Source organism: Microtus oregoni, unplaced genomic scaffold, assembly GCF_018167655.1.
Source record: "Microtus oregoni isolate MIOR12 unplaced genomic scaffold, Mior012 000007F_ref0000211, whole genome shotgun sequence".
Taxonomy (NCBI): Eukaryota; Metazoa; Chordata; class Mammalia; order Rodentia; family Cricetidae; genus Microtus; species Microtus oregoni.
Genome location: NW_024543066.1, coordinates 49415653 through 49487741, shown reverse-complemented (window position 1 = coordinate 49487741; position 72089 = coordinate 49415653).

Below are 72089 nucleotides of genomic sequence, written 5' to 3'. Positions count from 1 at the left end.
GCAACCAATCCCTAGACTATTTGCCCAAGGATCCCTTCTGTTTAACTCACACCCTAAGGAATATTTCTCCTTCAGCCTCAGGCACCAGGCAAACACTCGGGCAGCCAAAAGCCCACTACAAATACTCATATTTACTATTATTAACTGTAGTGTTTTGTTTTCCTTTTTTGGCTCTTGCGGGAGCAAGGGGAGGGGCCTGCCACTCAGGTCCCAAATAAACACACACACACACACACACACACACACGCCCATTTTTTCTTATGAATGTCCAGCCTTAGCTTGGTGTGGTTTCTAGTCAGCTTTTCTTAACTTAACTTATCCCATGTACCTCTTATCTCTGGGCTTCTATAATTTTCCACTCTATATACCTTTCTTTACTGTGGAATGATGTGTAGCTGGGTGTCTGACACTTGGTATCTTTCCTCCTCTTCTCCTTTTCTTGTTCCTCTTTTTTCTCTTTCCAGATTTTTCTTCCTGTTTATTCTCTTTGACTTCTAGCCTTGCCTATCCTTTCTCTTGCCTCATTATTGGCTGTTCACCTCTTTAGTAAACAAGCCATGTGTTTTAGACAGACAAAGTAATACAGATTCACAGAGTTAAACAAATGCATCATAAAAGAACGCAACACAATTTGCATCATTAAACAAATATTCCACAGCATAAATGAATGTGTCACACTTTAAAATAATACTCCACAACACCTAATCCCTTTGCCCTAAACCCCACTGGCTTTGCCACAAAAACCACAGTGAAAGCTCTGGCCCAACTCTTCTAACACTGGTTTTGCCTCCTGACTGTATAGCAATCTTCTTTCTGTAGTTCTGTGTGCTAGTCCATGCCTCTCATTTCTAGGGCAACATTCAGTTTGTCTTCCAATAGCAATCATCTCTCAGTGCTAGCACTCAGTCCTTTTTATAAGTTAAAACTTGACCTCCAATCAAGTTAAAACTTGAGCTCCTAAGGCTGACTCAGGGGTGAGTGAGGCAGGCTGACTCCAGAGTTTGTGCTCTGGCATACATGCAATTTTGATACCAAAGAGACACCTGTTTTACAGGGTTCATAGTCTCACAGGGAGGAAAGAGAAGAATTGGCCCAATTGTAAAGAGGTAGCTCACTAGCATCTTGCTGCAGCTAGCTTACTATTGTGCTTTGAATCTGAATGGCCCCTGCATGGCCATGATTTGAACACTTGCTCCTCAGGGGGTGATGGCGCCACTTTTGGAGGCTACTTTTGGTATCTTTGATAGGCAGAATCTAGTGTGTCAAGAAGAAGCTCAGAAGATGAGGCTTCTACCTCATCTGCCATCCTGTCACTGTCTCTGCTCCCTGGCCACATGCTTCTATTACTGTGCCATCTTATCCGAGCTCAGGGACAAGCAACTATGAAATAAACCCTTTTGGGTCGTGGGATGAAATAATTTTGTTCTCCCTCAAGCTGTTTCTGTCAGGCATTTTGGTCACAACTGACAGTAAGAAATAAATATGCTCCACGGTGCCTTCGATGTGAAGTGGGATTTACTAACACTTGTGCGAACTTGCTGTGTGGTTCTCGTGTGTTCAGATTCAACCAATGCTTAAACACCCACTGTGCAGGCATTTTATTAGCTTCTTGAAAAACAAAAGGAAACAAGCATAGAACAAACCTTTGTGTGCTGGGCAAAGGATGCAAACACCTAAACAATTGTCTGAGAAGCAGTAGACAGCCTTGAACACTGCAGAGTCGCTAGAATTGTTGATGTAGTGCCCATATTTATTGGGAAGAATAAATGAGATATGTTTTGTGAAAGATGGAATAGGGTTACAAACAGGGAAAGAGTGTGGATATTTATTTCTTTGGAGGAATAGAGCCAGCAAAGATGAGGCATGTTAGACAAGTCTGATGAATTGGTTAGTGTGGTGGTTCATTTCAACTGTAAATGTGACACACTTGGGAAGAGAAAATAGTTGAAATTTTGTCTAGATTAGGTTGACTTATGAGCATGCTTATTGTTATCTGATTATTAATTGATGTGGAAAAACACACACACTGTGGGCAGCGCCATTCCCTAGGCAGAGAATCCTGAACTGTAAAAAAGTGGAGAGATCCATCTGAGCACAAAATAGTATGCATTCCTTTTCCCTTGACTGACGTTACAGCTGTTCAATGATCCTGTTACCTTGACTTCTTTCTAATAACAGACTGTGACATGAAACTAAGAGCTAAATGAGCCATTTTTCCCTTATGTTGCTGTTGTCAGTGTCTTAGCAAAACAAATCAAACTAATAAGTTTGGGTCCTTGAAGCTCAAAAATGTGTTGTTCATCAAAATTGAGGCTAGATTAGCTTCAAAGTCTTAAGCAATATAGTATAAGTTCTTCTTCACACTTAGTAGGGATGAGCATAGATCTTGATTTCATAATGGAGTAGTTACGTGTCTTTGGGCAAGTTACTGAACCCTTTAGAACTTTTGAGAGAATAACTTTACTTAATGTGCATAAAGGGACTAGAACACAATTCAGGCAAAATGAAAACTTCTTCAACTCGCTGAGCCTTGTCTTCTTCCTACATTAAAAAAAAAATATGTATTGGCATAGAACCTCAAAGAAAATACCCAAGTCTATGACTGCAAGACCCAAATGTGCCTCCTGGTGGCAGTATGGAAATGTCAAAGAGGGGCTGAGCAATTTCTGGCTTACACCTTAGCTTCACTCCTGATATGAATGAGAAGTTTTTTGGTTACTGAAGCGGGAGTCCAGGGAAAGTAGATCACAGAGCATTATTTATGCAATGCATAGATGTTTTTCACTTGTTCTTTGTCCTCAAATTGTTGTCTCCCATGTATCTGCCATGACTTCCTCTTCGGACACTGCACTTTGTTTCCTCAGGGATGGAGATGTACCATTGCATGAATGTTTGCTCTATGGTGTGTTCTTGAGGTCTTGACCTATTTAGATAGCACAGCTATCTTGGGTTGACTAGCTTGCTGAGAGTTCACATGTTTGAACACAACTCCTCTTGAAGTTGTCGTTTTTTTTTTGTCAAAAATTGATAATCAAGCCAAATATGATTGGACATACCTGTAATACTAGCATGCAAAAGGATAAGGCAGGATTTCTGTTCCAGGACAAGCTGTGATACATAGCAAAATCCTGTTCCAAAAAAGTAAAAGCAAGAAAATAACCAAAACAAAAGTTGAAAAAGAGAGTTGGGTCAGTTCTTCACTTCCAATGAGAAACTCTCTTAAGTCCTTTACTTATCACATGATGTAGGCCTAGGGAGCCCATGCTTACTGGGTGAGCAGAGTAAACTCAGGGCTATTCCTTCACTCTGCACAAAAAAAGTCACAGGAGAGAACAGGATGGAGAATGCCCAGATTTTACCCTTACCCTTCAAGGGCTGGCTTGGTGACATCAAGACAAACAGAAGATGTCATATCTTTTGCAGTTAGAGTTACAAGTAGTTGTAAGCCACTGGACATAGTACAAGGCACAGAATTCAGGTCCTCTACAAGAGTAGTAAGCTCCTGTAACCTCTGAACCATCTTTCTAGTCTTCTAACATTTAATTTCTACAGACTCACATCTACACCGTGAGAGTACTAACTTCAGAGTTTGTATAGCAATGAAATATTAGCTCTGTGCCCAGTAAGAAGTAAGTACTGAAAAAATACTAATGAATTACTGACAAGAAGAAGTCAATAGAACTAGTTTTCCCATGTGCTGTCTGATAGCTTCCACAAGCCACATCTGGCTGGTGGTTCCTGACATGGAGTCTTTCCACCAAAACAAAAACCTCTGTTGAACCATGCTAACACCAGCACTTCCACCCACACCAAGAAATAAGGGAAAAGAAAAAAATGTGAACTGTACCATACACTTAAAAAAAATCAGGTGTGTGTTGTATGGGAGCTCTAAACCCCAAGAAACGCCCCACATCTCCCTGCAGTGTGAGCCAACCTTTGGAAACAATGACAGCTCGCATTATTCCTCTCTGATTGCTTTGTTGTCCCAGCCCCACTCTCCTGTTTTCAATATCTTTCTGATGGAGTTATGTTCCATATGTAACATTGCTACAGGTGCAAAATTGGTCCTTTCAATCCTGAATGGCTGCACATGTGCAGCAGCAGCGCCGAAGGCCAGCACACGATTACTGTGCATCCAGGCCTCCCTCACAGTCTGTGGGTCAACAGCATTCTTCTTTGCTTGCTAATGCTTTATTGTCTCGTAGTATACATTGGAATAATAATGGTAATTTATGCAGATATTTTGTATGCATAGCAAATAATGAGAAACACCTGCAGAAATTTCCCTCCTTCTCTGAGTTCAGCAACTAATTATATTTTTAAATAATGGCTACCATTGAACACAATTATCCAAATCACTTTAAGTAATGGAATCTTTTTAAGGTGTTTTTGAAAATTTTAGCACAGTTTTTAAACACTCATTTTTATCTAGAAGATGAGAAGAAAAAAGGCTAGTAGGCGGCTTCTTACTCACCCAAAAGAACAGCTTCTGCCAAGAATAGATTAGTGGCAGATTTTTTTCTGGGTCTTAGTCTTGGCGTTTGAGGTCACAGCCAGCTGACAGCAAGGTTTCTGCAGTCACCTTCCTGGCTTTAGTCACTTGGTCACCTTTTCTTCTTCCTCTCTTAAGGTGAAGTAAAAATAACAAAGTTGCTTGAAATCCTCGTTTAGAATGGACTTTGCCACCTAATTTTCCTCTCAGTGATTCAAGAGTTGAATGGGTAACAGTGAGAAAACTGTTTCAGATCTTCCTGTTCCTTTATCCCCTCTTCTATTCAGAAGCTTAAGTGCTGTGCTAATGATAATGGCTACAAACCCAAGACTTCCAGGGTCTTCTGGTCATTATACTATTGAGAGCCACATTCACCAAGGAAGTATGGAAGTAGCTGATCAAAAGAATACCAAAAAGAAATACATGTTTTTCTCCTCAAATATAAACCCAGGATTACTGTTTTACATCAACATTCTTGGAACTTCATGAGGGTTGAATTTAGAGAGGATGAGCAGGAGAGTTCTGCCTTCCTCTTGGGGCTGCCTTCATCTCCAGTGTGATGGACGAAGTAGTTTCTTCTGAACCTATCTCTATTTTTATAAAAATTTATTCCTCTGTAGGAGAAAAAAATCAACTGCTCTTTAAATCATACTACTTTCTGTGAGATTAGGCTTGTTAGGTCAATTGACATTTGTGAAGTGCTGCTTAAAAGACAAACAAATCATAAGAATTCTTAACCCCATGAGAGCTACAACCTGGAGACAGAGGCATGTTAAACAGCAATCAGATTCAAAATAAAGCAGCTGAAAACTCAGACAATGTCTAATGAGAGCTTAGATGACAGAGCTGTTCATGCTTGTATGGGAAATCAAGGAAGTATCTTAGAAGAGGTGAATCTGACCTGAAGGACAGACAGACCAGGGTGAGCTCCAGTGAACTTGTGTGGGGAAAGACAAGCTCAGCTGTTCCAATCACATCGAGAGACACAAGAGAGATGTATATGTAATTTTCTAAAGGATAGACAGCAATGGACAAAGATTTTTTATTCTTTATGAGATTTTGTTATTTGTATTTTTCTGTGGTTAAAATATCCTTTATGGGGCTGATAACATGGCTCATCGGTTAAGAGCACTGGCTGCTTTTCCAGAGGACTCATGTTCAATCCCCAGTACCTACAAAACAACTCACAACTGTCTGTGACTCCAGTTCCGGGGGAGCTGACACCCTCACATAGACATACATGCAGGCAAAACACCAATGCACATGAAATAAAAATAAACAAATTATTTTAAAATATCTTTTATTAAATCATCAACTAAATGACCTGTTTCTGAACTGCTTCTATACTTCATTTCAGAAAATAAAAGGCTTTCAAATATATGTCCTGGACCCGAATATTTCATTGAAAACTTGATTGGAGCATTAATCTAAAATGTGGGTTCCTTCAGGTTGCATTTTTTCTCTTTCCTTATTTTTTTCTTACTTCCAAGGGTTTCTCTGGATCTCTGAAGAGAAAGAAAATGAAGAGCCAGATGGATTTGTGTTTGTTATTATTCTGGTGCAAATGAATCAGATTGCTAATCTCATGGGGATGGGGGCCAGGAAGAGAGACAGAAGTAGAGGGAGAGAGACTGAGACTTAGACAGAGGCAGAGATAGAGAGAGAAGAGCAATCAAATACAGGGAGACACTGAGTTTGAAGGTATGTTTTGTGTAAAACTCAGATGATGGTTTTCTTCTTTAAGGAATCCATAAGCTGCGGGGAAACTGCCGTAGCTATAACATCATTCATATGTCTTCCTTCCTTCCTTCCTTCCTTCCTTCCTTCCTTCCTTCCTTCCTTTTTTCTTATTGTTTTTATTGCTCTGTACATTTTTTTTTTATCTGCTCTGGGACAAGGAATCAGATGAGATCCCGAATTAACTCTTTGGTGAGCTTCTGGCCATACATGTCACCTGACAAAGGAACCACACAGAAGATACCTCCCAACATGCAGTAAAACAAAAAGGAGCTGTTGAAAACAATGGCAGGAAGTCATATTTTTTGAAGTTCACTATTTAAAGAAAAAAAATTATTGTTTCAGTGCTGAAGTCTGTCCTGACTGTAAAAGTGACATCGTCATATTTTCTACTTACTATTGGTCCTCTTTTGTCTTCTGACGTAACTCATGCTACAGGTAAATGCTTAAAAAAATTAACCACCTGCCATTGTCTTAATAACAAAAAGTGTACCCTTCTTTAACAAAACTGGAGGCTCATCAGTAAAGTATTTGGAGGCGACCTGAGCACAGTTGGCAACAAAGTGAAGGGGATGCCCCGTGTTTTGATGCCTGAACCCAAAGTAGTTCAGGGAGTGTAACAAAGCTCTTTTTGGAATCAAAAGAAAAGGTAATACATTAATAATTACACATGGTTATGCCTACACAATGCATCAGTGGGTAAATGTGTTAGCTGCCAAAACTCTTTGAGTTCCATCCCAGAGAACTGGCTCCTGGACTTGCTCTTTCTCTTAGCGTGCTCACCATGGCACATGTGCATGCTAAGACACACACACATTGCATGTTCAACGGTATACTAACAAATAAAAATAAGTAATAATTACTGATGCTTTGTATTCTTGACTCTTGGCGACTGACCATGCTGTTCAGGAGAGGCAAGTTTACATCAGTTTCTATGCTGAATATTGTTTACCATGTTAAACTTCCAAGCAAACCCTGAGATAAATGAGAACTGTGGCTTGGAAATGCCTTGACAAATACAAATGTTTTCATTTCTTAAATGGGGTCCTTAGAATATCATTGAAAGAGGATATATTTATACTCAGAATTGTAACACACACAGAAAAATACTGCATTCACCTTGAATAGACAGTACACTCTTCCCTCAATATTTAAAGCCGTATATATGCAGGACATATTCTTGTCCAAGTCACAACAGTTTACTTCTACATTAAGTATGATCTTACAGGTAGACAAAAATGACCTAAGGGGCATCTTCTGGCAGTCACTGCTCTGAGCGTAACTCCGAACTGAGAGGACCAGTATTGTGGGCTGTTGACAGCTACTGTGTTAGAGCAACTTTCTCCCAAATCCGACAAAGGAGGTGGTATCATCTTCAAAATTCAGATTTCAATAATTCCACGGAAGAATAGATAGGTGTTTGGGGAGGGGGTCATCTCTGAGCTTGGGAGAACTCATTTCTGAACATCTCTGGGTAGTTGTAAACGTTCACCTTAGAGAGAAAAATGCTGAAAGAACAAACACAGGCTAGACTTAATTCTACACCAAAAATGCTCCCTCAGGGAATCATGAATGCTTTGAGGTGTGGAGTTCAAATACGTTTCTGAACCCTGTAATGAAAGCCAGACCGCCTTGCCTCCAAATTCTCATTAACAACTTCAATTTTTTCCTAAAATATGGACACCATGCTCAAAAGGAAGATTTTTCTTTCCATTAGAACAACAACGAGCACAAAATGGCTGGGTCCCACTGCCTCCCCAATCCACAAAACTAACACCGTGCTATGAAGAGGAGCAGTGACGGACCTGGAGGAGGCTTCCAAAGGCAGGGTCAGTGGGTTACTGTAATGGATTACACTGAAGTCTAAGCGTCAAAGACTTTCCATGCTCAAGCTCTGAACAGCAGTCCTAAATCATGGCCACAAGAGGGAACCATTGTTCAAATGTTGGAAGGATTTTTTGCCTGTGTGTGTGTGTGTGTGTGTGTGTGTGTGTGTGTGTGTGTGTGTGTGGTGGGGGGGGGGACTTCTTTCTTTTCAACGCTCCCCCCTCCCCCCCCCCGCCCCCGGAACCCAGCTAGCTCAAATCCCTCTTTAATGTAAGAACTCGTTCAAAAGGCTTGAACAAAAAAGTAGAGACTGATGTGATCATGGACACTGTTCTATTCTGGATGGCCAAACAATCAGCCTTTAAATACCTGCATAAGCAAAGCTCTGGCACCCAGTGAGAGAATGGCAGAGTCGAGGCCCCGGTAGAAATCCGTGTGCTGACAATAGCCGTGGTAGGTCTGTATTTTATTCCTCCCATTGGCTCCAGTTTGCCTAAAATGAGGCAAACTTTTAAAAAACACACAGCAAATATTATAATATAAGGAAACAAAGACAAATGCAGACGATTAACTCAAGATAGTAGCCCATCTTTAGCAAGTAATAACCCTGATCAGTAACTGGAGAAACAGAGCATATGTCGTAAGGCGTCCTTGCTTACAACCCCGTGAAACCAGCATGATGGCAAAATGCGGACTAACGTGATAAAAGACATACAGGATGGCTTCTTGGAGGTCGTGTGCCACCAGGCTGGCACAGGGCCAGTTTCCCAACCGGAAGAGCTGCAGAATAAACTGGAAAGTGCTTCATGCCAGTTTAGCTTTCGTGGGGAAGCAGATGACGGCTGAGATTATTGATCTTGACAGTTTCCTGATTTATTGGGATGTTGTCATCTTCTCTTTTTGTATAATTTGCCAAATGATCATAGTATTAGACTCAAGGAGGCAGCACCCAGGGCCACCTCCTTCAGCATTTGCTTCAATAGTGAAGCAGGTAGGCTTAGCTTTAGGCAAAGGTGGACAAATTGAATTTTCATGGCAGGCTATCATTTGAGAAGTGCTAAGTCATGTTCTATTGCAGGTTTTGATGTAGACTTATAAAATGTAGATATTTTATACTTAAAATGTACTAAATAATTATAGAGAACTACTCCATTTATTTAATAAATGCACAGCCAAGGACAAGACATTTAAAACAGAGGTTTCTGGCAATCAAAACACATGTCACTGCTTACATATAGATAGCGCTAAACAAAGAAAATAATCAGAAAATAACAGTCAGCTTTCAAAGCCATTCATCACATTGTGATTTCTCAACAAAACAACAACCTGCATGGGAATTCTCTCTCTGAATTGTTCACGTAAGATCATGAAAATGATTCTGGGTGACTTCACCATAGACTCGAAATATGGGAGCACTTGACGGACCTTATAAGTGATTGCCTTCATCAGAGTATTTTTATATTCTATTTTAATCTCTTGCATTTAAAGTAGCCACAACAGAAATTAATCTTCAGTTTAAAAAAAGGAATCACAATAAAAAAGATTTCTAACTTAACGATGCTATTCCTCAAGACAGGTTTGTCACAATATAAACCTCTAAACTTAAGATGCTATAATTGAACCCTATTTTTTATTAAGAAAAGCCATGTCTGCACCTATGCTTAGAGACTGACATATTATGCAATAAACAGCAATCAGCCTAAAGATGCCATATCAAACAAACCAAGTTTTGTTTTGCTAAACTAAGCAAAATTAGTTGAATGCCCTAAGTAATAGTTGCTGGTATTTTTTTTCTAAATTATTTCTCCACTTGTTTTTGTGTCTATGCATAAATTAAAAATCTGCTGAAATTTATTATTCATCGGAGATGTAATTAATATGCAAAATTATGCAAATTAAGATGCAATTAGGCTTCAATTCTCTAGTGGAATTTTCCATTATAATTTAATACAAAGTAATAGAGTAATTGGTGTCACGTGTAATTACGGTTACTCACGTGTACTTGCAGACGTGCAAATGATGTGGTATATGTTAGTTATCCTATGCAAATGGAGCACGCAATCTCTTAATACTTGAGAACGAAGTAAACAAAGATGGTCTTCAAAAAAAAAGGGTGAGAGGGACCCCTCTTTATTCTCATGTGCTACCATTTTGGAGAACTATATGAAAATTGTAACTAATTTTCCTACATTTCTGTCTAAGAATATCGAGCTTGGTGTTGTTCGGTGCATCGCTTATTACTTTAGAGGAATTATTTCTAGTAAAGAAATATTTAAGCAGGCTTTCGAGAGATTCCGATGCCACATGAATGCCGCCAGGGTGAGAGCAAGCAAACCAGAGCTCGGTCTAGCCAGGGACAGGCTGCTTCTGCATCAGGCTCAGAATTTCTCATCTCTCAAAGAATATCAGGGAACCGGCTTGCCAAGGGAGTCACTGCCAAATTTCCTTATTTTCTGATGACAGAGTTGACCATTTCTTTTGCTTTGAGAACCATGTAGAAGCCACACTGATTTCTTTTTCGAACTAAATTCTCTTCCATCCTAATGTTTAGAATTCCCGGGGAATTCAGTGGCTTTTCTTCGGAATGAATAAAGCACTGAGCACTGAATTGTTTCATACTCTGCCACTGCTCCCGCTGTGCTTGGTTCAAGGGACTCCTCCGCTGACTGCCTGTGTGTCTCTTCCAGAGTCCCCAGGGAGAAGAGAATTGGTCTCTTGTGTGCTTGTCCTGAGCCCTGAGTTGCTGATTTTCCATGAGAAATGATTACCGCTTGTTTTAAAACACCCATGCTGTGTTGAATCCTGTGCAGAAAACATTTTGATCTCAACACTTTCCTTCTTGTAACTGAAGCACACACTTTAAGATGAGTATTTTATATTCTTCTCTCCAATTAACCTGAAGTGTTTCTCTTTACTATATCTACCCCCACACCCACCCAGTTCACCAAGTCTCTCTTTCTACCCCTTTGTAACAGACTCTCCTACATGAGGGGATGTCTGGTATAATCTACTACAATTCATAGGACTGTTAAAGGCCTGTTCTAGATAAGCTGTTTTATCCTCACCTGCTTTTTTTTTTTTTTTAAATCACCCCTTCTCTTTTCAACTGCAATGACTGGTTATCTGAAAGAAAGGACAGGGGTAAGAGAAAATCATGCTACCATTAGTCTCTCCTGTTCCACCCTTCTGCAGCCCCACCCATCCATCCATATGTGGCTTTCTCATTCATTCCAGTAATAATACCAATTACTATGCAGGCAGGGCCATTCTGATCCACATTTGCAGCTCACTGTGGACATTTATGCTCTACTCGGAGCCACACTCACATCTTCAGCATCGATTATACAGCTGTTGTACAGTCTTTCTAAATGAAATATACCATGCCTGCTTCAGCTTGGCATCCTTGACAGAAGTGGGAAGTGGGGCAGGAAAGTCCTTCCATGCCCACTTTCTCTCTGCTGCTGGCTTCATTCTCTGACACCTGACACTTGCAGGTTAAGAGGCAGAGGATCCAGATCCTTCAAACTGTTCTCTTCTCACAGAGAAGACTGTGGAACACAGCATCGATGGGCAGTGGGTCAGGGAGACGTTAGCGGCACACTGATTTTACAGGCCTTTGTCTCCGCCTTCCCCCTTTTCTGATCCTGTTTTCCCACTGTCTCTCTCCATCAGGTTATACTTACTAACCCAAACGGATATTAAGTACTCCTACTTCTATTTTTCCATGACTTTCCTGAGCTCATTATGTCTTCCCAGATGAATCCAGTGCTTGAATCCTCCCTGCTTTTCCTGGTTTGATCTTCTAGCCTTCAAACTCAGATAGCTGAATTGGCAGGCATGTGGCCTCCCACACTTGATTTCACCCACGAATGCCATATATCATCAGTAGGAAGCAGATCTCACCCATTTATAGACACAACAGTGAGTATCATAAGGAAGGTCCTAGAGAGAACATATAATACATTTAAGACTTGCAAAAATACTAGGTGCTTTTAAAAAAAATACAACTTTGATTTCTCTCTAACACTTTGTTTTTGCTTTATTTTCTGAGAACTTTGCAGAGGCTCTATAATATAACTTAAAGTGAACTCTTTTGTTTATATGTTAACAACTAGGAAACCTGAAAATATCTTACTGTTTGTGAAAGTTTGACAACCACTCACAACAAAATAACAATGCTGCTGAGATCTGTATGTATACAAAATGGGTGAGTGATTGGAAAACCGAGCCTTTTGAAGGGGACAAAACGCCAGCCTTTCTGTTTAGAACTTCTCCAGTGGCATCTTCTGGTCCATATAATAGGGAAACACTAGCATGAGAATTCTCCTTGTGGGCCTGCCACTGGAAAGAGATGGAGTCACTCATCAAAGAAATGCAACGCCCTGTGTTCCTCACTGCACCTTCAGTTGTGTGCTGGGAAAACTGAAATGAAACTCAAATTTATTTTTTTTTACTTTTTTATCTTATTTATTTTTATGTGTGAATGTTTTGTCTGCTTGTATGTCTGTGCCTGCTCCCTATGAAAGGGAAAAGAGTCATCAGATCCCCTGGAACAGGAGTTACAGGTAGCTATGAGCCACTGTATGGTTGCTGGGAATTGAACCTAGGTTGTCTGAAACAACAGCTAGTGCTCTTAACCTCTGAGTCATCTCAACAACTCCTAACCCATAGTACAAAAAAAAAAGTTTATTTGTGTATGTGTGCATGTGTGTGTGTGTGTGCACATGCATGAGCACATGTGCATATGAATGCAGGTATCCATGGAGACCAGAGGGAAGCTGAACTCCTGTAACTCCTGGAGCTGAAGTTATAGGGAGGTATAAGCCACCAGACATGGGCACTGGGAACTGAACCCCAGCTCTTAACTACTGAGCCTTATCAGTCCTGTACTCATAGTTTGTTTTGGTGCATGTGTCTACGGGTGAGTGTATACAAGCTTATGTGTGCATAGGCCCATATGTCTGAGCATACACATGTAAAGGCCTGACATTGGAAGTCTTCCTCACCTTGCTTTTTGAGATGGAGCCAATCAAATGAATGAAGAGCTCAGCTACATAGTTGGTCTGACAGGCATCTTGGCCTGGAGAGTCTCTGCCTCTGCCTCTAGAGACTGGACTTACAGGCAGGTATTAAGTTGATTCTGGGGATTGAACTGTGGTTCTCAGGCTTGCATAACAAATCTTTTATCTACCGAGTTATCTCCCTGACCCCAACTGTTCATATTTTTAAGACAAAATATGAGAAACAGTAAAAAAATCTAAAACCAAATTATTTCACTTAATGTTTCCTCTCCACACTTTCCCAGAAGAAACTCTGAAAGTGAGCTCTCAACAATGGCAGGACTGAAGCCTGTGGTAAGGAGTCACTCTGTCACAGTTTAGTGAATAGCCAGCAATGCTTCCTTAGGACCCATAAACAGTGGCTCATCTGGCCTTCACTGGTGTCTTAGGAACTTTTTGGTCCCCATAAACGCCACAGAAGGTGAGTGTTCTCACTGATATCTTAGGGATGAAGGACTAAAGAATACATGTCACTTGTCAGAGGGTAAGTAACATATCTAGGTGGTAGAGCAGGAACTTGAGCCCTGATGCTTTGACCTCTGAAAAGTTTGCTTACTGCTAGCCACTTCTGGCCTGCAGACAGAAGGTATTAAGCTTAGACACTGATTATCTGTTGTTAGGGACATTTAAAACCGAGAAGCTTTACATGAGGTCTAGCCACACTAGATGTCATACTCCTTACCTGGAGCCTGTGAATGTGAGGAATTCGCTCCTTCCATTCACAAGGCATGGCCCTCCAGTCACCCCTGGCCTGCTTCCTGCATGGTCCTCATCTCAGGTTCCTGTAGGATTTGAGGTTGCTTGTGTACTGTGTCATCATTGCTGCTGTAGAACACTGAGGACGCACTCGAAATCCTCCTTTTTTTCCCAAGATACACAAGTGTGTCAACCTCTGTTCCAAAGCCATAAACAGATCTCTGGAATGGTTATAGTGTCAGGCATGAATGGTTCAGAGGAGTAAGTGCAACACCAGAGACATACAGAAGCTTACCATAGGAAGTCCTGTGTAAAACTGTGGGGGCTGGCAACCAGTTCATGCAGGACTGTTGATTTTGCAGCTAATTTTGATCATGATATCAGCAGGATTTGCCATAAAAAAGAAATCAGGGCTTGGATGGGAGCAAGCAAGAGCAGATCGGAGGCCCTGGTGGAAAAGGGGGGCTCTGAAGGTCTGGGGCTCTGGGACCTTCAGGAGAGATGTCTTTATTATGACAAAGGTAGATGGGATCCTGTGTCACAGAGAGCTGAAATAGGAGAGGGTTGGTTTTGAAGTGATGGTGCCAGTTGCTTCCCTACACTGACCAGACTCAGTAGTAACAGGGTGTGTTCACCACCAGGGCCAGCACAAGCCCTGCAGGAACAGTTCTGGTTATTTCACTATGTCCTCCATCCCCACATAGACCTTTGTGATGGTTAACTATAGTATGGAAGCGAATCCTGGTAAATACAGTTCTGTTTTAATTCAATCAATATGACACAAAACCACAGGAGCCAAAGTCAGAAATGCAAACTATCACATAGCTCTTAACTATGTGTTCCAATCTTCCACCAGAAAGATTAGAAATGAATGAACAGGTTTTTTTTGTTGTTGTTGCTGTTGTTCTTCAATGAGACCTGAAGGCATCCATGACACCTGAGTCCATGAGACTGTCATACTGCAAGTTTTCTGCCTTCACATAACTGGAAGCCCATTGTGCAAGCTCACCTTCTATCTTGACTGCCATCAGGTATGAGTATTTTATCTTCCTGTTTGTTCCAGTGTTGTATTGTGCTGCCTCATCTAAACATCAATATCTCATCCTCTCAGGGTAGACTGCTCACATTGGAGCAGCAGCAATTCTGATAAAAATTTTGCCATAGCTGCACCAGTCTAAGACCCAGACTTGGATTCCAAAATCTCTGGCCAAATGAGCTACAGAATCTTGTGCTGTTTGTAGTACTAGTCTTGTGAATAATGTTTATTGTCTGATGGCCTTTGTACACCAATCCTGACATGCTTCTCAGCACAGTGATCTATAGGACAGCTCAGAAGCAGAACGTTCCACCTCAGTGATGCCTGCATCTGTCCTGGTTTATCCCATTTATGGCTGTTCTGTTCAGAAGATAAGCCCATCACACATAACCTGCCTTAAAGCACACACAGGGTAATCAAATGACTCATCATCCTGAGTCTATGTGTAACACTATATTAGGTCAATAGTCAGTTATATACTTGTAGTCTCACAATAAAATTAACCGTATGTATCTTCTGCTGCTGAACCACACTTAGGAAATATCTTAATGCATCAGAGTTACTGTAATAACTTGGGACCCTAAAGAAAAAGACATTTAATTCTTCTTTATGATGATCTCATGTCAGTTTCTTATACAAAAATGACATGACCTTTTCCAGTTGACATTACTGTTATAAGGTGGAACCTATCTAGCTTAAAAATGAAACAAACAAACAAAGAAACAAGCAAACAAAGAAATAAGCAAGCAAAAATCAGAAGGTGTCTGAAAGATTGCTCAGAAGTTAAAAGGGCAGGGTGCTCTTCCAAAGAACGACAGTCTGATTCCCAGCATTCACATGACAGCTCACAACATCTGTGAATCCAGTTCCAGGGGATCTAACTCCCTTTTCTGGCTTCCATAGGCACCAGACATGCAAGTGATGAGTAGACATTGCATGCAAGTGAAACCTCTGTTCTATACACATATAATAAAAATAGAATGAAAATTTAAAAATCTTAACCAAAATTTCTGTCAGAGTGATGTGAGGAGATAAGAGTGAGGTGTGGACAGAAAGAAGAAAGGGCTCATAGGCGAACACTCTTTGGGATTGTTGCTCATTCCCGGATACTTTCTGGAAGAATGTGTAATGTATCTCAGACCCATCTAGTTAAAGGGTGGGAGAGAGATAAATGTGTCTATTGTTCACTAATTAATTCCCACTTCTGGGATACATGTATTTGGGATCTGCGTGGGAAGCTGTTGTGGAATATTAATTAAATATATGCTAAATTCTTTTATGCTGTGGAATATTTGTTTAATGATGCAAAGATGTATTGGATTCTTTTAAGTTGCATTTATTTCATTCTGTGAAGCTGTGTTACTTTGCCTTCCTAAAACACTTGATTGGTCTAATAAAGAGCTGAATGCCCAAGAGTAAGGCAGGAGAAGTATGGGTAGGGGCTGCCAAGCAGAGAAAATAGATAGAAGGAGAGAGAAGAGGGAAGAGGGAGAAAAAGAGAGGAGGATTCCAGGGGCCAATAACCCAGTCAGATACAGAATAAGAAGGAAAAGAAAGATATACCAAAACAGAGAAAGGTAAAAGCCCAGAGGCAAAAGGAGATGGGATAATTTAAGCAGGCTAGAAACAAGCCAAACTAATGCTGAATATTTATAAGCAATAACAAGTCCCTGTGTTATTATTTGGCGGCTGGGTGGCAGGTCCCCCAAAAAGTACAGCCACCCCCAAAAAGTACAGAGTAAAAAGTAAAAAACAAACAAAAACTACAGAAACTACAGGAAGGCTTGTGTGTATGTGTGATTACTGCAACAATGGCTGGGAATGAAGTAAGAAACAGTTTAACAAGTGGGTCATGAAGGCCAAACAAACTCCAGCAAAGGACAACCTTAGCTGTTTTCTATGAAGACTTTCCTATGAGACTGGGTCCACTGACCACTTCACAAAGGCAATGACTGCCTTCCTGAACTCCCAAAGCACGTACATTAAATTACTTTTTATTTATGTGCATGTGTGTCTGCTTGTATGAGTATATGCCAAGTGTGTGCAGGTGCCCTCAAATAGCAGAAAAGGTATTAGATTCGTTATAGCTGTAGTTACAGCCCATTGTGAACAACCTTATGTGTAATGGGAACTGAACACATGTCCTCTGGAAAAGGAACAAGTAAGTGCTCTCAACCAATGAACCATCTGTCCACCAAAAACATGCATTTTAAATGGAAAGTTGTACACATCTAATTTCTAGAAAAAAAAAAAAAGGCTTCTACTTCCCTTTGTACCAAACCATTGAACCAAACTCTCATTAGTGGCTAAAATTAGGCAACTATGTAGCTCTACCCAGAGTCTTGTTTTTTTCCTGGGCACAGGACAGTCAAGTTTCAAGTCTTATCACGAGCCAACAGTGGCCAATGAAACATGAATGTTACAGCCGTTCCTTCCAAAGAAGACTGAGTCGTTTTCCAGTTTTCCTCACCTCCCCCTGAGTGGGAAGCATGGAAGTTGTTTCTTGAGGTGACAAAATCAACCAGCCCTTGGATTACTCAGATATCATAGGGAGAAGAGGAGCCTTGGAGGGGAGGATGTTCTCAGTCTGTGAAAGACCTTTCCATAATGAATAATAAATTTTCTGTGTTTAGTAACTGATATTTTGTGATTGGGTTCTGTAATAGTGCAAGATAGTCTTTCTAAAACAGTTTGAAAACTTTGAATGTTGCTTTAATTAACCCCAGAAAGAATTGGCTGTGTTTTAAAGTTATAAATTATTTAGAGTATATTACTCTTTTTTCAGTTTTGGAGATAAAACCCAGGGCCTCATAGATGCTAAGGAAGAACTCCATGGTTGAGCCATACCTCTATTGCACCCCCAACATGAAGATTTAACTGATTAGGAGGGAAATATGCCAAGATCCTAAGCCTACAGAAGACTTCACGACATCTCCTACCAAGGGAGAACTCATTCTTTCACTGGAACATTTAAGTCAGAATCCATGACAATGTTTGACATCACTTAAAGTGTTCATACACATAGGATACCACATTACCCATGATGTGGGTCTCATATTGTTGGGAGGGGTTGCTTGCTTATTTCCTGGCTGCCCAGACTCCCAAAATAATCACACAGAAATCTGATTTATTCCAATACTGCTTGACCAATAACTTAAACATAACTCTTATATCTTAAATTAATCCATTTCTATTAATCTGTGTATCACCACGTGGCTGTGGCTTGCCAGCAAGGTTCTGGTGGACTCTGGTGGAGGCATCTGTTTCCTGTGGGCAGCTACATGGCTCCTCCCTGACTCTGTCTACCCTCTCTATACATCTCTTTCAGCCTGGCTATACTCTGTTAAGCCATTGGCCGAAATAGTTTATTTATTAACCAATGGCAATAAAACATAGTCACAGCATTCATCACCTCCCATATCACCATATCAAATGCACGTGCTCTCTTGCCTATTATAATGTCATTTTTATTTAATCAAACATTATTTTTTTCCCAAGGGCAGACTTTTGAATCACATAGCCTTGTCAAAAACCCATCTGTGGGGGAATACTACTATAATTCACCAGTATTTTGCAGCATTATAGCTTATAAATAGTTGAAGTTAGATTAAGTCAGAAGTAGCATGGATTGATGAAATGGTACAAAGGTAATGTGATTATCCTGCTGGGGATTTATAAATCTACTAGGTAGTGGCTTATATTGTCCCCATTTTGCAGTCATTTGAGAAAACTGTGGTTAGCGAGATTGGATAAGCTGCCAACCATCACACAAATAGTAGTTGATGCTGAAGTCCAGTTACTCTGATAACCTTAAGTAGGCCTGCTTTCTCCAATACCAGATACCACTTTGAGCTGAACCAAATACACATTGAATGAAAGTAATTGGACTGAATGGGAAACCTACAATGTAGTGAGGTGAGGCTTGAGATTCTGGATTGCTCATGTTATCATGGTATATCAGTATAGTCAACACAAATCACTGTATGCCTTTTTCCTAAGGGCAATTCTTTAAAATATTGAACTCTTAATATGCTTTTAATCTACTTTTATTAATAAAAGTTTTAGTTAATAAAAAAGTTTTGATTCAAACCCTTGAGTGATTTACATTGCTATAATAACACCTATCACTTTGTGTAAGACAGGCTGCTTTGACTCCAGCATGCAGGATTTAGGCATGGTTTTATAATGGGTCTGGTCTTCTTTGCCCTGTACAGACATCTGGGTTGACAGTCACAGCAGGGTTTCTCCCTAGAAGCTTTCTAAGGGCCTTTTCTGTACCTAGTGCTTTATGTCACCTCACAGTTGAGCCAAATCACTTCAAGAAATGGAAAACCTGGCAATCATGACACTGTGTGATTCTACTTGCAGACAGTGTTTAAACTAGGTCAAGTTCAAGTGACACTTTAAAAGGAAGCAGTGTTACCTCCCCAAGTTGATCATACTGTCTACCACAAGGATTAACAACTTCATTCTTTCCTCCACTGGGACATTGAGACATTGATAAGAGGCTGAGTAAGTTCTCTAGTAAAGGATTCAGAGGTGACCAAATTGAATGAAAAGTTAGAAATTGGGGTTTATTACTTGTGGGCTTTCATTTATTTAGTTGGTTGAGAAATATATGTGTGATGTCCAATAGATTCTCTAATTAGAATTTGAGTTCAGAGTGAAAAAAAAGGATGTGAAAAATTCAACAAATGCCTACTTGCCCTTAACCTGAATATATTCAACCAGCAAAGCCAAGCATTGTTGTTGCAGGCAGAGATGTAGTATTTTCTAGGGGTACAGGGGTACTCAAGCAGGAATGGTTCTGAGGCTCACTGAAGAGAAAGGGTCTCAAGGGATTCTCAAGGAAATACAGCATATTAGAGTAGATTTTTAGGTATTTGTATTTATTTGAATATGAGGACTAGATATGGAGACGAGAGAACAGAGGTCATTGTTTTAGACAGAGGCAGATGGTAGGCACATCAAACGTGTGAAGAATGATGAGGATTGTGTCTCATTTGTCACTCAAGTCTGTTTGCCTGAGAAAGAATCTTTGTATTTGTTTCAAATTGGTGCTTAAGATCCTACTATTCCAGCCTCCCTCCCCAGTATTGGTTTTAAGGACCTGTGTCGTCAGTCTGGCACTGTTTTATACTTTAGCATTCATAACACTTTAGTTGTGTTTGAATCAGTTTCAAGAGACTCTTTCAGGGACTGGAGAGATGGTCCGTTAGTTATTTCACTTTCATAGGGCTAGAGTTTTTATACCCAGAACTCAAGTTAGGTGGCTCGCAACCACCTGTAATTCTGGCTTCCAGGGAATCAGACAACCTCTTCTGGCCTCATCCACATAGTTCTCTCTCTCTCTCTCTCTCTCTCTCTCTCTCTCTCTGTCTCTCTCTCTCTCTCACACACATGGAAGAGAGAAAAATTTTAACATTATAATAATAAATTTACTATCATTAGGAATTTAGAGTAAAGTGTATTGGTGTGGGAGAATTGTCTGTAATCTGTCAATCATGTTTTAAATAAACACTGATTGGCCAGCCAGAAAGTATAGGCGGGAAAACCAGACAGGAAGTAGAAATGATATAATGAGAACAGGAGAATTCTGGGAAGGAGGAAGTTGATTCCTCCCACTCCTGACCAGATCACCTAAGCAGCAGGATGTGATCTGCCCCATTGAAAAAAGGTACTGAGCCACATGGCTAACATAGATCAGAAAAATGGGTTAATCAAGATGTGAGAGTTAGCCAGTGAGAGGGTAGACTTAATGGACCAATCAGCTTTATAACCTATAGAGACCTATGTGTGATTTTCTTTGGGGCTAAACAGTTGTGGGGTACCTGGAAGGAGGACAAAAACCCCAACAACAAGCAGGCCTGGCCCCTCCATGTTACAGTGTATCAATTAAATAATAGTCTTTCAATCAATGGTGCTTCACAGTACAGAATCTGGTAACAGGTTCTGTTAAATAAAAGTAGAAATTATATATTAATTTTTGTGCTGTAGGAAAATTGTGAATGGCCTTAAGAAGCAGACTTAAGTTGCTGGGGCCCTACTGTATGGACAGACAAGAGCCAGGGAACATTTCAAGGCTTTTTTTGATTCTTAATTTTATTTTTTTGTCACTGAGTCTTTATAGGTAATCCAGGCTGACCTTGAACTTGCAATCTTCATTCTTTAGCTTTCCAAGTGAATGGGCTACATGTGTAAGACACTGCAACTACTGGTGGATGCTTTAATAAGTAACTGTAAGGTAAGACCGGTGTTGTTTAGGGAAGTTAAATTGAAAATGACGTGTGGCTAGGATGAGAATAAAAAGAGGACCCCCAGGAGTGGCTCTAGTAGTGAAGGAGGGGCACAGCTGCACTGACAAATGATCCATTGGGTTCATAAACCATCCTAACATAAATGAACTTGAAGTGATTATACCATTTATTTATGCATCAGTCAGCTCTATACATGGGTAACTTGGCCCAGATGGAGAACTTTGGTTTGAATTAGTCTCACTGTGAATCTGCAGCTTGCTATTAGTAGCCCACCTACTCCAGGTGGGCTTTGTTGGGAATGATGTGTGAGACTTTTGTGCAGCTGTCAAGATGGCCCTGTAGAACATGATTTGAGTGGGAGTCATCATCTCTGCTGAGAAACTGACTGTGTGGCACCGTAGTAGCTCCTCCTCTAGAGGTCTGATGGGATTCCTGTATTTGTGGCTCAATTTTAGCAAGAAAAGTCTTCAGAATTTTTCCCCATTCATTCTCGATTTTTCCAATGCATTCACATAAACTTCATGATAGCCTTTAAGGATCTTTGTGCATCTCTGTCTTCAGTAATAATATCTTCATTAAAAATGCTATTATGCTTGTGTGTGTATGTGTGTGTGAGCCCATGTGTGTGCGTTGTGTCTGTCTGTGGGAGCCAATATGCCTTAGCACACATGTGCATAGATATCAGAAGCAAAATTGTGGGAATTATATCTCTCCTTCTAAAATGTGGTTTTGGGGATCAAGCTCAACTTGTCAGGCTTATTGGAAACATAGCATCTCACTTGCCCTTGCTTCCTTAATTGCATTTATTTGGTTCTCTCATTTATCTTGTTGATTTTGTTTATCATTTCAAAAGACCATTTTTTTCTCATTTGGCGTTTTATATATTTTAAATTATCTATTTTATTTGTGTGCTAGTCTTTGCTATTTCTTTTCTTTCATTAAATATGATTTGATTTCTTTTCTGTCTTTCTTCTCCCTCCATTCTTTTCTTCTATCTTTCATTTTCTCCCTCTACTCTTTCCTTTCTTATATGGTTATAGATATCAAATTCAGTGCCTTGTGTTTGATTTAGCTTTATCATTAATCATTGGTCTTTATTTCCCAAGCTTCCTGATACATCAATAGATCATTTCTTTGAACTCTAGCTTTTTGGAAGTGTGTGTCCGTGTCCACATTCAAGAATGAACATGGAGACCAGAGGCTGGCCCTGGGTATCTTCTGCTGTTGTCCACCTTGTTTTCTTATTTATTTTTATTTGTTTACTGGTGAGTCAAATTCTCTCAATAAATCTGGAGCCTGTCATTCTGGCTGGAGTATCAGGCTAACAGAGTCCCCAAAGACTCTAAGTGCCTCTGTGACACTCTGAGCCCCTGTGCTGGGGTCTGAGAGAAATGTTATTTGCTGCTTTTACATGAATGTTGGAGATCCCAAAGCAGGTTGTTCTGAAATCTTTCTTTGTGTTATGGACATTTATTAATGTAAATTTCTCGCCTAGTATGACATTTGCTGATTCCATACATTTCAATATTTTTGTGTTTCCACTTAAATTCACTTCAAGACTTTTTTTTGATATCTTCAGTGGTGTATTGTTCTGTAGCATATTGTTTACTACCTATAAATTTTTAGTTTCTAGAATTTTCCCTGTTATTAATGTCTAATTTTAGTTCATTGCTTTCAGAGAAGTTATATAATATGAATTAAATAATTTGCATTGAAGGTATATCATATGAATTAAATTATTTGCATTTGGTAAGGAATTTTCTGTTCTAAAATGTCAATTATTTGAGTTCCATGTACTGAATGAAACTGTGTATTATACAATTGTTGGATGATATTTTATGTAAATGTCTGTTAAGTATATTGGATCTATAGCACAACAACTCTATTGTCCTTTTGCTGCTTTCCTGCCTTGGTGAAAGTGAGGTATTAGTTTCCTACCATGGTTGGCTCTTATTAGATCTAATAATGATTATTTTATAACAGTTGGATCCTCTGACTTTAGATACTATTCTAGTTTCATTTCTTTGGCTGTGATAAATACCCTGACAAAAAGCAACTTAGGGAAGTGTAGTGGTTTGGAAGGAAATGATTCTCATGGGAAGTGGCATTGTTAAGATGTATGCCCTGTTGAAGGTATGGCCTTATTGGAGGCAATATGTCATTGTGGGGGTGGGCTTTGAGGTCTCCTATGCTCAAGCTATTCTCAAGTGTCACAGTTCACTTCCTATTGCTGGCTGATCAATACGTAGGACTCTCAGTTTCTTCTCCAGCACTCTGTCTGCTTGCCCACTGCCATGTCCTGCCATGATGATAATGAACCAAACCTCTAAATTTTAAGTCACCCCAATTAAATGTTTTCCTTTATAAGAATTGCCATAATCAAGGTGATCTTCACAGCAATAGAAACTATAACTCATACAAAATCTGGTTCCAGGGACTTCCATAATGTTGTTATGAGCCTGACCATGTATTTTGTTTCAAGGAATGTAGACTTTGATGCTTTGGGCTATGAAAGCAGTGGAATGCTTTAGGCACTGCTTAATGGACCATGCAAGTTAGATAACGAAAGATTTGAACTGTGGAGTCCTGGATCAAGATGCTTCGGAGAGGAATTTTAGTATGTTGCCTAGAAATTGTTCTTGCTATCTTTTGATGACAAATATGGTTGTTTGTCCTTGTCCAAAGAGTCAACCTAAGGGTAAAATAAAGAAATCAGTGGATTAATTCCACTGATAGATGAAATCTCACAACATCCTAGTATAGATTCTATTATGTGGTTATTAGTGCTAACTCTAATGAAGACATATATTGTAAAGTAGCAAGTTGATCAAGGAAAAATACAAAATAGACAATTTGAGGAGAAAAGGGGTACCAGAAAGTGGAATATAGCTAAATTTTGTGTTCAAGGAGATAAACAGATTAATAAATGTAATAAAGGAAGTGGTAACCTCAGGGAAAGATTCTATCCAACTAAGTTTCTAACTTGTGAAAAGGAACTAAAGAAAATTTTAGAGCCCAATGTGGTGGTACACACCTTTAATTTCAGCACTCTAGTGGCAGAGGTTGAGGCCAGCCTGGCCTAAAAATTCATTTTTAGAATAACCAAACGTAGGCAGTGAAGGAAACCATGAAAAACAGAAAGTTGGTGAAGATGTAATTACACAAAGGTACCATGTTCCAATTCCATCAAGAAGAAGAACTTGGCAGTTTTGGCCAGGTGGTTCAGGCTTTGTAGTCAAGGATAGATGAAAGAAGATATAGAATCTTTCTTCATGACTAAGGAAAGCTGCTAAGGCCAGGTCTGTGGCAGTGGTCTTCTTGAAAGGAGACCTAGAGCAGCCATTACATGAAGCTGTGAAGCTGAGACCTGGATTGCCTCAGAGAACCCAAGATGTTGGAGATGCCAGAGTCGTGGGAGTAAAAGGAGATGAATCCCAGCTCAAAGGTCCAGAAAACATATTCAACAAAATCATAGAAAAAAATTCCAAGCTACAGAAGGATATGATCATAAAGGTGTAAGAAACTTATAGAACACCAAATGGACTGGATCAAAATAAAAAGTCCCCAGGCCACATAATAATCAAAACACTAAACATACAGACTAAAGAAAGAACACTGAGAGCTGCAAAGGAAAAAGGCCAAGTACTATATAAAGGGAGACCTATCAGAATTACATCCAGCTTCTCAGTGGAGATGATAAAAACCAGATGGTCTTGGACAGATGTTTTGCAGACATTAAGAGATCACAGATATCAGCATAGACAGCTATACCAACAAAACTTTCAATCACCATAGACAGAGATATTTTATGAAAAAAACAGTTAAACAATATGTATCCACAAATCCACATATACAGCCAGTACTAGAAGAAGAACTCTAACCCAACGAAGTTAGCTTCTCCCGTGAAAACACAGGCATTAGATAACCACTCATTAGTAAACCTCCCCCACACACATGCGCACACACACACATACTACAATCACCATCACCAACACAACAACCACAACAACAACAAAATAATAATTTACAATCATTGGTCATTAGTATCTCTTAGTATCAATGGACTCATTTTACCAATAAAAAGACACAGGCTAACAGAATGGATAGGAAAACAGAACCCATTCTTCTGCTGCATATAAGAAATACACCTCAACCTCAAAAACAGACATTACCTCAGAGTAAAGAGTTGGGGAATTTTTTTTCCATCAAATCGACCTAAGAAGCAAGCTGGCATACTATCCTAATATGTAACAAAATAGACTTCAAACTAAAATTAATCAAAAGAGATGGAGGACATTTCATATTTATCACAGGAAAAATTAATCAAAATGAAGTCTCAATTATGAACATCTATGCCTCAAATACAACGACACCCACCTTAGTGTAAAAAATTACTAAAGTTTAAATCACACATCAAAACCAACACATTAATAGTGGGAGACTTCAACTCTCACCAATAGACAAGTCTTCCAGACAGAAATCTAATGGAGAAACAAGGGAACTAAAGGATTTTATGACTCAAATGGACTTAATGAGCAGCTACAGAACATTTCACCCAATCAAAGAAGAATATACCTTCTTCTCAGCACATCATGAAACTTTCTTTAAAATTGATTACATGCTCAGTCACAAAGAAAATCTCAACAGATACAAAAATACTTTTAATAACCACCTTTGTCTTATTGGAGCACCATGGCTTAAAGTTAGACTTCAACAACAACACAGACTACAGAAAGCCTTCAGACTCGTTGAAACTGAACAACTCTCAACTGAGTTTCTACTGGGTCAGGAAAGAAGTAAAGAAAGAAATTAAAGATTTTATAGAATTCAATGAAAACAAATCCGCACCATATCTAAACGTATGGGATACTATGAAAACAGTGCTAAGAGGAAAGTTCATTACGCTAAATACCTACATAAAGAATTTGGAGAAATCTCACACCTATGAGTTAACAGCACACTTGAAAGCTGTAGAACAAAAAGAAGCAAACTCACCCAGGAGCAGAAGACAGGAAATAATCAAACTCCAGGCTGAAGCCAATAAAATAGAAACAAAGAGAACAATGCAAAGAATCAATGAAATAAAAAGTTGATCCTTTTAGAAAATTAATAAGATAGACAGCCTTTTATCCAAATTAGCCAAAAGTCAGAGATAGAGTACCCAAATTAACAAAATTAGAAAAAAAGGCAGACATAACAAAAGACATTGAGGAAATCCAGAGAATTATTAGGTCATACTTGAAAAACTTGTACTCCACAAAAATGGAAAATCTAAAAGAAATGGACAATTTTCCTGACGCCACATACCAAAATTAAATCTAGACCATATAAACAAGCAAATAAACACCTACCACTAAGGAAGTAGAAGCAGTCATTAAAAGTCTTCCTCCCCAAAGAAAGCCCAGGACTAAGATGGTTTCAATGCTGAATTCTATCAGAATTTCAAAGAAGAATTAATATCAATACTTATCAAATTGTTCCACACAATAGAAACAGAAGGAACATTGCCATTGCCAAATTCTTTTTATAAGGCTATGGTTACTCAAACCACACAAAGATGTATAGCAAAGAAAAAGAATTACAGACTAATTTTCCCAATGAACATTGATGCAAAAACTCTTAATAAAATACTGACAAACTGAATCCAAGAATATATTAAAAAATCATGCATCAGTATGGCTTCTTTTAACATTCATGGGAGAGATTCAGGGATGGCTCAACATATGAAAACCTGTCAATGTAATTCACCATGTAAACAAATTGAAAAAAAAAACAGATATCTTCTCATTAGATGCCAAGAAAGCCCTTGATATAATCCAAGACACTTTCATGAATAATGTCTTGAGAAGATCAGGGATACAAGGAACATACCTAAACATAATAAAAGCAATATACAGTAAGCCAACAGCTAACATCAAATTAAATGGAGAGACACTCAAAGTGATTCTACGAAAATCAGGTACAAGACAAGACTGCCCACTCTTTCCATATGTATTCAATACAGTACTGGAAGTCCTAGTTAGAGCAAAAACCAAACCAAAACAACAACAACAACAACAAAAAGAGATCAAGGGGATATAAATTGGAAAGGAAGAAGTCAAACTTTCACTATTTTTAGATGATATGATAGTAAACATAAGTGACCCCCAAAATTCTACCAGGGAACTCTGACAGCTGATAAATACCTTCAGTAATGTGGCTGGATAAAAAATTAGCTCCAAAACATCAGTAATCCTCCTATATACAAACAATAAATCAAACAACACTCTTTACAATAGTCACAAATAGTATAAAATATCTTGGGGAAACACTAACCAAATACGTGAAGGACCTGAATGACAAAGAACTTTAAGTCTTTGAAAAAAAAGATACTGGAGAAAATATTAGAAATGAAAAAATCTCCCATTCTCTTGGATCAATAGGATTAACATAGTAAAAATGGCAATCTTACAAAAAGCAATCTACAGATTCAATGTAATCCCCATCAAAATTCCAACACAATTCTTCACAGACCTCAAAAGGACAATAGTAAATTTTGAATGGAGAAACAAAAAACCCAGGAGAGCTAAAATAATCTTGAATAACAAAGAACCTTAAAAAGGTATCACTATCCCTGATGTCAAGCTCTACCATAGAACTATAGTAATAAAAGCAGCATAGTGTTGATATAAAAACAGACAGGTAGATTAATGGGATGGAATCAAAGACCCTAAAATAAATCCATACACCTATGAACACCTGATTTTGACAAAGAAGTCAAAATTATACAATGGAAAAAAGAAAGGATCTTCAACAAATGGTGCTGGCACAATTGGATGGTGTCATGTAGAAAAAAGCAAATAGATCCATGTCTATCACCCTGTACAAAACTCAAGTTCAAGTGGATCAAAGACCTCAACATAAATCCAGTTACACTCAATCTGATAGAAGAGAAATTGGGAAGGAGCCTGAATGCTTGTCATAAAAACTTTCTAAAGACAACACCAGTAACACAGACTTGGAAACTGACAATTAATAAATGGGACTTCCTGAAACTGAAAAGCTTCTGTAAGGCAAATACAGTCTCAAGACAAAATGGCAACCCACAGATTGGGAAAAAATCTTCACTAATCACGTTGATAGAGGGCTGAATCTCCAAAATATATAAAGAACTCAAGAAACTAGACATCAAAATACCAAATAATCCAATTTAAAAATGGGGTACAGATCTAAACAGGAAATTTTCAACAGAAGAATCTCAAATGGTCAAGAAACACTTAAAAAAATCATTCAACATCTTTAGTTATCAAGCACATACAAATTGAAATGATTCTGAGATACCATCTTTCTTTTGTCAGAATAGCTAAGATCAAAACACTAATGACAGCCTATGTTGGAGAGGATGTAGATTAAGGGAAACACTCCTCCACTGCTGGTGGGAGTGCAAACTTACATAGCCACTTTGGAAATCAATATGGCGATTTCTCAGAAAACTGGGAATCAATGTACCTCAAGACCCAACTATATCAATCTTGGGCATATATTCAAAGGGTGCATCATCATAACACAAAGACATTTACTTGCTCAACTATAGTCATAGCAGCCTTATTCATAATAGCCAGAACATGTCAACAACCTAGATGCTCCTCAATCAAACATAGATATTGAAAATGTGACACATTTATACAATGTAGTACTGCTCAGCATTAAAAAATAATGACATGATAAAATTTCCAGGCAAGTGGGTAGAATTCATCTTGAGTGAGGTAACTCAGAGCCAGAAAAACAAACATGTATGCACTCATAAGTGCCTATTAGATGTAAAGTAAAGGATAGTTAGGCTAAAATTCACAGCCCCAGAAAAGCTAGCTAACAAGGACAGCCCAAAGAGAGAGGCATGAGTTTCCCTGGGAAGGGGAAAAAAGAGAGAGAGAGAGATCTCCTGGTTAACCTGGGGGCAGGAGTGGGGTGTAAATGTGTCACTGTTGTGGTTTGTATTTGGCCTGACAGAGATATTTCAAAACATTTTTGTTATATATCAGATTTTCTTTCTTCTGATTTACCTAGGCTGTTATTCAAAGTTTTAGTTATGTATCTAAACTGACAAATTTCATTTTCAAGATTTATTTATTTTTCGTGGGGTTTCTATCTCTCAACTAAATTTCTTACTCAAACTATGCATTATTTTCCTAACTTTATTAAAATGTGTTTATCTTGAATGTACTAAGTATTTTAATAATCATTAAATATTTTGACAGCCATTTCATTATTGTCGCTTTCTTATATTTATTTGTTTACTATTGTAGGTATGTGGATACATGAGGGATATAGGCACACACATGCTAGAGTGTATGTTTGGAAGTCAGAGGACTACTTTTCTAGAGTAAATTCTCTCCTTTAGTCTATATGGGTGCTGGGGCTCACAGTCAGTCACCAGGCTTGCACAGAAATTGCCTTTACCACTGAACCGTCAATCAACCTTATTTTCTTTGGAATCTCTTCTATTGAGCTATTATGCTGTTCTGATGACATCATTCAGTCTATTTGTTCTATATTTCTGTGTTCCTATATTGAGATATATTGGTCTAGGGAGATATTAATCTCAGTCACTTTTATGGAGTGATCTTTGTAGTAAGTAGCCATTTTAGGAATGTATCTCTGTGTCTTTTTCCCACATTGGTACTGTAATGTATTTTTTCTACATTTCTTTGGCTGTAATTGAAGGTTATGGATAATCTCTTAGATAATAAAATGATGGCCAGCCAGAGCAACCTGGGCTCTGGTGTCATAGGGAAGATGGTATGAGTTCCTTTTTTGGAGGTTCCGTGAAGGTTCCAGGTTGGCACCCTTATTCTGCACCAAGATTCTGGTATCTGAGACCTTCCAAGAAACAAGTGTTCCAAGGAACAATGTCTATACCGAGGCAGTATACTGGGACTTTCCAGCTATTTTTCCTTGACGTGACAAAGGTCCTTCCCCATCTGAGGAACAGATATAGCAACTACTAGGAACTTAGTTTCTGTTTCTATGCTGTTGTCCCAGGTCTCCAAGTCATGCGTATATCCAGTCTCTCATTTCCATATCCCAGTATGCCCCCATAATAGCTCACTTTCAAATTACAACTAACCAAGAGCTGCTTTCCTTCTTTGAGGATGAGGAGGTGAGTGTACATTGTGCCTCTACACAGCTGTCCTGGAAATTCAAAGGAGGAAAATGTTTATGACTCTTTATTCACAAGTGATTTATCACACTTTGCAAATTATTATTTTTTATTGTTATTTTCCTTTCTTACATTTTTGTCATAATATATGATATAAATAAATAAGAAATAATAAAGAATTATGATATAAATAAATAAGAAATAATAAAGAATAATATAAAGAAATAATGCATTTTCTGGAAAGATCTTATTGGCCATTTCTATGTTAATTATCACCTTCCTTACTGGAAAAAAGCAATATTGTTATTTTTTAAGTTAAAATACTCCCAATTCTCTTCTGATAATTCAATTCTATTCTACGAAGTCTAAACTGGTGCAATATCTTACACCACATTTAATATTAATTAATGCAATTTTATGACTGAATTTGCCTTCTCTTTTCCTCTGTGCTCAAATTACAGTATAATAAACATAGCACAGTAGTCTTAGTTAGTGCAAAGTAAATCACAGAGGCATTTGAATGATATTCCAATGTGCCTTAACAAATATTTGATGCTTAAAATATTGAAATTTCTTTGGATCTAGAACTATAAAGAATGATTTTCAATCTTTCTCATCACCTCAGATACCTGTTTTTAAAGCTCATGAGGAATAAAGTGGGGGCTTTATGGTATATTTCTCAAGAAAAGAGAAAGAGAAACAGAAAAAGGAAGGCAAGACCTTTCCCATGGGAAAGAGAATTCATTGGGAATGATTAAACACAATATAGAGAAGATGCCTTAGTTCTTTGCGGACACACTAAGAAAAAAAGGGGAAGACCTGACAGGATGTACAGGAAAATGAAGTCACTTTTCCGGTAAAACTTCCAGGTTGACTTACAGGGGTCCCCTTTGTAACAGGACGGGTGGAAGAGAGCAGACTAGACACATTTGTGGGCCTAGAATGCCAGTGCCAATGGAATAGCCTTTGTCATCTGTGTGGTATAGAAAAAATTAGAAATGAATCCCATGTTCTTTCGTGGGACAACTGAGACATGACAGGCACCATATGTGCAGTAGTGTGCCTTAGGAAACAGTGGATCTGCACACAAGCTACAGTATAATGGCCAGTCTAAGCAAAATGCAAAACCTATAGCTGTACAACAGGCTAGCTGAACCCAAGGCTCACTCAGCAGAATGGAAATAATGTCTGGTACTGAAAACCTTGCCTGCTATCTAGGGATAGTAAGGCCATAGGCATTAAAAAAGAATCTGCTATCACCACTTTGCTAGACCAGAATACCTTACCAATGTTTTAAATCATATCCTTTGACTCACAGATAACTGTAGCTGGCACCCCTCATTGAAGAAGCCTCTCTTTACAGCAAATGGAGACTATCACAAGCATAACATAACTGGACAAAATATAGAGATGAACAGATCATGGGGGAACCCAGCCCTTGTAGATACAACTACATCACAACTCCTGCATGTATGGCTTAGGGAGAATCACAGAAGAAGGGGTGGAAAGATGGAAAGAGACAGAATACCAAGTAATCTGCTGTAAAAGTTTGTCCTGAAAACAACTGCTGATCATTGATACCTGACATCCTCCCATATACATATAAAAGACTTAGTAATTCTTTTAAAAGTTCATAAATTTAGACAATGTATTTTGATTATGTCCCATTCATTACTTCCCTCAAAATGTCCATAGTGCCCCTCACCTGTCTCCCTCCCAATTTTATGTCTTCCTTTTAATGGCTTTGATATTAATGGCCCAAAGTTCAATTAGAGCTGTCCATATGTGCACAAACGTGGGACCAACCTCCCAGCAGCCACATGCCCAGAGAAGAGAGACTCTCCCTTCCTCATCACCATTAACTACAACAGCTCCTCTATCGAGGGTGGGCTCTTGGGAGACCCTTCTCCACCCACCCTGGAATATACTTGGCACTTTGAAAATATACGATCCTCTTTATTTTTTATTTTTTATTATTTTTTTTTTTAGTTTTTCGAGACAGGGTTTCTCTGTAGCTTTGGAGCCTGTCCTGGCACTAGCTCTTGTAGACCAGGCTGGCCTCGAACTCACAGAGATCCGCCTGCCTCTGCCTCCCGAGTGCTGGGATTAAAGGTGTGCGCCACCACCGCCTGGCACGATCCTCTTTATTAAGAGCTATCTATTACAAAGAGAAAATTCTTTGAACAAAGGTAAGAGCACCACAAATATATGGGCATAAACACACATATTTAGAAGATGCTTTGAAGTGTGACCATTTAAAATGGCAAAGCAGTAGATTCTCCCCACCCAGGGCTTATGATTGCTTTAGTTATGGGCTTTTGACTGGATTTACAGTAAGAGCATGAAGTTTATCCCTGAAGCAGCCTCATATCTACTCATAAAGCAGTGAGCTACTCATGACCATCACGCCACTATTGCTCCATTACAGACATCTTGCCACGGAGGTTGGTATTGTAGCATGCAGGGTCTAGTGCTGGATTAGATCATTGTTGTCCTTCCTCATCCACCTGTATACACAGTCACCTGATACTACATAAGCTATCCAATGGGGAGAGAGTGTCTTGGTTAAGCAAGTGTTAATTTCTCTGTGTCCTGCATCTAAAGAGAATGATGTCTTCGAAAAAGGGTTTCAACCTCTAGTTATGATGGACTATTGGGTTATTTTGGGTGTTTCTGGGGCCTGTCTGACAAATAACAAATAGGTATCCCATGCCCAGTACTAATATTTTTTTTTGTTTAAACACTCGTGTTTCCTATGGGCAGCATTTTCCACCCATGGAGGGTTCTTCTGTCAAAACTCTATGTATTATATGTTAAAATTATCTTACAAACTAGTTAATTTTCAAAAGGCTTCCTCATATATTCTTAGTTTTTATTAGTACCTCTCCCTTCCCCATCCCTACTTAAACTTTTAACATGAAGTGTTCTCCCCGTCCTTTCACGCCACCTGTGCTGTGCTCAGCCCTATGAGTATGTGTTCTCTTTAGTGTGGGTGGCAAGATCACAAGATTCTGCACAGGTTTTTCACACATCCTTCATGATGGCTAAGCCAAGCCATTCATTTTCCCATTCCCTACTTACGTTCATATATGAATATGTCCCCAGTATTCTCTCCCTGTTTTCATTTTGTGTATATTTTACTGTGTTAAGTCAGTGTGGTACAAGTGAAATTCTCCTTAGAGCTACATCTGACAGATTGTTAGAACCAGAGGAACAGGGAGTTGGCTGTGAGACTGTGTATCATATTAGTGTCAGGAGCTACACCCATAAAGTCTCACTGGTATAACTTCCCCAACACAAGCAGATCAAGAACAACAGAAATAGACATGCTAGCATGAATGGGGAAAGCCAAGAACGCCTCCACCCTACTCAAAGAAATATTGGCGATTAATGAATGAAGGGAGTGAGAGAAATAGTCTTGCCAGAAAAGAGCACACCAATTGGTTATCCAATGCCAATGGTCAGTCTTTAAAAATACACATGTAGGTAACATTAAACAGACTGAGCAGGTTGTATTTATGTATTTAGGAAAATATATGTATATACATACAAACTGTAACAACAACTAATGGGAAAAAAGTCCATGATTTGAAAAAGAGCAAGAGGTATAAGAAAGAGATTGTGGAAAGAAAAGAGAAGGGGCAATTTATGTAGCTATAATATTAAAAGCTGGAAAAGTGTTTTTAAAAGCTGTATCCATGTGTCAGGTTATATACCATAGCAATTAAAATATTTAAATAAAAGGTATGAAAAATACATGATACTGAGAAAAAGTCATGTTGGAAAACATGGGAAATTGGAAGGGATAAATGGTTAAATGTGACTGTATTTTGTTGTATGAATATAAAAAAATTCTCAAAAAATTTTAACAAATACTAGAAAACCTACATTAAATCTTTGATACCCTGGAGTGAGAAAAACCTATTATTCATAGTCTAAATGCCATAAAAGAAATAATTCATAAATTCAATTGTGAGCAACCTTGCATGTATGAAAAATGAAATTTTACTAGCAACAATAAAAGGTAACAAATTGGAACTTATATTTCAATCTAATTGTTTAGTCAAATATCTTTTCCTTAATTTGTAATGAGCTAGAAATTAAATACAAAATAAAATCCTATATATGAAAATATCCCATACTTCATGTCAAAGAAAATATAGATAGCTTAAAAAACATGTGAAGAAAATGATCTCATTAAGTATTAAAAATATATACTAAAACATAGTGCAATATTCTTAGCTAGTATTAGCAAAAATCAAATAGTGTGATAGCTGCTTTCATTTCATAACTAGTAAGTCTGGATAAGCTGAGGATAGTACTGCTTCAGACAGAAGTTCTAAGGGTAATTTTACAGTTCCTGAATATGGGTACTTTTAGAATTACATATATTTACCCTCTTACCCAGGTATGCATTTATGACATTTACCTCACAAATACACTGACTGAGGTGAAAAGTAATACATGTACCGGGGCTCATAGAAGAGAGCGTTTGAAAACTACTGTTCACAATTATTGATGCAACACTTTTTGCTTGTTTGTTGTTGTTTTAGTTTATCGAGACAGGGTTCCTCTGTGTAGCTTTGGAGCCTGTCTGTAGACCAGGCTGGCCTCAAACTCACAGGGATCTACCTGCCTCTTCCTCCCAAATGCTGGGGGTAAAGGAGTGCGCTACCACCATTCGGCAATGCAAACACTTTTATAGACATCTTTATGAAGAAACACACTGTGGTTTATGAAAGGAAAAAGAATATTGAGGAGAGATATGAAAAGCTTATTGGGACAGATACATATTGTGTATATGAGTTTTTATCTTATATTTTCATGTATTTACACATCAAGTGATTTTCCAGTGGTAAGCTGTGTGTATCATGCAGCACGTGGTTTGCAATGAAAGGCAAGAATACACCGGTGCATAGACTTTCCTGCTTGTATACAGATGTAATAACAGTGGGGGAAACTTGAAGTCAGAAACTATCTGCAAGGGCCTAGGAATCAGGATGGGAACTGAAGAGAAAAAGACTCATTTTGCTGTAAATAATTTTGAATTTTCTTTTTGTTCTTGAATAACATAAATTTATTTTTCTACTAGGGAAGAAAATCTTCAGGAAAGGCTAATCATAACCAGTAAAAAAGTATTAATTTCTCAAATTTGGCCGGGAGGAGGCTGGGATGTACATCAGGGTAGAACACCTGCTGTGTTGCTGTGAGTTTGATTCCCAGCATTGGAAAACTCCAAATAAACCAAAGAATCAGCACAAGGCTGTGACAGAAAGGCTAACAGGCAGACTAAGGGAGAAAAGAATAGGAGCAGGGCCAGGAACTGTGTCAGATCATTGGGTAATTAGGGGCCAAGGTTAGTGCCCTGTTCATTGCATTTCCTATAGAATTTATGTGCATGTGTGTTTTACCTACATGTATGTTTATGCACCACTTGTATGTCTGATACCCACAGAGGTCAGAAAAGGACATTGGATCCCATGGAGCCGGAGCTACACAGAGTTGTGAGTCACCATGTGGGTGTTGGGACTAAGACCAGGGTCCTCTGGAAGAGCAGGCAATACTCTTAACCACTCAGCCAACTTCCAGCCATGGCAGATTGATGGATCTATCTATCTATCTATCTATCTATCTATCTATCTATCTATCTATCGTCTATCTATCATCTATCTATATATCTACCTCGATCTATCTTCTATCTATCATCTATCTATCTATCTGTCTATCTATCTATCTATCTATCTATCTTTCTATCTATCTATCTATCTATTTTGATATTTTGAGGCAAGGTTTCTCTGTAGCTTTGAAACCTGTCCTAGAATTAACTCTTGTAGATCAGGCTGGCCTTGAATTCACAGAGTTTGCGTCTGCCTCCCGAGTGCTGGGATTAAAGGTGTGTGCCAACACCCGACTACATTCAATTTATTTATATGCTTGTTCAGGCCCTCTTTTCCTGGACAGCACATTTTGTTTTGAAACGGATTCTTAGATTCCACACAGCCTAACATTTTCAATTTTCTGTGCTCACCAACCATCTCTGTTACTTTATATCATGAATGGAGAAACATTTAAGTGATGTTCTCAGATGCTTAGTCCTTGGTTTATCATTGTTTCCATCCATAGCTTTAGGATCCGTTACTTTCTCCAGACTAATACTTAAAGCCTCGTCCTAGTCTCATTGCTGCTTCTGTAAAAACAAACAAACAAACAAACAAACAAACAAACAAGCATTCTGACTGAAAACATCTCTTGAGGGAACAGGATAGTTTGGCTGGCAGTTCCTGGTTACAGTCCATCCTTGGAGGAAACTCAAGGTAGTCAATTTGGTTCATCTTCTCGTACAGTTCAGAGCTAGGCTCATGAAGTAGTGCTGACCACAATGGGCAGAGTCCTTCTGCGTGAATTAACAACCCAGGTAATTCCTACCCAACATGCCCATGGGAAAAATATTTTATATAATTCCCCGTTAACACTCTCCCAGATGAGTCTATGTTGGGTCAAACTAACTTAAAACTAACAAGCACAGGCCCTTTGCTCTTCAACAAGCCTAGTGTCATTTTAAGTCAGTCTTCAGCAATGACCTTTAGAATTAGATTCACTATTTCTGAGGTCAGAGGGTCTAAGCAAGGGTCAGAAAAGTGATTGTATTTCCACCACCTGTAACACATCTGACCTGTTTGTGACAAGCTTCTTGTAGGACCAAATGTTCACTTAACATTTACTCAAAAAATTAGAAAATCTGTTAGTAACAGCCTTATCTCCCAGATTTGCACAGCAAAGGACAGCATGACCTTTTAAATATTCTTTTTTAGTTAATTCTTAGGATCAAGATGGAAGAAAGAAATTGAGAATAAATATTAGAAAATCTATGCCTGTTACACAGCAAGATCTGGAGGAGTAAGCCCCACATAAGGGAGAGTAATTGATAGATGAATAATACAATGTGTAAAGATGTATTAGTGTTTCCATTATTTTGTACCATTTCTATTCAGTAGGAGCTGATTTCCATAGTAATATAGTTAGCTAAAAATCTGCCTTTGTATATAAGGTCTCCACAGGAAAAGCAAAGATGAAAATGGCAATTTTTAAAATAATATTCTGGTTTTTTTTGTTTAATAAAACTAATGTTTTCAAATCTGCTTTTATTAAAACACAATAAATACCATCATTTTTTGACATGAAATCTTATTATCCACTGTAAATATTTATCACTTTCCAGGAGAAGATTGTGCAGTGGATGACTTCCCATTGAATCCCTCATAAAGCTGAGGGAGAAGTGAAACTCCTTTTTATTTTCATAAAGATAAAAGAACTCAGAATTTGACATGGATTCCATTTGGACCCTAATTATACAAAGCACAGATGGTACATTCTGCCAGTGTAGTGCATTTCCTCAGCATATATATAAGTTACAAAAGTAACAGTGGTATAAAAACCCTGCAAGGTCAAATTGATGGAAGATTCTCAGTGCCATGCAGAGATATGACTCTCCTGGTGTGGGTCCCATATTCTGCCTAAACTTAAAGTTTCTGTATCACATTTAAATGAAGACAGGACAGAATAATGTGTGTTGTTTAGTCTGCAAACAACACCTCAAGACTTAAAATAGAATGCAAGACATTGACATGGTATTGATAGCTCTTTGAAGGCTGTTATAGGTTAGTCACTCAGATTCAGCCAACCTGGAGTATTGATTATAGACACCATTTATCATTGAGGTTAATGGATAGATTCCTCAATTCTGAATGCTCTGCCACACATTCAATATAATCAGAGTCTTTGAGAGATGAGGAATATAGAAGGCAAGGCATGTAAAACCTCGCTGTTGTGATTAAGCAAAGGGATAGGAAACCACCAAAGACAGCTGCATGAGTTTACATCCACGCACATGCTCACTGCTGACCACAGGTGGGGTTCTTCCTGTTGTTTTTGTTTTGTTTTATTTTGTTTTAGAGGTTTGGGTGTGTGTGTGCATGCGCATGTGCATGTGCTTGTCTCAGTGCCCAGGTAAAGAACAGAACCTTTTCTGGTATGGTGTTATTTGTGTGGGCTCTGAGGATCCAAACTCAGATCCAAACTCAACAAATGCTGTACCTGACAAGTCATCACTTACTCCTAGGCTTCAGTGTTTTTACATGTGAAAGGAAAGGGTTAAATTACATCTGACCCTGTCTCTTTTGAAAGTGTGAGACAAGCCAGAAATACACAAGCATCTATAAACTTTTGCATATAAGCTCAGCTAGGCCACAAACCTGCAGGAGTGCTGTTGCTAAAGATCTATGAACCACCAGTTAAGGGTATCAGAGACAGACATTTCCTGGGGAGACACAGCATATATATCCAGGAAAGGAGTCCAGGATTGACCAAAGTAGATAACACCAAAGTTCAACTTTGTGAACCAATATTGACTTTGGGGATGGTCACTTGCAGGAATATAGGTAAAGATTTACTTTTAGGAGCAGAAATGGATCAAAGACAGCTGCATCCGCAAAGGACACTGCATAGGTGACAACTGAACAACAGCAGGGAATCTGGAAAATACTGAACAATGGCAGGGAATCTGGAACACACTGAACGATGGCAGGGAATCTAGAACACACTGCACAACCTGCAGGAAATCTGGAACAAACTGTACAACCTGCAGGCAGGTAAAGAGCTTTAAAAGTGTCCTTTCCAGCTGGGCAGTGATGGCACACACCTTTATTCCCAGCACTCGGGAGGCAGAGGAAGGTGAATCTCTGTGAGTTCAAGGCCAGCCTAGTCTACAAGAACTAGTTCCAGGGTGAGTTCCAAAGCTACATAGAAACCATGACTCAAAAAAAAAAAAGAAAGAAAGAAAGAAAGAAAGAAAGAAAGAAAGAAAAAAGGAAGGAAGGAAGGAAGGAAAGAAGGAAGGAGGGAAGGAAGGAAGTAAGGAAGGAAGGGAGGAAGGAAGGAAGGAAGGGTGTCCTTTCCTGGTGATTCAGTTGGTCTAAGTCTCTTCTTGGCAGCACAGCTGGACTTTGCTTCCTCTCTGAGACTTGGCTCATCCCAGTGTGTCTCAGCAGGCATTACTGCTTATATATTCTTGGGAAGGGAGGGGGCTAATGAATCTGTTCAGTTTCAGGGACTTCCTGAAGCTATTTTCAGTTGTTTACTTCTGGTCTTAACAGTTTCCATGAAATATTTTAGTTTCTTTTAGAATATCCTGTTGTCTTACCTCCCTGTAAACATTTTTGTCTTCAGAAACAAGTTGGAAAGTTTTAATGTCAGAGGAAATTGGTGCTCAACAAAACGAAAATGAGATGAATGATCTCCGAAAACATATTCTCATTTCAGTATCACACAGCTATGGCTTGTTCACACGCCTATTCTCTCGACAGATCTCGTGTGTGTGTGTGTGTGTGTGTGTGTGTGTGTGTGTGTCTTGAAATCCAAAGTTGATCATGTCATTAATATTGTTTTGCTTGTAATTCTTCATTTTAGTTCTAGTTGTTAAGTTTTTGCTTCATTCTCCAATATAAAAGAAAGTCGTGGTTATTTCATTTTTGCTTTTGCATCCTCTGAGCAAATTATTAGGGAAAGGGAGAAAAAAGGAAGACAGGAAGGAAGGATGGAAGGAAAAGAGAGGGGCAGAGAGTGAGAGAGAGATGGAGGAGGAGGTAATGATAGAGTCAGGGAGGGAGGAAGGAGGAGGTAATAAGGGAGGGAGGGGGTATTTCTGCCGTCTTTACTATCCACCTAGACAGAGCCACATAATTGTTTGGTGTTTATTATACATAGTAAACAATCAATTATAAGAGGACTAAAACTAATATAATGACGAAGAATATCATAACTGAAATGCATTAAGGTACTGAATGAATTTAAGAAGCTTTTATTTTATATGCTATTTCTTTCTTAAAACCTAAAACATAAAGTATACAAGATAATGTTTCAATGTGAAACTTCTAATTTTTATATTTACTTAAAATAGTGTACGTTACTAAAGTGTACTTAAATGTGTTACTTAAAAGTACTTTAAGTGTACTTAAAATACTTTAATAAAATATTTACTTAAATTAGTAAATGAAGAAATATAAAAAAGATTATTATAGCTGTGGCATTTTAAATAATAAAACAAAACTGGGAATAGGAGACTAGTTTAGTGAGCAAAGTACTTGCTGTACCAAGGTAGGATTCCCAGTATCCGTGAAAACTTGATTCTACCACGGCACACTGATGGAGGAAGGTTATAATTAATAAAGAAACTGCTTGGCCCTGATAGGTTAGAACATAGGTGAGTGGAATAAACAGAACAGTATGCTGGGAGGAAGAGGAAGTGAGGTAAGATGCCTCAGACAGACACCATGCTTCTGCTCTCCAGGGCAGACACGATGGAGCCAGCCGCCAGGTCAGACATGCTGAATCTTTCCCAGTAAGACTGGTGCTACACAGATTATTAGAGATGGGTTGATCGGGATATGAGAATTAGCCAGTAAGGGCTAGAGCTAATGGGCCAAGCAATGTTTAAAAGAATACAGTTTGTGTGTTGTTATTTCGGGGCATAAGCTAGTCAGGTGGCCTGGAGCCAGGTGGCAGGAATGCAGCCCATAGCTTTCTTCAACAGCACACCTATTGTCCCAGTTCTGGGAGACAGAGATGAAGAGTCCTCAGTGAGTTGCTGATCTGACAATCTGCTTCCTAGCTTGTTCTTTATGGCTTGCTCAGTCTGCTTTCTCATAGAGCCCACAAACTCCTTCCCAGAGTCGGCATGGACCACAATGAGCTGGGACCTCTTACATCAATCATTAATAAAGAAAATGACCTACAGGCTTGCTACAGTCCATTCTTCTTATAGACACAGTTTCTCAGTGGAGGTTCCCTCCTCTCAGAGACATTGTGTCAAGTTAACATAAACTTAGGTAGCCCAGCATGTTATCCTACTCGAAATAGAAAGTGCTTAGCCCTACAGCAGGCAGTCTGTGTTAACAGCCATGGCACATGCTGCCACCAAAGGCCACGCTGAAGCCCAGGGTCTGGGCCACAACCTGTGGCATTCATTAGAGGTTCAACCTGAAGGTCAGAAAAGCAAAACAGTCAACCAATAGCTCTTACCTCTTCCTCAGTCTGAAATGATGATCCTGCCCCCAGGAAACTCAGAATGACATTGTGTATGAGAGCTGTCTTCTCCCATTTTAAAATTCTCTCTAGGGCTAGGATTAAAGGCATGCACCACTACTGCCTGGTTTCTATGGCAAACTAGTATGGCTACTGGCATTAAAGGTGTGTGCCACCTCCGCTTGATGTGTTAGGTTGATCAGTGTGGCTTTTTTAATCTCTGAACTTCAGGCAAGCTTTATTTATTAAAATACAAATGAAATATCACTACATAAGGGATGCCATCTGGGTGGCCTGTGTTGCAACTCAGGGCCGTGGCCATTCGGGCTGGGCTGCTTTCGAGGGTCATATATGGGTTGTGGCCCTACAAGCGCCAGAGTCTGAATCAACATCTGTGGATCCTGTTGCAACAAGGTTGCCTGTGGTCTGATCAGCTACCTGAGACCATACTGGTGCACAATATGGATGCAGCTGGGACCATACAGATCTGAGCATCCTTTACCGCCACCCGAGGCCATGCTGACATCCAGACCTGGGCTGTTGCTGAGGAGCATGTCTGGGTCCCTGGCCCTACCACAGCTGGGGTTTGTGGTGATGTGCATGGCCATATTGCCTCCAGGGCCAACGCGGAGGTCCAAGGTCTGGGCCACAACCTGTGACCGTTTTGGAGTCTGGGGGCCATACTGCAGCAAGAGCCATAAAGCTCTGGGAGACCTATGCTGCCACCCAGGGCCATGGTGTCATCCAGCCCCAGGCTGCTGCCAAGGGCCATGTCTTGGTCTGTGGCCCTATAGCAGCCAGGGTCTGGGTTGACAGCAGTGGCCCCTGTTGCACCAAGTGCTGTGTGGATATCTGGTGTCAGGTCCATGATGGAGTCCGAGGACCATGCTTCAGTCAGTGCAATACAGATCTGAGTAGTCTTTGCTGTTACCTGACGTCATAATTGTTGTGGTTGCATCATGGGACCCCCAAACAAGACTACCACAGAGCCTCTTTCCGATGCAAATACACTGGGGTTTATTGATTACAAGCTAGCTAACTCTGTCCATAATCCTATACCCCAATGCAGGGTGTTGGGGAGAATGGCCCTGAGACTTTAGGGTAAGGGGATTAAAGGGAAAATTCACAAGGCAGGGTAGCACAAGCCTTGACTTTTTGGGATTGGGTAAAAGTATACAACTTTTGAACTCATTAGTTGGGGTAGAGGGGTCATTGGTTAGGGGATAGGGGAATTTCAAAACAGCAGTTAATCAGATACCTACAAGAACGTTAGAAGCAAGCAGATGCAAACAGATGTTGTTGGGGTACCCTGGTGGGGGTCACTTTGACCAGGGCTGGCACAGTTTCTTGGGAATGAATGTTTATGACTTTGCGGGGCTGCACTCACTCCACTAGTTAGGTCCTGTCTAAAATGGAGTTCTTTCTCAGAATGGAGTTTGTTCTGTTCCTTCATAATGACATCTGAGCCAGAGCTGCAACTGAGGGGCCCCATCTGGGTCCATGGCCCTACTGCAGCCAGGGTGTGTGTGTTTATGTCCAAAGCTCCTGTTACCATCGGAAGCCATGTGGATGCCTGAACTCTGGGGCCATGTTAGTGTCTGAGGGCCACACTGCCACTGGGGCCATGCCGATATGAGTGATCTGCACTGCCATCTGGGGCAGTGGTGACTTCCAGACAGCTGCTGGGGACCATGTCTGGGTTCATAGTCCTACTGCAGCTGGAGTCTGTGTTGAAGCCCCTGGCCTGTGTTGCCACCAAAGGTCACACAGAAGTCCAGATTTGTGACCCTCTCCAGGAGTCCTGCCACCCCAGAGACATTCTGATCTGAGTGGCTCATGCTTCTACCCAGGGACAGGATGTCATCTGGACCAGAACTGCTGCTGAGGACCATGTCTGGGTAGGTCCATTGTCCTTCTGCACCTGGGGTTTGTGTTGATGTCTGTGGTCCGTGTCATCTCAGGGAGCAATAGGAATGATGAAATCACAGTGTCATAGTGAGCAGGTTCTGCCCTTTGCTGGCCCTGGGCAAGCTGACCCTGCCCTTTACTGGACACTTCAGCAAGAGAGTTGGCACGACCCTCACCTCAAGGGAGAGCTGGTAAGGAAGAACTGACACTGATGTCTTGGGCATACAGAAGCTGACTCTCCCCTCACCTGACTGAGGCACCTCTCTCCCCACTGACCATCTCAGCTGTCACCCAGGCCCACATCCAGGGCCTTGGGGCCGCCCACCCTAACATCTATCCCAGCTAGGACCTGTTGGAGCTTGCGAAGGGACTGGTCCTATGGAACAATACCTGCAGGATCTCCAATGCCTCAGGGCGGCTGCTGAATATCCAGGAGGAGTTTCAGTGAGGATCCAGTGAGGTTCATTGGCTCCCAACGCCGCGAGGATGACTCAAGAGCTGTTGCAGAGGAAAGAAAGATGGAGGAGTGGAAAAGGGTTTTTTGTTTGTTTGTTTGTTTTGTATTTATTTGTTTTCCGTGCCTATTTTGATTTTTTTTTAATTTCATTTTTTGAGGGTGCACGGGGTGAGGGGAGGACATGGCAGGGATGGGGAGTTGAGTGGAACCAGGGTGCATGATATGAAATTCCCAAAGAATCAATAAAGAAATTATGCTAAATTAAAAAATGTCTGTTCTGGACCAAAAATAAATAAAGTGAGGAACAACCAATGAATACACCGATATATTATTCTTTGGCCTCCATGCTCACACAGAAAAACATGCACATACATGCATTCCACACATGCACAACTTCCTCTTTTACTCGCACACACACAGACACCTAAAACTAGAGTTGTATGACATGTCATCTTGAATATAGATGTTTTGGGGATTTTTTTCCTCAAAATTCTATACTCTATGATTTATTAGTGACTTAGGCTGAAGACAAAATATTAAAAAAAGCAAAATATGAGAACTTAAGAATTTCATGTTGTGAAAAGAAGAAAGACAGTTCAAAGATAAAACAATCAGTCACCAAAAGAAATCAGAAAAAATGTGAACAAAAATTATTAAATATAGCCAGGTGGTGGTGGCACACGCCTTTAATTCCAGCACTTGGGGGACAGAGGCAGGTGAATCTCTGTGAGTTCGAGACCAGCCTGGTCTACAAGAGCTAGTTCCAGGACAGCCAGAGCTGTTACACAGAGAAACCCTGTCTTGAAAAGCTAAATGTATATCATATATTAAATACTGTGAGTGTTTAAATTCTACTATCATGATGAATGTGAATATTGCCATCTCTAAGATCTAGTAGCATAGGAACAACCTAAGTCTTCCCACATCACCCTTCCCTACTCACCCAACTTCAAGTTTTCTTTTTATTCTCCCATGTTGAGTCCAGTTTCCCATTGGGATGTGGGGCCTGCCCCAGAGTGCAGCCTAGGGAGCATTTGTAAACATGGAATAAATTCCTATTCTTTTTCCAGATTGTTGAATTTGATTTGCTAGAATTTGTTGAAGAATTTTTCATTTAGACTTATGTGATATGGTTGTTTATAGTTTTCTTTCCTGTAATCCTAACTCTATCAGACACATTAGAAATCAATCCCTCTGATTATCTTTTTCTGAAAAAAAGTCTAGTCTTAATATCAGTTTCTCCCTTTGACTACTTGGTTAAATTCACTAGTGAGGATATCTGGGCCTCATGCCTTCATTTTGGAAACATCAATCATTGATTCAGTAGTCATATAATCTGTTTCCCTTTGAAAGAAATGTCCTTGGTACACTTCAAGGAATTTGTCTGCTTCGTTCATTTTATCAAATTTGTGTGCATAGTTAATTACATTGTTTAATTTTAAATGTGAATATCATGGGGCCAATAATGATGGTCCCTTTCACAAACAGCACTAATAGTGTTTTTTCTTCTTTTTTTCCTCAGTGAACCTGGTTAATGATTTGCTGAGACTCCCTTGATCTTGACTCACTGACAATGCAGAGATGTATTGCATGATTTGAATTATTTCAGGATTTTACAGGTGTCTTTGCGCTATTGATTCCTACTTTTAATTTCACTGTGTTCTAATCATACATTTTGCAGAATTTGTAATCTTTAAAGCATGCTATGTCTTGTTTTATATTCTTAAACATGGCCTTTCATGGTGAATGTTGCATGTAACTATGAGAAGAATGTCTATTCTGCTACTCTTGGATAAAATACATTCTCCAAATGTCAATTAGTTCCAGTTGATTGATGGTGCTCTCCTGTTGAAATACATCTTAAGTTGTTTTCTGCCTGGTGCCAATTACTGATAGTAGGACGTTAGAGTCCTCAACTGTAATAGCCTCCAACTATTTCTCCATGCAGTCCTATCAATTTTTGTCTCAAATGTTTTGACACCCTGGTGTTAGGTATGCACACATTAAGGATTGTGGTGTCTTCCAGCACAATTGAATCCTTTGTCATTATGCAATGTCTCTTTTTATTCCTGACAAATTTACTTCTTTGAAAATCTGCTTTGTCTGAAGTTAATTTGGCTCGTTGGGCTTTCTTGGAACAGTACCAGTGTGATAAATTTTCCTTCAGCCTTTTACTTTTTAATCTACCTATGTCTTTTGATTCAAAGTCAGTTTCTTGTAGACAATCAAGAGTTGTCTCATTTTTAGATTGTACCCTGACCCATCTGCCTTTAATTAGTGTATTTAAACTATTCCCACCAGGAGTGACTTTCCCTGTAATTAGATTATTATATACCTTATTTTCAGCCATCTTCTGCTTGTCTTTTACATTTGCCTTTCAATTTTCTGTTTCCCTTGACTTAGTTGAGTATGTTATCAGATTGGATTTTCTCTTTATGCATAGTTTATCAATTTGGTTTTTTTTTTTTGAACACTGTCTGAGTGCTCTAAGTTTGCAATGTGCATGTAAAACTGAGGAATCCATTTCTAATCCTCACTGAATCATGTCATGAGCATGAGAACTGCTGGCAGAATGGTCTGTGTCTCTCTGGCACCTTGGGCAGTGGGGCTTGGAGGTCACAGTGCCCACTGAGTGGGACAGTGGTGCACGGGCTGCCAGCAGGACTCTCACCTGCTAGCTTTATGGATGCTCTTTCTCAAGTAAAGTCTAATGAAAGTCAGTTCTTAATTCTCAGTAAGAATAAAGCTTCTCTTTCTTCTTTGTAATTTTTCACAATTCTCTCCTTTAACCCTATCTACACTTTTGATATGGAATTTCTTGATGCAGGAATTTTGTTAATTTCCCTTTTTCTTTTAGTATTTCTATTGTGTATGTCTTACAATGTATTAATTGACCCAAAGTACACGATGTTCCATTGCAGTTTTAAAACCTCTTGATTCCCTTTGCTTTTCAGTTTAGGACATCTGTATTGCTGTACCCTCAGCTAATGCTTCTCTATAGACGGTGTCCCGTGAGCCTATCATTCTTCGTTCCTTTTGTGCTATTCATAGTTTCTAGAGTTCTTTTTCTGAGAAAGTGCTCTTCCTGACAGTTTGTGTCCTTTAGGTTACACTCTGTGTGTTCTCACAATCATATCTAGTTCCCATCAGAGGCCTTCATTATATTAACTGCAGCCATTTGAACTTGCAGTCACCATCTTAAAACTGCTACCACAGTTGATCCCATGTTTACTTTCCAACTCTGTTTTGTTTGTGTAATTTTCACTATGCTCTGAAATTGCTTTGTTTAAACCTTGACATGATATGTCACATAAGAGAAACTGGGTGCAAAGTCCTAGCATAGGAAGTATAATTCTATTCACTGTTTGCTGCACCAAGACTAAAGTTCCTTGTGGTGTCGCCAATCTCTGTCTTTTGAGTAAAATTTTCTTCCTTCTTTGCATTTCAAATAATTCCCCCAAAAAATATTTCTCCAGAGCCAGGTAGTGGTAGCACACACCTTTAATCCCAGCACTCGGGAGGCAGAGGCAGGTGGATCTCTGTGAGTTCGAGGCCAGCCTGTCTACAAGAGCTAGTTCCAGAACAGGAACCAAAAACTGCAGAGAAATCCTGTCTAGAAAATTAAAAAAAAAAAGAAAAGAAAAGAAAAGAAAAAAATATTTCTCCAGACCCCAGAGGTTCAGTCATCAGTTCCTGAGGTAATGGAATTATTTTAAAAAATGGGATGTTAATCACTATCCATAAAGCCAAGAAGAAAAGAAATTTTTAAAATTCTATTTTCTAGAGATCAGTTGATTTTAGATCTTCCCTGGCAGGCAATTATCTGGGGCCTCATGTTGTGTTTAGGACACGAAGCCCTACCTCAAGAACATCTAGAGTCCCATCATTTAAACACACTGTTCTCTAGAGACTTTCTGCTCCGTGTGGCTGATGTTGGCAACATGCAGGCATTTCATGCTGCCCGATGACTTGCAAACCTTTTCCTCCTTATGTCCCAGCCTAGAGAAACCACTTAGCTCTGCAACACTGATCTGTTTTTTTTCTTCCATTTCTGTAAAATATACATACTCTCCTATAGACTCGGCGGCCTGGAAATCAGAGATCCCAGACTTTTGGACTCACCCCTGCAATGGTTTCTTCTCCCAGCTCTAAGACTGAGATGTCAGTGCTTTGAAGAAGAAAGATAAAGAATCATAATTATCAATTACTAGTTCTATAAGCTTCAACTTAGACTCTAGTGTATTTTAGGATCACAAAGACCTTTAGACTTAATTGGTTTCTCTACCTGGTGAAGAAAAAGAGGCTAAGGCATAGGTATAAGTATCTATTGCTACGTAATAAACTGTTGTGGTTCTGCTATAAAATGCCCCCCAAGGATGCACATGTTGATGTCCAGAACCCCAATTGGTGTCTCTATTAAAAGGCAATTGGGTCAGAGGGTTTTTAGCATCACCAACAGATCAATCAACACATCAGTCTATTCATGATTTCAGTATCACATGGACTATTGGGAGGTACAGCCCAGCTAGAAGGGGGTCAGAGATGGAGAGACAGACAGACAGACAGACACACACACACAGAGGTAATGTGTTTTGCCACAGAACTTGTTTTATTCATTTTCTCCTTTAGGCTTCAATCCCAGTGTAGCATTTTCATGTTTGGATTTGCTTCCTTGGTTACTATACCATTCTCTGGTGTCTCTCTCTCTCTCTCTCTCTCTCTCTCTCTCTCTCTCTCGCATGAGCGTGCGCATGCACACACACACACACACACACACACACACACACACACACACATTCAGAGTACCTAATAGATTTATAAAAACATTATCACAGCAAAGTGCTAAGTGTAAAATTATAAAACATCTCCATGGACAACATGCAGAGGCATTTATAAACTTTTTCTTTTTACTTTATATTTGAATCAGTTTATGTAGTTTAAAACGATGACCATTTATTTACCTTCAAAAGAACAGATTTTTAATTGCCTGTCCTTATTCATAACATCCTTTTCACTATGCATTTCTATCTTTGCATATAGTATCAAATCTAGCTCCTACTCCCTTCATTCCAGTTCTTCCCTGAGAGGCTGCCTATTCTTTGGTATATGGTCCCACCACATGCACACACAAGCAGAACCAAGTGAGCTTCATCAGTTTAAAAGGAGAACAAATGAATTTGGAAGGGGGTAGTGATGGAGAGGGGTGTATTTTACCCCACAGGTTTTCCCTTTCTGTGTTTGCCAATTCCCGTGAAATAAGTGGTCTGACACCCAGACACCCCACTGCTGGGATATTTTGCTGCATTTTAGGCTTAAAAAACGGCACAATTCAACCATGGCCAGAAAACACGAGTCAAAGTAACCCCTTCTTCCTAGAAGGTGTTTTCTCCCTCATGTTTGTTTACTGTGATGGAAACACTAACACAAAAGCTACCCTATATAGAAGTATCTAAAAAAAATATTGTTACTGTTATCCCCATAATTATTGCTGTCTCTAGTGTCCTGAAGTTGACTGGGCTCAGCTAAGTGAAGTTTCCAAATGACTGAATGATGGAGCTTGAATCATTGTAAGATTTGTTCCTTTATGAACCTGATACTTGGAGATGCCTAGCGTCTCTATGGGGTGAGAGCATCTTTCTCCATGTTTATGTGGTATTTCCAGATGGTCCCTCTAATCTGACAGATTTACAACTTACTTTTATTACTTACTTTTTGACTCAAGAATCCAATAGTGTATAGATAGATAGATAGATAGATAGATAGATAGATAGATAGAATTTCATTTGTATTTTAATAAATGAAGCTTGCCTGAAGAACAGTGTGCAAATGACCACACTCGTCAGTCATGCAGGCCAGGCAGTGGTGGCACATACCTTGAATCCCAGCAGCTACACTAGTTAGCCATAGAGGCCTGGCAGTGGTGGTGCATGCCTCTAATTCTAGCACTAGAGAGGAATATAAGGCGGGATGATACAGGAAAATGCATTCTCTTTCATTCTGAAGATTTCGTAGAGGCAAGAGCTCTGTAGTGGCTTGGCTGCTTTATTTTCCTGATCTTCAGGTTCAACCCCATTATCTGTCTCTGGATTTTTGTTATTCATGCTACACTTGGCACCCAACATTTGGGGTACAAATTCACAAAAAAGTCATTTGCCTGTAGATTTTGGCCACTGGCACAGGTCAGAACTGATGTAGGTATAGTGGCATTTCATTTGTATTTAACATCTTCAGTCTCTGAACTTTTCTGAATAGTGCTTCACACAGGGCTCCCTCTATAGCTGAATATGAGGCTCTAGCTCCACCTGGCTAGGCTTTGTTTTCCTTTTTCCCAAGCCTGAAGAAGGACACTTATAAGAAAGGACACTAGTTCAGATTTGAGTATAATAGAGGGTTATTTACTTAGGAGTAGACTCACAGATCACAATCCTCTCCTGGAACGGGGAACAGGACCAAATCCCACAGCCATAAAAGAGGCCAGACATGCACTTCACATCAGCATAAATAGTATAAGAGGCTATGCCCAAGTTGATGGGTAACTTAGAGGCTACTGGCAGTAGGAATTTCTACAGCACCTCCCCCTTTTGTTTAAACAAAAGAATTCTAACCCTAATAAAAAATTATACACAATAATATCAAATATATCAAGCAAAAAACAAGTGATAAATATTTCAATAATTATCCTATCCTATTGAGTTTAAGTCTTGTATAATAAATAACTCAGCCAAGTCATGAGAGGAAAGTAACTACAACTATCTAGTCTTCAAACCCATCGAAGATCCGAGAAGGGAAATAATATTACTTGAGTAAGCAGGAAGTGTAATCAAGCAACTTCCAAAATTTGCAACGAATGTCAGAGACAACTAGCTACCTGGGCAATCACCCAAACTCTCATTTTCGATGTTGGAGCAATCAACTTTGGCTAAGGCCTAGAGTAACTGATAGACCATTTCAGAGGCAAGAAATTTTTTAAAACTGTCTTATCCTGTCTTGGAAAGATTTGGCAGTCTTTTTTTTTGTACCCTGCTTGTCCTGTCCAGACTTTGTGCATTTTGTCAGTGATCGATGGATGAGCGGTTCCTTGCCCAAATGCCAGTTTTGCCAAGAAGAAAACAAACTCCAAGTGCAATGTATTTGGTGCTCAACTCAACATTCTCTCAGGAAAAGATTATTGCTGCCAGGAGCAATCATGTCTCACTTCAACAGAACCCTAAATTATTTAAATGCAATATTCTACAGCTCTTTGAAGTGGTTGAAGATTACCTATCAATGTAGAATTCAATCACTATGTATTTAAAGAACCTGATTAGTCTAACTATAGGTATGACAAACATGGATGACTATTGACCTATGAATCTTAATACCTATATGACTTAAAGATTAAGACTTCATATTAGAATATTAAACAATCTTTAAACAACTGTGTAACAAATGAGGGCAATGATCTCAAAATGTAAACAATGTGTAAGTATCTTGATCAGAGGTAGAAATGTATATTGCAATATGATTAAATATATCCTAAAACTGTATTGATATACAAAATGTCTCAATCATGGGTAGAAGCATGCATGCATACAATATGACAAAATAACTTTGCCTAGATATACAAATACAGTAGACGAAAACAGGAATATATTCAATATAATTTAAGTTTGAATAAATATACAAGACTCTATACCAATGTAAATTGCTTATAAATAATAGCTCACAAGTATTCACTCTATTATAAATGGAGTATCCTGTGAGACTTGATCATCTCAGGCAGCAGTCTTGAATATGTTTTGGATATAGAACTCAGACATCTGGGCCATTCGTTCCTAAGAGATATTTGTCAGGGGGTCTTCCTTGATCAAACTTGATTTTTCTTAACTCAGAAGAAAGCCACAGCCTCTTATTTCCTGTGGAAATAAAAGCAAAACCTCTTCTCCAAAGTAATATACTTTTTGACTTCAATTTTGAAGCAAGGTATTTTCAAAATACTAATCTTGAATTAATTCAGCAGCACTTATAAACAAATATCTTTTAGCAGTTGTTGCTCCTTCCTCAGCATTAAAACAATTCAAAGACAAAATAATAATATACAATATCCAGACTCTCTGTGTATTTTTCATCTTTACATGGCTTTATTTTAAACTCAATTTATTTTTTTTTATGATGGAGGTGGGTCATCTGCCTATCTGTTGCTTTCATTGGTTAATTAATAAAGAAACTGCTTGGCCCTCTGATAGGGTAGAATTTAGATAAGCGTAGTAAACCGAACAGAATGCTGGGAGAAAGAAGCTGAGTCAGGCGGTCGCCATGATTCTTCCACTCCAGACAGACGCAGGTTAAGATCTTCCCTGGTAAGCCACCTCATAGGCTACATAGAATATTAGAAATGGGTTAGATCAATATGTAAGAGCTAGCCAATAAGAGGCCGGAACTAATGGGCCAGGCAGTGATTAAAAGAATACAGTTTCCGTGTAATTATTTCGGGGCATAAGCTAGCCATGCAGGCATCTGGGTGCTGGGGACGCAGCCCGCTGCTCCCTATTACAACAATTTTATATTTAATATTTAGCTTTCTGAGACAGTTTCTCTGTATATCTTTGGCTGTCCTGGAACTCCCTCTGTAGACCAGGCTGTCCTTGAATTCAAAGAGATCTGCCTGCTTCTGCCTCCCAAGTGTTGGGATTAAAGGTGTGTGCCAAGACATCTTGAACTCACAGAGATCTGCCTGTCTCTGATTCCAAGTATTGGGATTAAGGGTGTGTGCCACCACACCAAACTATTCTCTTTTTTCTTTTAAGGACTTTATGTTTTTTCTTTTTTCTCCCAAGGCTGCATATATTTTTAAACACACTGTAAACCATTTAGAGATTTTCTTTGTCTTTGAATCTATCTTTACTGCATATCTCTTTCTTTTCTTAACTTGCTAAGCAATATGGCTAAGATTAAAGCCATGGCTTTGATGGCTGGATCCAACCCATTCTTTAGCTTTCTGGGAGTCTAGCCTCATGGTGGAAGTATTGGCCAGAGCCATGTTTATTGCCACAACTCTATAGTGTTTCAAGGTCCCTGCTACTACCAAGAATCATGCAGTCAGCTTTTTCATCAACACCATTTAAGTGTTTCATGGCAGAACCTCTTAAAAGAGCTACAAGGTTTTGCAGCCAAAGCTGAGTCAGGAAGCCTCTCTTAAATAAGAGTGCTTGCCTATAGAAAGCAGAGCCTACCCAAGAAAGTGCTGCTATCAATAAACTATGCTTTACTCTGTTATTTTTTTGTCTAGAATTACTTCCCAAGCTCTCTCAGACTTTATGTGGATGCAGTTGTTCATTGTGGTTTCTGTCCTACCTGATCCCTGTCCTGCCCAGTTCCCACAGTCATTAAGTCCCAAAGAAATCACACAGAGGTCTACATTAATTATAAACTTATTAGTCTATTAGCTCAGGCTTCTTGTTTACTAATTCTTATAGCTTATATTAGCCCATAATTCTTGCCTGAGTTAGCCAGGCTTGGTACCTTTTCTGGCAAGAGTCACATCTTGTGTCCCCTGTGTCTGGGTAACAACTGCAGATTGAGCTTTCCTATTCTCAGAATTCTCCTATTCTTATCACCACTTTTACTTCCTGCCTGGTTGCTGGCCAATTAGTGTTTTATTAGAATATGATTGACAGAGTACAAACCATTGTCCCATAGCACATAATGGACCATTACCCAACAGGCTATTATTGCCTGATTGAAGTATCACAACACATCCCCCTTTTATCTAAATAAGAGGATTCTAAACCTAATAAAAAAATATTAAGTGTTGTTCAGGAAAAAGAAAGGGCAAAATTATACACAAAACAGAACCATAGCTAACATGAACAACATCAAGCAAGAAACACATACTAAATGTCTAGTTTAAGGTAATTAGAAAATAACATATATTACTTCAATAGATGTCCTATTCTGAGAAGTCTAAGTCTTATACTAAATTGTCTTGGCTAAATTATGAGAGGAAAGTAGCTATGACTATCTAGTTTTCAACCCCATCAATGACCTAAGGAAAAAAAATTAATATTGCCTGAGTATGCAAGAAGTGTAAGCAAGTGACTTCCAAAAGGGCCAAGAAATGACAGTGATAGCAGTATATTTGGGTAAGCACTCAAAGTCTCATTGCAACTTTGGGGCAACCAACTTTAACTAAGACCTAAAGTATCTGACAGAGCATTTTCTGAGGCAGGAAAATTTGAAAGACTGTCCTACCCTGTCAAAGTATTTTCAAAATACTTATCTTGATTAATTCAGCAGCATTTATACACAAATATCTTTTAGCAGCTGTTGCTCCTTATTCAGCATTCAAAGAGAACATAATAACATACAGTATCCACACTCTCTGTGTATTTTCATCTTTATGTGGCTTTATTTTAACCTCTAGTTCTTTTATTTTTAATTTTTGGCTTTTCAAGACAGAGTTTCTGTGTATGTTTGGCTATCCTAGAATTCACTCTGTAGATCAGGTTGTCCTTGAACCCACAGAGATCTGCCTGCCTCTGCCTCCCAGTGCTGGGGATTAAAGTGAGTCACAACTACTATTATACTGAGAAGTAAGGAAGTATGTCTGTTTAGGTAGTGAGATTTTACCCTGCAAAGAATATTGGTATCATAAGTCAAATTTTTCTTTGCTTGCTGATTCTTTCTAGATAGTTATCTTTTCTTTTTTGGGTGTCTCAAAGTCTAAGATCTCTTGACTTCTCAAAGATGGGTATTTTTTATTTGTTTGTAAAGACAGGAACAGAACACTGCTTCAATCTTTGTGAGGTTTCCTTACAACTTGTAGGATTGTCACCTCAGTTGGAGAGCTGTCATTTCTCTTTCTCAAGAGGTTTCTCCTTTTCAAACCAAATCTTAATTTTCATGGTATTCATAGCTTTTCTTCTATTGTGGAAACAAGAGTAAAACCTTTTCTCCAATGTAGCATATTTCCTGGTTTCCATTCTGAGGTCAACACATCCTTGAAGTACACCAACTGATTTAATTCAGAAGTTTTTTTTTTATTGTCCAATGTCTCTCTGAAGCCATTGTTAATTTGTCATTAGCATTTTTAAAAAGTAAAGGTTAATAAAGCACTATGCAATATATTTCTGGGGTACTTATCATCCCATTTTGTTTATTTACCATATCCTTTATAGTTTGATTTGATCTTTCTATAACTGCCTGACCTGTAAGATTGTATGATATACCTGTAATATGCTTTATATTATAATAACCTTAAAACTGTTTAATTTTCTTTGAGATATATGCTGGAGCATTATCTGTTTTTCTTTGTGCAAGCATAGCCATAATGGCCATAACTTCTAGCAAATATATGATTACCAAATCAGCCTTTTCTGAACTCAAAGAATTTGCCCATTGAAAACCTGAAAAAAATATCAGTGGTGTGATGTACACATTTTAGTTTTCCAAATTCTACAAAATAGAACACATCTATCTGCAAGATTTCATTTCTTTGAGTGTCCTTTGGGTTATTTCCGTCAGGTAGTGGTGTTTGGTGGTACAAAGAAGAAGAGGAGCATTTTCTTATAATCTCCTTGGCTTTTGCCATGTGATGGAAAAGTCCTTCTTTAAATCTTTGATATTGACATATTTTTAATGAAATTCTGAGGCATTCAACACACTCACAGTCAATAATTGATTTCTGTATTACCTAGCAGACTTGTATGTGACTGTATGTGTGTTATGTATGATGATGCCTATTCCTGATTATATCTTGTACCCGAACAAATAATAAAGACAATTCTGCATCATCTGGTATAAATTTAGTGGTTTCAATATACAAAACAATTCTTTCTGCATATAGTGAATCAGAAACTATGTCAAGAAGCTCTTTAAAATCCTTTAATAGCATGAGAATAATATATAATTATGACTTTTGAACAGAATAAAAGGGATTTGTTCCACTTCATTTTAAATTTCTGCATTGTAACCTACCTTTCCTGACTTACTTCCCTAAGTATAGAATAGAGGTTCCAGTTATTGGTGTGTCCCATACAATGTGAGGAAGGATCCAATTAGTTCTTTATATGAGTTAAATTTTCTTGCTTTGGGGATAGTTCTTAATCTCTCCCAAAAAATTATTTCATAGGAAATATTAAATATCCCTCTGTTGGGTGGCAGAATGTAGGCATAATTAAGGAGGCCCACAAGAGCCTAGAATAAAGAAAAACAAGTATTTATTTATTTTGGATAAAAACTAACAATAAAGGTAGAGAGCCACAGCCCTCTGTGGGCTCTGGGACCGTTGAACCAACCTCCAACCACCAACCAAAAGAGAGAGTGAGTGCTCTTTTCAGCTGTACTTATAGAACCCCAAACCACCCCCTAAATGGGCCAATACCCAAAAGTCTATTGGCTGAATGAATTCCCATAACAGTCCTTAATTGCAACAAGGTACCTTGTTCAGAGAAAAGGCTAAGATTCTTGAATAGTGGAGTAAACCTAGAGGTAGGTAACTCTCCCAAGATCAAATTCCTGGAGAAGAAGAGTATGCTACTATAGATAGGCAAGCTGTATATGTTGACCACACCCTGGATTTATGCTGTGCAGCAGCTTTGACTGCTTGAGACAGAATTGGAGAAGTAGGAAAAAATATTGAGTTATTTATTAAAACTATACTTGGACCAAAGGAAGCCTTTACAAATTTCCTACAAAAATGATTTCAACAATAAATAGAATTATACCAAATTCAGAAGCTAAACAAATACTAATTGAATCTCTGGCCTTTGGCAGAGGTCCTGTACACAATGTCAGGGGCACCTGATTATTTGGTGTCTACAAGTAATCCAAGAAAAAGGCATGGCCTTTTATTAAACTTTATTATGTACTACATCCATTGTATGAAGTCTGAAATGCCTTAATGACAAGTAATATTTCTCATTAATTCTGAGTCCCAAAAGACATTATCAACTCCTGTTCAATACTTTTTTTTTCTTTTTTTTTTTCTTTTTTTTTTGGTTTTTTCGAGACAAGGTTTCTCTGTGGTTTTGGAGCCTGTCCTGGAACTAGCTCTGTAGACCAGGCTGGTCTCGAACTCACAGAGATCCACCTGCCTCTGCCTCCCGAGTGCTGGGATTACAGGCGTGCGCCACCACCGCCCGGCTCTGTTCAATACTTTTAACTCTTGAACTCACAATGAGAAAAAACTTCTGTCTTCCTCAAATCTCCACTCTTCGCACTCTCACCAGCTCTGAAGTTTCCACTGCTCAGTATTCTCCTTCTCCAAGATGCACTATCATCTCTGTATGATGCTATAACAGATATACTTCAGAATCTTCCCACCTTTCTACACACACAGTGACTGCATGTTAAAATATGCCACTATAATTTTGAATTGACTGGAAACTAATGAGTGTGTGTTTCTTGGGGAAGAAAGACAAAGTAATAAAAATTGTCATTAGATAATGGTAAACTACTTTCTGTGAATTAAATGAATATAGGATATTTGATGTTGCCCCAGAAATATAGGAAAAACAAGAAACGTCATACACAAATGAGGCTGTTAATTTGATGAGACTGAAAACTTGTTCACAGTTTTACTCAAATGATATTTGCCTTTTTCTCTTTTGCTGTTTTACAATTAAAAAGTGAGGTTTTCTAAAGTAAAAACATGGGTTGTTAGGATGAATTAAATGTAGGAATCAATATGAGACTCTAGCTGTGTTTTGCTAAGACTGGTATTCTAAAAGACTCAGAAAAATGTAGAATAATACCACTTTTTTTCAATGAAATAGATTTCGTTTGGAAATGTAGCTATATTTTATTAAATATGTGATATAGTAGCATATGACATATTTGTTATCCTTAATAAAATGGTAGATAAGTTTTTTAAGTGTAAAAATAAAGAAAATTCAAATTCTCTATACAAAAGGAAAATTATCTGTTAAAGGCAAGGTCAGCACTTTTGGAGGAATGGATTCGACCTAAAATTAATATTGAATCTCATGGCCATGATGATACATGGATAGAAGAGGTAATTTGCAGAGGTTTTGGGAAATATTGAAATGTTAAGTATTATAATTATTGCAAATGAGGTTACCTTACAAAAGGATTGTAGACAGGAAATTCCTAGAAACAATGTGCTTTCTAAAAATGATTCATTCAGAATGCTCGTTCCTTTTGGATTATGTAGATGATGTGGCAAAGGCAGGCATTGAACTAGTGAATGTAAGTTAATGAGGAATATTTAAGGTAATTCTTTGCCATTGGGAAACTCCATGAGAGGTCTATCACCCTTGTGCCATATCCAGTTCATTCATTTCCTGCCATCATAGAGGAAACTCCTTCCCAGAGTAGTTAAAGAACCTAATGTCTGTTGTAAGAAACAATACTGCAGTGGATAAAAGAACAGCTATAGAAGAGAAAAAAAATTTCACACGAAACCATAAAGCAAGTATCTTGACAAACTTCTATAAATAACAAAGAACAAAAATTAAAAAATAAAAATAGATATCATTGTTCTTGAAGGTCTGGTAGACACAGGTGCAGATGTAACAATAATTTCATCAGAATATTAACATACAAATTTGCCTCTTCAGGATATAAATGTTCAGTTTTTAGGCATTAGAACTTTATTTCAGGTAAAGCAGAGCATGAGATGAATCAAATGTATAGGACCAAGACATAAAGGAATATTAAAACCATATGTGGCTAACAGAAATGAATTTGTGAGAACATGATTTGTTACAGCAATGGAATACTCAGATTAACATTTCTTCAATCTTAGAAACAAACCAAAAATTAACATATGTTTCTGGGAAAAATATTGGGTTTTATAAAGAACAGTCACCAACCATTCAGGTTGTACAAGAACAGGACCCTACAACTGCTGATATTCCCAAATCAACAACAGTTCTACATTTCAAATGGTTGATAGCCAAACCTGTATGGTTTACACAAAGGTCCTTATGAATAGTGAAACTGTAAGCTTCAGAAAACTGGTTCAGGAGCAATTAGATGGTCAGCATATTGAAGAATAAACCTGCCCTTGGAATTCTCCTGTATTTATTGTTAAAAAAATCTGGAAAATGGAGAATGATAACAGATCTAGGAGCTATTAATAAGGTGATTCCGCTAATGGGCTCTTTGCAGTTTGGAATTCCTAGGCCTTCCTTATTGCCTAAAGAACAGCCTCTTATATTTATTGATTTAAAAGATTGTTCTTCATTATACCTGTATAAGAAAAAGAGAGAAAAATTTGCCTTCAAGTACATACTTATAATAATTCTCAGCCTACTAAAAGATATCAATGGAAGTTTCTTCCACAGGTAATGTTAACAGCCCCACCCTGTGCCAATAGTTTGTAAGTTCACTTTTGGAAATGATATGCAAGCAATTTCTTGAATCTATAGTTTACCATTACATGACATTTTTCTATCTGATTCAAATATAGATAATTTTAAAAAATGTTTGAAGAAGTAAAGAAAATTTTGCCTTTTGAGGGATTACAAATTGCTCCTGAAAATATTCAGAGAGAAGATTCCATTAATTATTTAGGTTATAAAACAGGTTTACAGAAAATTAGAACCCAAAGGGTGCAAATAAGGAAAGATCGATTGCATACTCTTAATGCCTTCCAAAAATTGCTAAGAGTCATTTTTCATCTCTGGCACACTATTGGGATAGGTCCTGATGACCTGAGTAATTTAAACAAAACCCTAGATGTTGAAAGGACTTATATAGTCTCAGGAATTATCAGCTAAAGCTGAGAGAAAATTGGCTTTAGTTAAAGAGAAATTACAGAAGGCACACATGGACCATGTGAATCTGTATCTTATATGCATTCTGGTCATATTACCCTCTAAGCATTCCCCTATAGGAATTTTAAGGCAGAGGGAAGATATTATCTTAGAATGGATCTTTTTACAACATAAACTGAGTAAAAATATTTAAAAAATAACTTATGATGTAAAGGTCTCTGAGTTAATTCTAAAGAAAAAAATTGAGATTTTTTCAATATCAAGATTAGACCCAGCAAAATTATATCTTTTAATGATGATGAAATTGACAAACTATGGAAAAAAGTGAACTCTGGCAAAGAGCTTATATCAATTTTTTGGAGAGATAAACAATAACTATTCCAAATGCAAGCAAGTTCAGCTGATAAAGAGAACTAAGTGGATCCTTCCTCACATTGTATGTGTAACAGGGAGCGCAGGTCCTTTTGTTTTGTCACCCCACTAGCTTACACCCAAAATAATCACACAGAAATTGTATTAATTAAACACTGCCTGGCCCATTAGTTTTAGCCTCTTATTGGCTAACTCTCACATCTTGATCTAACCCATTTCTAATAATCTGTGTAGCACCACAAGGTCGTGGCTTACCGGGAAAGATTTTAACCAGCATCAGTCTCGTGCAGGAGCTTCATGGCATCTGCCACACTGCCCTTCTTCCCAGAATTCAGTTTTGTCTACTCCTCCTATGTAAGTCCTGCCCTATCAAAAGGCCAAGGCAGGTTCTTTTTTAAACCAATGAAAGTAACACATAGACAGAAGGACTTCATACACCATGAATGGGCTACACCAATAATGATAACCTATTCGTATATCACATTTTCAACAGGATAAAATTTCACATATCTTCCCAAATGTTTGTTTTTGCTATTCTCTATAGGCATACAATACAAATCATCTTTTTGTAGTTCAAGTCCACTTAAAGATTAAAGCTGGCTTTGGATTTGGAGTGTGGCTCTCTCCTGCTCTAAACCCAAGTATGCTTATTAGTGTGTAATTCAAAATCTCTATCTTATGTCAGAAGAACCACCTGGGACAGAAGAATAACAAATATTTATGGCCTACTCTATTATTACTAATCTCAAAAATCTTTAATTTTATATTGACTTTTTAACAACTTTTCTTAGGGTATAAATTTTATAAGACATATATATATATTTAAATTTTATGTGTATATATACATTATATAAACATTTAATGTATGTATAGACATTAAGCTTTTCATCATGATATTAATGGTCATGTAGAGTACTAACTAATTCTAGAAAAACTTTCTTCTACTTTCCTGTATATGATTTCAAGTTTGAGTCTCTATCAGTTTTCTACAGTAAATCATAACCATGCCTAATAGTGACCTTTAAAGTCTCCATAAGGAGGATGGGGTCCCACAACCATGATTCCTCCTACACTATGATAATGACATTAAGATGAAAATCATCATCTAACAATTGACTTTGGACTACAAACTGCTCAGAGAAATTTTGACATTGTTAGCTGAGATGATCCAGCCCATTGAAATAAGCCCTGTATTTTCCCATTACTCAGAGACTGGACAACAAATGATACAATTGTCAAGTCTCCCAGAAAGTGGCAACTAACCCAAATTTTTCTTTTTAGGGTACCTTAAAGATACTATTGCCCTCAGAAAGCAGAATATAAATTTCAGAATATGACATCCACATATGGTTTGGGTAGGTGGCTTTTAATCAATCAATGGGTTATGGACATTTGTCATTGTTGGGGGGGGGGTTGATAACCAGTTGTGACTGGATATAGCCAAGAGGAAAGTTGAACAAAGGAGATTAGATTCAGAGTTCATGTTTTGAAAAGAAAAAAAGGAGGATATAGTTATGATAAAATAAAAATATGGATTATTGAATCTACATTTAAAAAGTAACTACTAGTTTTAAAGTTTTTACATTGGATTGGATTTTTGTATATTGTACAAATTTTTTATATTGATACAAATTTGAGATTAATTTCATTAGAACATACTGTGCATACTGTTGAAGGGTGGCTGCTTGCTTGTTTCCCAGCTGCTCAGTAGTCAGAATCAAAATAACCACAAAGAAACTGTATTAATTAGACCACTGCTTGGTCTATTAGCTCTAGCTTCTTGTTGGCTAACTCTTACATATTAATTTAACCCATTTCTATTAATCTGTGTATCACCATGAGGCTGTAGCTTACCTGCTAAGGTTCCAGCATCTGTCTCTGATAGGGCTACATGGCTTCTTCTGATTCTGCCTCCTTTCTTCCAGCATTCAGTTTAGTTTTGCCTGGCTATCTAAGTTCCTCTATAGCTCTGCTATAGGCCCAAAGCAGTTCCTTTATTAACCAAAGATATGCACAGCATACAGAGGGGAATCCCACATTAGCATACATTTCTACTTTTGTACCTATACAACTCATTTAATAATGTAATACAAATTTCTAGTTCTTCAAAATTATTATTATCAACTCTTTAGGATGATAAGGAAATACAGGTTAGTATTTAATCAACTCTTATAATCAAACATTTAGTCATAGTACATATGTTTTCAAGGTCAAATAAAGATATGTGTTAGATTGACAAGTCATCTTCAAACACTTCAGAGATCCACTGAATATGGCATTTTAAATGTTTTACTAGCATTGACTCTTTGTTCTTTCTTTTGTTTTTTTTTTTAATGACAATGAGACATGTCTGCTCTTGGCAAAACCAATCTACTTCAGAGAAGATAATGGGCATTGAAGAAACTCCACATGAAGCTTACTTTCTTTGTGAAAAAACAAAGCCTCTGGGCACAAAATTCCCTTGCCTCAACTACTGACAGTATGCTCTCCTAATTAAACAAGAAGGATACAAATGAATGTAACTGCCAAACATTGTCAAGGCAAGGACAGACAGTCTTTCAGAATGTCTTGCTTCACAGAAAAGTCTGTTATATATGCTATACCTAAAGCTGAAAATGGATATGTTAACATTGCAGAGGAACTTTGGGTGATTCTGTCATTTTTCACAGTTTTTGGAAGTTGCTTGCATGTACTTCCTACTTACTCAGTTAATATAATTTCCTTCTTGGGTCTCTGAGGGAGTTGAAGACTAGATAGTTACAGTTTTCCCTATTTAACAGACGCAGAAAGCAGGTTATGATAGAAAGTAAATTAGACACAAGACTTTTGACTCACCAAAATAGGATAGATATGGAGTAGTTTCTCTGAATTGGTCAAATGCAAATGGGCTAGATATTATTGATGTATTTATTGCATATATATATATATATATATATATATATATATATATATATAGTCATTGTACTTATTGTACATAGTTTTCTTATATTAGTTACATCCTACTTTTTATTTTAGACAAAAAGGGGAAATGTAGTGATATTTTATTTGTATTTTAATAAATAAAGGTTATCTAAGGATCAGAATGCAAAATAGCCATACTAGTCAGCCATGCAGTCCAGGCAGTGCAGGTATAAACCTTGAATCCCAGTAGCCACACTAGTTAGCCATAGAGGTTGAATGGTGGTGCCCAGCACTAGAAAGGAATACAAGACAGGATGGGACAGAAATCTTTTTCTTTCAGTTTGTGTATTTCTTATAGGTAAGAGCTCTCTAATGGCTTGATTTCTTTGCTTTTGTGATCTTCAGGTTGAACCCAAATATCTGTCTCGGGTATTTTATTATACATGCTGCAGACTGAGAGGGAGGGAGGGAGAGAGAGAGAGAGAGAGAGAGAGAGAGAGAGAGAGAATATGCACACCAGTATTAACCACCCTATCTTGTTCATATCTAACCTCTACTTTATTACTTTGATTGGTAATCTCTGGTAGGCAGGAATACTTTTCTTAACTTTTTCAGTTAAAATCTCTTTTCAGATTCCCTGGCCTTTGGGTGATGTTCATCACTCTCTGCCATTTTTACCTTAATGGCATTCATTTTTTTCTATCTCTAACCAAGTCTAAATGATAGCAGTAGTATTTTCATAGACTTCACAATATTCCAATAGTTTATGTTTAGGTATTTTTAAAGCTATAGTTATGGTAGAAGCAGGTTTTTAAAAACGTTTGTCAACTCTAGAAACTCAGAGAGTGTGACCTAGGATAGTAAGTGTTTCTCATATTATTCCAAGCTCTGCATAACTTGATACAAAGACATTACAATCAAAGAAAGATGACAGGAATCAATAAGAGATTCTCTGGGGAGCTCAGCACAAGGCAAACATGCTCCAAACCTCTTTTTCATTATCCTGACAAATATACCCTACCCAATTACCAATGCTGCAGCTGAGAATATCCTTAGTATAGTGTGCTAAGAAATACCATCCATCTCACAGAGGTTAAATACAAGATAAAATCAGGCCTTCTTGGGTCTATCATCTCAAGTGATGTAGGTGGTTTTATTTATAAAACTTCTTCATGGTATAAGACACCATCATAGCAATGCCAGAGTATGGTTTGAATGTGATATGTTCTCCACAGATTCATATGTTTGAATGTCAATTAGTTATAGTTTTGAGAAAATCTGAAATTCACTAGGAGATGGACCAGGAGGAAGTGAGTTATTGTAGACTGAATCCAGTACAATCTGACCCTCCCTCTGACCCTTTCTCGTCTACCTGATTTACCTAGATGAGTAAGCTCTTCCATCCCCAGTTTCAAGTGTGTCCAGACAGCATGCTCTTTCCACCATGGCTTGTAGTCCTTCAAATCAGGAGTCAAAATAAATCCTTCTATCTTTAAGTTTCTTCTTTCAGATATTTGTCTCAGCAAAGAAAATAAGTAATTACTGTAGTCAGAATAGGAATTTTGTGCCTCGTGTACAGCAGTTCTGCTGAAGGGTCCATACAATTAGGTATGGTAAAAAATATTGCCATGTAATGAACTCCACAGAAGCAGGACTGAACCAGTGGCCTGGGCCACAGCAAGTCTTAGGTAGCAAACTCCACAAGAGCAGGACTAAGCCAGCAACCAAGGCCAGAGTGGACCTGAGACAACAAACTCTACAGGAGCAGGACTGAGCCAGCAACCTGGGATGGAGTGGGCCTGAGGCAGCGAACTCCACAGAAGCAGGACTGATCCAGTGACCAAGGCCTGAGCAGGCCTGAGAGAGTAAACTCTGCATGAGTGGGAGCAGATCCAGACTCAGGACATTTACTTAAACAGGACTGAGCTAGTGACCTAGGCTGGTGCAGGCCAAAGACAACGAACTCCACAGGAACAAGTACAGGGGAGCAACTGCTGAGGGAGTAGGCTGAAGCCAGAAACCTCTGAGGGTCCAGACATGAATCTGGGACCTATGAGGGTATAGGCAGGAACCAGAAACCTCTCTGTGTCTGGGCATTAGTATGGAACTTTCAAGGGAGTAGACCTGAACCAGGACCCCTATGGGTCCAGGCAGTAATCTGGTACCTCCAAGGAACTAGGCCTGAGCCAGGATTTCTGTGGATCAGACATAAGTCTGGGACATCCAAAGGAGTAGCCAGGAACCAGAAAACCCTTCAGGTATGAGCGTGAGTCTGGGACCTCTGAGGGAGTAGGCCTGAGGCCAGGACCTCTGCCAGTCAAGGTGTACCAAGTCTGCAACCTCCAAGGGAGTAAATCAGGGCCAGAGACCTTTGCAGGACCAACCACAAGTCAGGAACCTCTGCAAGATCTTATGCAGACCAGGGACATTTACAGAAAAAGGTCTAAGCTGGCAACCTAGACCAGAGCAGGCCTGAGACCACAAACTCTGTGGGAACAGAGCAAACCCCAGAAACACTGAGCAATCTTCAGGAACACAGAGTGACCTACAGGGTGACTAGAACTGTGGCACTGACTACACCACAAGGGGCAACCATCTGAGCCTTGGATCCACTGGGACCTGGAAGATTGATTACAGACAGCCCCAAATATACAAATTAGAGGAAAAGATGGGTAGATAATGTAAGAGCACACTCAAAACCACAAAGAACAGAACACCAGTAAAATCTAGTGACCCTACAACAGCAAGACTTGAACAACCAAATATAGAGGAAGCAGAAGAAAATGACCTAAAAATAACTTCAGAAGAACGTTTGAGGCCCTTAAAGAGGAAATGAGAAATTCCCTCAATGAAATGGAGAAAAAGACAAACCAAAAATTGGAAGACATCAACAAATCCCTTAAAGAAAACCAAGGAAAAGCAATCAAACATATGAAAGAAACTATTTAAGGCTTGAAAACTAAAATAGAGACAATAAAAAAAATAAGTTGAGGGAATTATAAAAATAGAAACCAAGAGAAAATGATCAGGAACCACAAACGCAAGCATAATCATCAGAGTACAAGAGATGGAAGAGAGAAACTCAATTGCTGAAATTACAATAGAGGAAATAGACTCATCAGTCAAAAATAACATTAAATCTAACAAAAGCTTAACACAAAATATCCAGAAAATATAGTGCACTATGAAAAGACCAAACCTTAGAATAATAGGTAGAGGAGGAGAAGATATTTAACATAAAAGAACAGAAAATAAATTTAACAAAATCATAGAAGAAAACTTTCCCAACCTAAAGAAAGATATGCCTATGAAGAAACAAGAAGCTTACAAAATACCAAATAGACTGAATCAAAAAAGTCCCTTTGCCACATAATAATCAAAACACTAAACATACAGAATAAAGAAAAAATATTAAGAGCTGCAAAGGAAAAATGTCAAGTAACATATAAGGCACTCCTATCAGTATTACACCTGATTTCTCAATGGAGACAATGAAAGTCAGAAGGTCCTGGTCAAACATTAAGAGACCATGCATGCCAGCCCAGACTAATATACCCAACAAAATTTTCAATCACCATAGAAAGTCTAAGCGCGCACCGGACAGAAATCTCAAGGTCTAAATCATGAGCAGAAGGAGAGAGAGCACGAGCAAGGAACTCAGGACCGCAAGGGGTGCACCCACACACTGAGACAATGGGGATGTTCTATTGGGAACTCACCAAGGCCAGCTGGCCTGGGTCTGAAAAACCCTGGGATAAAACCGGACTCGCTGAACATAGCGGACAATGAGGACTAATGAGAACTCAAGAAAAATGGCAATGGGTTTTTGATCCAACTGCATGTACTGGCTTTGTGGGAGCCTAGGCAGTTTGGATGCTCACCTTACTAGACCTGGATGGAGGTGGGTGGTCCTTGGACTTCCCACAGGGCAGGGAACTCTGATTGCTCTTTGGGCTGACGAGGGAGGGGGACTTGATTGGGGGAGGGGGAGGGAAATGGTAGGGGTGGTGGGGAAGAGACAGAAATCTTTAATAAATAAATAAATAAATTTAAAAAGAGAAAAATAAGAAAAGAAAAAGAACCATATGATCATTTCAGTAGATGCTGAAACAGCTTTTGACAAAATACAACATGCCTTCATGACAAAGGTCTTGGAGAGAGCCAGGATATAAGGAACATACCTAAACTTAATAAAGGCAATATACAGCAAGCCAACAGCAAACATCAAACTAAATTGAGACAAACTCACAGTGATCCTTCTTAAACCAGGAACAAGACAAGGTTGTCTACTCTCTTCATATCTTTTCAACATAGTTTTTAAGGTCCTAGCTAGAGCAATAAGACATTAATGGGAGATCAAGGGGATACAAATCAGAAAAGAAGAAGTCAAACTCTCACTATTTGCAGAAGATATGTTAGTTTACATAAGCGACCCCATAATTCTACCAAGAAACTTCTACAACTCATAATTATTTTCAGTAATGTAGCAGGATACAAGATTAACCTGAAAACATCAGTAGCCCTCTTTTACACAGATGATAAATGGGCTGAAAAAGATATCAGAGCATTGCCCTTCACAATAGCCACAATAACATAAAATGTCTCTGAGTAACTCTAACTAAACAAGTGGGAAACTTGTATGACAAGAACTTTAAATCTTTGAAGAAAGAAATTAAATAGGACATCAGAAAGTGGGAAGATCTCCCATGTTCTTTGGAAGGTAGAATTAACATAGTAAAATGGCAGTCTTACCAAAAACAACCTACAGATTCAATGAAAGCCCAGCAAAATTCCGGCAAAATTCTTCACAGACATTGAAAAAAATGGTACTCAACTTCATATGGAAAATCAAAAACACAAGATAGCCAAAACAATCCTGTACAATAAAAGAACTTCTGGAGGCATCACAATCCCTGACTTCAAATTCCACTATAGAGCTATAGTACTGAAAACAACCTGGCACTGGCATAAAAATAAACAGGAGGACCAATGGAACTGGATCTAGGACCCGGATATTAATCTGCACACCTTTGAACACCTGATTTTTGACAAAGAAGCAAAAAATATCAAATGGAAAAAAGAAGGCATATTTAACAAATGGTGCTGGCATAACTGGATATCAACATGTAGAAAAATGAAAATAGATCCATATCTATCATCATGCACAAAACTCAAGTCCAAATAGAGCAAATACCTCAACATAAAGTCAACCACGCTGAACCTTATAGAAGAGAAAGTGGGAAGTACACTTGAATGCATTGGCACAGGAGACCACTTCCTAAATATAACTCCAGTAGCACAGACACTGAGAGAAACAATTAATAAATGAGACCTCCTCAAACTGAAAAGCAAAGGACACAATCAACAAGACAAAACAAACAAAATGATAGCATGCAGAATGGAAAAAGATCTTCACGACCCCACATCAGAGAGAGGTCTGATCTCCAAAATATGCAAAGAACTCAAGAAATTGGTCATCAAAAGAACAAATAATCCAATAAAAAAAATGGAGTACAGACCTAAACAGAGAACTTTCAACAGAGGAATCTAAAATGGCTGAAAGACACTTAAGAAAATGTTCAACATCCTTAGTCATCAGAGAAATGCAAATCAAAACAACTCTGAGAACCCATTTTACACCTGTAAGAATGGCCCAAATAAAAAAAACACTGATGACAACTTATGCTGGGGATGTTGTAGGGTAAAGGGAATACTCCTGTATTGCTGGTGGGAGTGCTAGCTGGTACAGCCCCTTTGGATATCAGTATGGCAGTTTCTCAGAAAACTAGGAAACAACCTTCCTCAAGACCCAGCAATACCACTTTTGGATATATACCCAAAGGATGCGCAATCGTGCTACAAGGACATGTGCTTAACTATGTTCATAGCAGCATTGTTTGCCATAGCTAGAACCTGGAAACAACCTAAATGCCCCTTGACCAAAGAATGGATAAGGAAAATGTGGTACATTTACACAATGGAGTACTACACAGCAGAAAAAAACAATGACATCTTGAAATTTGCCAAATGGATGGAGCTAGAAAGCATCATATTGAGTGAGGTAACCCAAACTCAGGAAGACAAATATCATATGTACTCACACCTAAGTGGTTTTTAGACATAAAACAAACAAACAAGAAAAACCAACCCACAAATCACAAACCCAGAGAACCTAGACTACAATGAGGACCCTAAGAGAGGCTTACATAGATCTAATCTACATGTGAAGTAGAAAAACACTAGATTTCCTGAGTAAATTGGGAGCATGGGGACCATTGGTGAAGGCTGAAGGGAGGGTGGAGGCAGGGAAGGGAGCAGAGAGAAATGTATAGCTCAACAAAATCCATTAAAATATTGCATTGATGGTTACATGGGTATCTTCAAATTACTTTGTCCTTAGCTTTGACTTGCTTTGGGTACACAGGGGGCTACAGCTCATTAGTCTCCATGGGTTTCTCAAACTTATACAGTTTGTCATCATAAACAGGATAGACATTACCTACAAGAAAATCTTATTAACCTCCATAAACACAATTCTGTCCTCAAAACTTTTTCTTTGCAAAATTTTTGTCTCTCAGATTTGTTCTATATCCACACTTCTGTGTAGAAATTAGTATGCCATTGATGCTTAAGGTGTTGATATGATCACAATGATTTTTATTTAGTCCCTTCTACATACTACTGAATAATTAAGAGACAATAAAATTTATCTTCTAACAATCATGTTGAATACGTCGTTGTGAATACACTGCAGTACCCTGATGCTGCAGACACGTGTTCATCGTATTTTGTCTTTTAAAATAAGTCTTTTAAGAGTTAAAATTGAGCCCCATTCTATTTGCATTGTTTAGAAAATTGGAAAGAACATTTGGCAAGCTTCCTGTAATTTCTAATAACCTTGGAGAACTTGTATTCTGGGGAGGGTTGTTGGTAAGAAACAAAGTGTAGAGAATCAATTTGGGATGCTATTAACTGGAGGCCAACACACACTAAATACCACTGTGTTTCACAACAGCTCCTCCCACAAAGGACACAGTAGAGAGAAGAAATGCCTTGGCAAACCTCTGGGTGATCCCTGTGAAAGCACATGCTCTCAGGACATGTACATTTATCAAATGACTTGCACAATTTCTTTCTCAGCTGATACTACAGACATGACACAATTACTAGATTTATTAATTCCTTGTTGCAGGGTCTATCTATTTCCCAATGTGATGGACTGATGCATATTACATTAACTCTAACATCTGGGGCTCTACACCCATCCCACCAAGAGATTTATCTAGACACAAAAACACAACTTTTCCCTTTGTCTCAATGTGAATCTGCTTTCCTTTTTCCCATTTATATTACCTTTCTCTCTCTCTATCTCTCTCTGGAACTCAACAGGCTTTTCTGACCAAGGAATGCAACAAAGTGTTTGATTTACATCCTCTTTTTGTCTCTGCTTGTATTTTACTTTCCATCCTCACATTTCTTCCTGAAACCAAGATGAGTGAGAGGAGATGGATGGATTATCTATTTTCCTCTCCATCTTCCAAGTCTTCAGAGAAGCACCAATCACCATTCAAGTTGTCAAGAATTCTATCAAGATCCAGGAGCAGGGCTCAAAAGTGCACAACAGCATATGGTTCTCACATTAGATCCAGGGTCTGGGGGCCATTTCATCTTCCAGTGGAGCTAAGAGCACAGGCAGAGAACATGATGGTCATATGTATTCTGGGACCCCTGTCCTCTCCTCGCACCTGCTCGCATAAATGCCTTCTGCTATTATTATTCTTGTTGCTTGAGAGTCTACTGGCAATTGTGCTTTGCAGCTCTCTCATACTTTCTTTTATTCTTGCTGTTCAACCTTGTGTGTCAGGATCCTTCTAAAGCAAACATTCATGGCAAAGGGCTCAACCTCTTAGGCAGTGCTCTCAATCTTGCTTGTTTTTTATTGCCATAGAAAGAAGCTACTGGGCTAGAAAGTGCGATTCTCAGACAGCCTTTGATTGTCTGGGAGGCAACACCATAGTCATCTCGAATGATTGGCACCATTCTAAACTAAAGGGGCAGTCAGTGTCTTTGTCGTTTATTTATTTACTTTTTCTATCACACAAGAATCTGTAAGACAAGTTGTAAAATATGTGCCAAGTTGTAATATCTTTTTACTTTGTTTTCAAAATAAGTCATAAATCTGGATTTCCTTTTAAATTATTCCTACTTGTGAATACTGGCATCTAACGCACATGTTTTCAGAAGTGTAGTAAAAGCAGGCCAGGAGCATCTGTGGTGTGGTTGATGAAACTGCTGGACTGACAGAGTCAGCCCTGGTTTGGAACTCTGGTTTTCGTTTGACTTGCCAGAAAATACCAGGGAAGTTTGTCAAGATCACATGTTTGGCATCGCTTTTCCTCTTCCCTGGATTCTGAACCTGTGCTCCCTGAGCACTCCCTAGTCTCTCCTGAATATCCTCATCCATTTGGTTTCAATTAATCAGATGCTTCATTTAGCATCTCTGGCAAGTGAGATGCCATACAAGATGTCACATCTTAAAAGGCAGGTTTGTTATTGAGAACAGGATAGGCTGTTGCAAAACTTCTCAGAAGTAGTGGTAGTTTAAAAAGTATATTAGGTTTTGTTTTTCATGTGAAATATAGAAGGAAATAACTCATCTCCATAGTGTCAGAAACACTTTCTACGATGATTCTGTCACCGCTGTGGTTTGAACTGGGCCTCATGGTCCAAGCAAAAGAGCACAGAATCTACTCACTGCCATCAGCCGTGCTACAAGTCTGTTCTGAGCCTGTACTGCCTGTGATGGTTAGGTGCAGATGAGCATCTGAAATTAATGTCCTCTCAGTTTACTGTGGCAAAGCAAACAAGAATGTCACAAAAGACATATGGGATTCCCATTGGCCCTTTACAGAAGTGCCATGTCTCATGTTTCTAGTCAAATTCTGTCAGTCACCACCAACCCCACAATCCAAATTTAGCGGCAAATGAAGGTGGCGAATGAGAATTCCTATGTGTGATTAGTGGCCACTCACAGTCTTCTCCCCTTTTCATTCCCCCAATAGAATTGAACTATTTCTCTATTCTTCCTGTTTTCATCCGTTACTCACTAATTCAGACGAGTGGAATGGAAATGTTCGGGAAATGCTGCTTCTTGTCTAGAGTACTTACATAGCATTCGGCAAGAGCATGCAAACAAACAATAAATTGGCCAAAGAAAACCTGGATGGAGTTGTAATGTGATATTACTCAGAAACACTGAGAATGTCTTTACCTCTTTTAATATGACTAGTGTTGCTAGAGGACCAGATAGTCTTGGCTAGGCACATTCAACAAAATACTCATTCCATAAGATGGCCTTCCAGAAGCAGAGCAGGTTCAGAATGTTGAAGCTCTGAAAGAGGTCCTGGAG